The sequence below is a fragment of the Pinus tabuliformis genome, chromosome 3_1 (genome assembly GCF_031772625.1).
Source record: "Pinus tabuliformis cultivar Carrire ecotype Pingquan chromosome 3_1, CPIR1, whole genome shotgun sequence".
Lineage (NCBI taxonomy): Eukaryota > Viridiplantae > Streptophyta > Pinopsida > Pinales > Pinaceae > Pinus > Pinus tabuliformis.
In genome coordinates this window covers 748,403,425-748,475,513 of record NC_142301.1, presented here as the reverse complement: position 1 = coordinate 748,475,513, position 72,089 = coordinate 748,403,425, and the positions used below count along the sequence as shown (strand labels likewise).

Below are 72,089 nucleotides of genomic sequence, written 5' to 3'. Positions count from 1 at the left end.
AAATCCATACCATGCATAGCTCCCCCTAAGCTCAAAATACCTCCAATAAGATAGGTTGATCATGTGGACCTGAATGTGCATGAGGCTGAAATGAACTCAAAACGTTGCTGCAACAGTCATCACACGCTCCCCTTGAGGTTGTGCACCTCTCATAATCTGTAGTACTCCATAAGTATTCATGAAATAACCATGGACTTCAGGAGGGAATTCTCTTCACTAGTTAAAGAGTTGAATCTCCTTCTTCTTCCACATGGTCTTCAACTGCTTCTTGTCTTGCTTGATCTGCTTCTCATCTTGCTTCTCTTGCTTCATTCCTTGCTTCACTGCTTTTGAGCTAGATCCTCTTTATTTTTGTTGCTTCTAATGGTTTTGACATGTGTAACATGGAAGCAAACAATATCTTGCCATATGGCCAAATTTATGGCATGTAAAGCACTCCACATGGCCAAGAGATGAAGTAAGAGGATCAAATCTCCCACTACTCACGTGAGATCTAAACCATGCATGCATTGTATCTCTCCTCCATTGGTTAGATCTGCAATCCATTGCCTTATGAAAAAGCATGTGGCATGAGTTACAATAACCATAAAAAGAACAAGTATACCTGGTAGCCATTCTCCTTGGCCGCTGATATTACCGGAATCTCTGTTGATATGGTTTATATGATTTGATCCAACAATTTGTTGCAACATGCCCAAACTTGTGACAATTGTAACATTCTACATTATGCACATAAGGAACAAAAGTACTTTGATTCCTTTGAAATCTTACAAATCTGTCACGATTATCTCTAGGAGCAAATGGTCTTCTAAATGTAGGCGCTCCTTGATATTTTCTTCTTTGCTGCTAGTTTTGTTGCTTGATCGGTTGTTGGTTCTGCTGCTGGTTCTTTTGATTGCTATTTGGTTGTTGGATATGCTTCTTATTACCTTGGATCTCATTTTTTCTACTAGTATTGCTCGCTACAAGTTTCTTGGGACCTTCTTTGATATTTTTGCTTGCATGCAAACTGGACTTATCCTTTTGAAATCCAAGACCAAATTTATCCAATGGTGATCTTTAGATCTCAAGTAAGTTATCCAAGGCTATTGTGCTCTTTTCCATTTTTCACCACTTTCTCAAAGAAACCACTTCCACTTCTAATTTATCAACCTCTTTTTCCTTCTCTTGGAATTTTTTCCTCATGCCTTCCTCAACTTTTTTTGCTTCTGCCAATTTAACTCTTAAGCTCACAATTTATTCTTTGAGCTTGGCCTCCTTATCGTCACAAATCTGCAATAGATTTTCTTGTTCCTTGCATGCAACTGTTAGTCTTGAAATATCAGCTCTAAAACTTTTAACAACATTCTCATCTTCATCAAAATCTGAATCCTCAAAATTTAATTCAAAATAAAATCATTATTAGTTATACCTTTGGATTCAGTTTGCTGCAATACCTTTGGTTCTTGATCTTCTGATTTCTGCACATTATTTGTTGAACCATTTGCACTAGGAAGATGAGATTTTTGTGGTTGAGCTTCCTTATTTTGAAGGCCATTTATTTTCTGAAATTGTTTCTTCTTGCTCTTGCCCATTCTGAAAAGAAAAGAAAAAATCAAATTTCGCCAACAAACCCCAAATCTACTCTCCAGTGATCAAGCTGCAACCAAGAGCCCTGCTCTGATACCAATTGTTGGAAACCTTTGAGCACTACTGGGGGGGGGGGTGAATCAGTAGTGTGATATATATATATATATATATATATATATATATATATATATATATATATATAGATATATATATATAATTTTTTGCTTTTATTAACTTCACTTACTGAATCACACATACATGCACCAACAACTCATTAGATTATCCATGCATATAACATATAAGAAGCTAAATCATAAACCATGTGAGCAACATAAACAATAATCAACATATCAAAAACACATCCACACAAGAGACACAAGATTTCTGGTGGAAACCCTTCCGGGAGAAAAACCACCCTTGTTACTACTGCTTTGCTCTAATTTTCTATTAGTCAAGCAATTAGTATTTTACATAGCTGGCTGACTACCATCAACATGGAGACTTGACCTCATATACAAAATGCCAATATTGATCGACTAGGAGACTCGATGCTACTAATAAGCTCAGAAGACTTTGTTCTCTACAGATCTCTACGGACTACCATCCACTAAAGGCCACCACGATTAGTCGATCCTCGCCCAACTACCATTGGACTATCCAACCACCATTGGATTGAGAAACTTCCTCCTTTCGCTAAAGCTTCGCCATCACTGCTCCTCTTCCATTAAGTCACTGCTCCTCTCCACTATGTAGACCTCCTTTCATGTATTTTCAAACTGGATCCCAAGACACTATGCTCAACTAGAAATCAGCTTTGCATACATGCTCTCAACATCAAGATCTCATCATCAATCAATATAAAAACAAATGCACAAAATATGTGCTCTCCAATACAAAACTATGTCGACGCAAATATGAATATCAAACCCTCACAACAATAGAATGTTGCATACTACATATAAAATCATAAGACATATGCTTATGTGCTACATGCATAAGCAACTCATGCAAAAACAAGTGTGAGAATCATCATCAAAAACTCTACTCAGCAGCATACACAACTCATCAAATCAAAACTCTACTCCAACAACATCAAATCTGAACTATATTGAATCATGCTTCAGATCTGCTCATTATTCAGTCATGGACTGAAGCATCTAGGCTCTCCACTAGATCTGAAGCATACACTTCTTCTCTGCAACCTTTTCACTCACATACACATACCATCAACATAAAAAACAATCAACAGCCACAAAGCTCACAATGCACGAATATAAAACATGTAGGGTGAAATTGAGCTTGGGGCTAGGATCAAAGGTGCACAAATTGGACCAAATCAATCCACTAAGGTCACTACTAGTGCACTAAATGCATTCACATCATGAGAGGACCTTTTTCAAAATATTTTGACCTTATTCACTTTTTCTAGAAGCCTTAGGGAATTTCCAATCTAATTTCCTTCCAAACAGCACAAGGAATACAGAGGAAATATCATGAAAAACCTCAACACATGCATGACACTGTCTCAGAGTGACTGGAGTCATAACCGCTCCCTTAACATTGTTGTCCATGCAACTAGAGCATCCCAACCGCTCCCATAGGCCTCTATGCATGCGACTGGGAAAAGAACCTTTGGTTTCTCTCAATCTAGACTGCATTTTAAAAAAATTCTTAGAAAATAGATAATTGGGTTTGTTCTACACAAAAACCATGTCTCAGAATTTTGAGATTCATCATCGTTTTCCCAGAAAATCCAATCCAAAACTATCACTTCTATCCTAACACCATACTAAACAACCGAGCATACAATTGAAGTAAAACATCTGTTCTTCAGTCCATAACCTCTGCCATCTATTGGATCACCTTCCCCTGCATCTGTACTAGCCTCCAAACCTTTGACATAGCCTCTGACACCTCTGCAAGTGGATCAAACAAGCCTCCCAAGTGTCACTGCCAAGTTGACCTAGAAGGGCCAACAAACAAGGTTAGCAAGTATGCCAACAAGTCCTCCACTCTCCATCAATCTTCACCACAAGCTGCAATACCTTTGTCAGACCTAAAAACATCTATATATCACATCATGAAGCCATCACACACTACTACAAGTCATCCTCATAGGCATAGACATGAAGACCTAATGAGGACCTAGTTGACAACTCAACTAGTGTGCCATCAACCATCTCTAACACATGTAGATTTGTATGATCAACTGTAGCACAACATCTCTACCTGTAGCAACATCAACAAACCATCATGACATGTTCATTAATGCACATGCCAACTCCTCCATGGCCAACATGCTACCGTCAAACTCCATCAATACTAGCGCATGAGTGTGCCATCAAGTGTGTCATCATCAATAGGATCAATCATCAATGCCAATACATACCGACACACACCATGGTCCATAAATCTACATCATCATGAGGTTGACATATGTTCATGACCTCAAGATTTGACATCAATTCCGACACATACATCTCACCGTTAATACATCAATGCCAACCTATAGGACCTTTAATTCAACATCCATCTCACATGATAAGCAACATCATGACCATGACCTTGTTGACATCAATGCCAACACAACAATGCCAACAATGGTATGCACTCAATTGGACATTTATTATGCATTAGGAGTATGAAGTAGGTACACGATGACACCTAAGAAAGTGCATTAAACTTTTTTTCTAAAGATTATTCTTGTGGCATAAGTGATCATGCGATTTGCTACCATGGAAGGTCTGAGGATGATAATGAAGCAATTGTAGATGGATTTGTTAATGTCAACTAGGATGGTGATCTGGATAAAATAAGATCAACTAGCATATATGTACTCAAGTTGTTTAGAGGAGCTATTAGTTGGATCAATAAGCAATAATTGATCATGGCACTATCAATGATGAAAACTAAATACATAGTATCCACCTAGGTAAGAAAGGAAGCATTCTGGCTACATAAGTTTTGTTCAACAAATTGGATTTGGATAACAAGTGATAAGGATAGGTTGTGACAACTAGAGTGAAATATTTTTTGTAAAAAACCTATCTTATCATTCAAGGACAAAGCATATTGATGTACAATACTGTTTTGTGAAAGAGGTGGTGGAAAATAAGTGTGTCTGTAGGTAAAGGTAGACACAATATGGAACTTTATGAATTTTCTAACAAAGGTGGTAAGTGTTGGAAAATTCTCTTGGTGCAAAAATGATTTGGACCCAAGCACCCTAGTTCATTGAAGTACGGTATCAACAATTCATGCATTGAAGACGAAAAGTGGGAGAATGTTAAGGTGTTGTATTCTTTGTTGATTGAATAGAAAGGAAAGTTAACCAAGGATGAACTGTAATAGCTTTAGTCAAGGATAATCGATTAGGGGAGAAAGTCGACTAGATGGTTGAAATCAAGTTAAAGACAAATCGACAATTGAGTCGATGGGGTGACAATGAAGTTGAGAGTAGTTATCATAGTCGAAGTCGATGGGAAATTAAGCACTTGAAAGAACTTGACAATTAAATGGAGTAGTTAAAGTAATTATAGCTAGACACACGTGCGTAGTTGATTAGGATTAGTCGTGAAATGATAGTTGAAAATTGAATATAATTGGAACTCTTTTAGTTGGTGGTTAGGAATTTCGAGATTATCGTGATATTAACTAATGAGTTTCAACCATGTGTACTAATTTGGGAAGTTGTGAATCAGGGTTTTTTTATGCCTGTAAATAGAGCATAATGTAAGTTTAATGAATATGAAGAATTCATGATCGTTAGAGATTGAGTGATTTATGAGTGTATTGGTCTTAGGTGTAGACCAAGGTTGATGTTCATTGTAATATGGTTAATTTCATCAACAATATAATAGCAATGAAGCTCATAGAAGGTTCATTATTTTCTTGGTTAAGGGCTTCTAGGGTACAATCTCTATGTAATGTGTGAATCTTTGTGGTTTATCATTTTTTATTTTTTATCCTTTGGGTTCTCTCATATGAATTTAAATTTTTATGTTTCTTGAGCTTTTAGACTAGTTTATATGTTTAGTAAGCCTTGTATTGGACATAATTAGCGTTCAAGATTGTTATTCACTCAGTACTTCCATATTTTGGTATTATAATTGTAAATCTAGTGTGTGATGTCCAATAAACAAGAAATGAGAAAACACTGAAAGTCACATTATCATTGTACATATTTATTGTTTGGTGATTGGCAAGTAAATCAACCACTACATCAACAATGGTTTGATTTACAAATTTAATGGATTGTGACCATCAACAACTATTTTTAAACGGACAAACTTGAATTATACCATATTCCATGCAATAATTTTTTGTTGCGTCAGTTTTTTTTAATATATTATATTGTCATTTTTTAGTCTAGATTGTATCCTAAAAATGTAATGAAAGAAGGATCATGGTTTTGGGGCATTATTGACCTCTTTTTCAAATCACAATTCTTGAATTTCAACCTAGTTATAAATTTAACTTAATCTCACTTTCAGTGAGAATGTTAAATCTCTCAATCTATTTACAGAATTTTAGAATTTTATAAGGTATGCAATATATCTGGAGTAAATTCCATGGTAGTAATACAATCTAAAGTAGCAAGGGAATCATTACATGTGCTAGAATCTATGCAGAGATTAATCCAAGTGAAATTCCACTAGATCAGTTCACATAGTGTATGATAAGTATCAATAAATCCAAAAAATGGATTATGAGAATATTTCTTTGAGGTGTATAGTGTATAGAGATAAGTCACTTAGATAATGCTTGCCCAAAACCCAAGGTGTTTCCAAAAAAAACAAAGATAGAAGCTAGAGACATCCTAAGATGAATCTCCTGAGGGATCTTCCAAAAAAAGATGCAGTTCAATATAATCCTAAAGCTTTGATAAAGTTGTACAACTTCTCCAATAAGAAATTCAATATGATGATGTATTTATTCATGTCAAAATTAACAAAACCTTCCTTTATAGGCTAGCATCATTGAAACCCTAAAGGGATGATGAAGTCCTTTATAGGCTAGCATCATTGAAACCCTAAAGGGATGATGAAGAGGAAGGCTTATAGAAGAAGAAGTGAGGTCACTTGCTTTATTAGAATATCCATCAACCTCAATCAACTAAAGGGAAAGAAATAGAAAAGGTAAACGGGAAAAAGGGAAGCTTGTGAGTATATAAGACTCACAACCAATAGCTTTAGAGGTATGGCACCTATCTTTAGATATTGCAAAACAACCAAGTTAGAATATAGCCTTGATTGAACAAATTTTGTAGCTCAACATCTAGACTAAGACAAATGGTTAAAAATTGAATCTCTAACCTTTGATATGCGATTGCAAAATTGAATATCTCACCTTGGATATCAGGTTGCATGGGTAAAAATTATATTACCTACCTGAAAAATTGTGAATTTAGAAATATTAATTTTAAACCAATAAAACTAAATGTTTTTATGGTGTTTTCAAAAGTCTTCTTTATTTTGTCGTGAGAATCCACTAATATGTGACTTCATTTTTTTCTAATGATTTGTTATTTCATCTTTTATGTATTTTTTTTCGAAAATCAAAGATTATGGATTATTTTAAAATGAACCAAAATCCTTAAATATAAATCCCTAATATACATTCCAAATATAACTATATATAAATACATGATAAAAAATCTTATAAAATTTTAGTTATTTTTTAAATAAAAAAATAGATTTTATCCTTTGAATACCTTATTCAATTTATTATATCTAAAAACCTTATTACATTGAAAAAGGTGAAGTACTTTTTAAAATGTAAGAAATCTCATTGTAATACATAAAATGTAAGATAAACATATATATTTTATAACTAAAGTTTATATATTCTCTAACAATAATAATAACAATAATTACTATTATTATTATTATTATTATTATTATTATTATTTTGGTTCATGAACTCCGATATTGATGACCATTATGTCCACAAATATTTTTACCAAGTAGATCCATCTGAAGGGATCACTTCAAAAGTCTTCTTTAATTTTTGTGAGAATTTTTTACGAAGTAGATCCACGCAAAGGGATCACTTCTTGTTTGCTCAACCACAAAACCTAACCTTGAGGGAGACAACAAGTAGGAGAATGTTGAGGCGTTGTATTCTTTGCAGGTAATCTTAGTTGATTGTTGTTTAGTTAGTTGATTGAATAGTTAGGCAAGTTAACCAAGGATGAACCGTAATAAATTTAGTCGAGGTCAAACAATTAGGGGAGCAAATTGATGAGATGGTCGAAAAACAAGCCAACAATTAAGTCGATGGGTCCACAATGAAGTTAAGAGTAGTTATCATAGTCGAAGTCGATGGGAAATTAAGCACCTGATAGAACTTGACAATCGACTAGAGCAGTTAAAGTAATTGTAGTCAGTGACATGTGTGTAGTTGATTAGGATTTGTGGTCAATTGATAGTTGAAAGATTGACTATAATTGAAACTTTTTTAGTTGGTGGTTAGGAACCTCGAGATTCTCAGGATCTTAACTAATGAGTTTGAACCATGTGTACTAATTTGGAAAGCTATGAATTAGGGTTCTCTATGCCTGTAAATAGAACATGACGTAAGTTTAATGAATATAATAAAGAATTCGTGATAGTTAGAGATTGGATGATGTATGAGTGTATTGGTTTTAGGTGTAGACCAAGGTCGATATTCATTATAATCTGGTTAAATATTTCGTCAACTAATTTTCTTGGTTGAGGGTTTCTAGGGTATAATCTCTATGTAATGTGTGAATCTTTGTGGTGTGTCATTGTTTATTTTATATTCTTTGGTTTCTCTCATATGCATTTACATTTTTATGTTTCTTGAGCTTTTAGACTAGTTTATATGTTTAGTAAGATTTGTATTGGACATAAATAATGTTCAAGATTGTTACACTCAATACTTCGATATTTTGGTATAACACACAAGAAGTAAGAAAACACTAAAAGTCACATTTTCATTGTATTTATTCATTGTTTGGTGATTCGTAAGTAAATCAACCACTACGTCAATAATGGTTTAATTTGCAGATTTAACAAATTGTGACCATCAACAGCTATTTTTAAATGGATAAACTTGAATTATACCATATTCTATGTAATCATTTTTTGTTGTGTACGTTTTTCTTTTTTTAATTGTCATTTTTAGTCTAAATTGTATCCTAAAAATGTAATGAAAGAAGGATCATGGTTTTGGGGCATTATTGACCTCTTCTTCAAATCATAGTTCCTAAATTTCAACCTAGTTATAAATTTATCCTAATCTCACTTTTGGTGAGAATGCTAAATGTCTCCATCTATTTATGGAATTTGAGGATTTTAGAAGGTATATAATACATTTGGAGTAAATTCCATGATGCTAACACACAATCTAGAGTAACAAGGGAACCATTACATGGGCTAGAATGTATGCAGAGCTTAACCCAAGTGAAAGTCCACTAGATCAGTTCATCATAGTGTATGATAAGTATCAATAAATCCAAAAATTGGATTATGAGAATATTTCTTTTGGGTATATAGTGTATAGAGATAAGTCACTTAGAGAATGCTTGCCTAAACCCCAAGGTTTTTCCAAGAAAAAACATGGGAGAACAAGAAACAGAGAAGCTAGAGACATCCTAAGATGAATCTCCCGAGGAATCTTCCATAAAAAGATGTAGTTCAATATAATCCTAAAGCTTTGATAAAGATGCACAACTTCTCCAGTAAGAAATTCAATATGATTATGTATTTATTCATGTCAAAATGAACAAAACCCTCCTTTGTAAGTTATCATCATTGAAACCCTAAAGGGGTGATGAAGAGGAAGGCTTATAGAAGAAGAAGCCATGTAACTTACTTTATTGGAATATCCATAAACCTCAATCAACTAAAGCGAAAGAAATAGAAAAGGGAAAGGGAAAAAAGGGAAGCTTGTGAGTATATAAGAGTCAAAACCAACAATTTTAGAGGTATGGCACCTATCTTTAGATATTGCAAAAAAATCAAGTTAGAATATAGTCTTGATTGAACAAAGTTTGTAGCTTAGGTTCTAGACTAAGATAAATGGTTAAAAATTGAATCTCTAAGCTTTGATATGTGATTGCAAAATTGAATATCTCAGCTTGGATATGAGGTTGCGAGGGTAAACAATTATACAACCTACCCGAAAGTTGTGAATTTAGAAATATTATTTTTAAACCAATAAAACTAAATGTTTTTATGGTGTTTTCAAAAGTCTTCTTTATTTTGTCGTGAGAATCCACTGATATGTGACTTCATTTTTTCCTAATGTTTTATTATTTCCTATTTTATGAATTTTTTTCAAAAATCAAAGATTATGGATTATTTTAAAATGAACCAAAATTCTTAAATATAAATACCTAATATACATTCCAAATATAACTATGTATAAATACATGGTATAAATTCGTATAAAATTTTAGTTTTATATTTTAATAAAAAAATAGATTTTGTCATTTAAATAACTTATTCAATTTATTATATCTAAAAACCTTATTACATTGAAAAAAGTGAAATACTAGTATTAGATACTGGGTTATACATAACATTACCATACCTTCTCTATTCATTGCAGGTTGGTAATTTGTCAACACGGGTTTGGCTTATGATGTGTTTGGGAGCCCTCGACTAAATGAGTATTTCACAAAAAGTCGACAAGAGGTTCCATTAGTAACTGGTCGTTTCGATTCCTGACCTAGTTAGAAAGGAAGGTAGGTAGGCATGAGCCTTTTCACTAGAGCACGTGGGCCCATGCCGGTAGGTAAGCAAAGGAGTAAATAAGTGTGGCACACATGCTATATTAGTAAGAGGCAGAGTACTTGGGGCATGTAATAATAATAATTATAATAGTAATAATAATAATAATTATTATTATTATTTTAGTTCATGAACTCTGAGATTGATTACCACTATGTCCACAAAATATTTTTACTAAGTAGATACACCCGAAGGGATCACTTCAAAAGCCTACTTTAATCCATGAACTCAGAGATTATTTTTCCTAAGCAATAGATCCACCCGAAGGGATCACTTCTTGTTGGCTCAACCATAGAGCTTGGCCTTGAGGGAGACAAGTAGGAGAATGTTGAGGTGTTGTATTTTTTGTAGGTAATCTCAGTTGATTGCATTTTAGTTAGTTGATTGAATAGTTAGGCAAGTTAACCAAGGATGAACCGTAATAGGTTTAGTTGAGGACAATAGATTAGGGGAGAAAGTTGACTAGATGGTCGAAATCAAGTTGATGACCAAGTTAAAGACAAGTCGAAAATTGAGTCGATGGGTTGACAATGGACGGTTGAGAGTAGTTATCGTAGTTGAAGTTCATGGGAAATTAAGCACCTGATAGAACTTGACAATCAACGGTTGAGAGTAGTTATCATAGTCGAAGTTGATGGGAAATTAAGCACTTGGTAGAACTTGACAATCAACTAGAGCAGTTAAAGTAATTGTAGTCAAGAAGATTTGTGTAGCTGATTGGGGTTTGTGGTCAACTGATAGTTGAATGTTTGACTATAATTGGAACTTTTGTAGTTGGTGGTTAGGAATCTCAAGATTCTCGGGATTTTAACTAATGAGTTTCAACCATGTGTACTAATTTGGGAAGCTATGAATTAGGGTTCTCTATGCCTGTAAATAGAGCATAATGTAGGTTTAATGAATATAATGAAGAATTCATCATCGTTAGAGATTGGGTGATGTATGATTGTATTGGTTTTAGGTGGACCAAGGTCGATGTTCATTGTAATCTGGCTAAATATTTTGTCAACAGTATAAGAGCAATGAAGCTCATTGAAGGTTCATTGATTTTCTTGGTTAAGGGTTTCTAGGGTACAATCTCTATGTAATGTGCGAATCTTTGTGGTGTGCCATTGTTTATTTTATACTCTTTGAGTTCTCTCATATGAAATTCATTTTTTATGTTTCTTGAGCTTTCAAACTAGTTTATATGTTTAATAAGTTTTGTGTTGGGCATATATAATGCTCAAGATTGTTATTCACTAAGTATTTCCATATTTTGGTATCATAATTATAAATCTAGTGCATGATGTCCAACACATAGGAAGTGAGAAAACACTAAAAGCCACATTTTCATTGTACATATTTATTGTTTAGTGATTGGTAAGTAAATCAACCACTACACCAACAATGGTTTGATTTGCAGATTTAATAGATTGTGACCATTGACAACTATTTTTAAATGGATAAACTTGAATTATACCATATTCTATGTAATAATTTATTTATTTGTTTTTTTGTGTAAGTTTTTTTTTAATTGTCATTTTTTAGTCTAAATGGTATCCTAAAAATGTAATGTAAGAAGGATCATGGTTTTGGGGCATTATTGACCTCTTCTTCAAATCACAGTTCCTCAATTTCAACCTAGTTATAAATTTATCCTAATCTCACTTTCAGTGAAAATGCTAAATCTCTCAATCTATTTATGGAATTTGAGAATTTTAGAAGGTGTATAATATATATGGAGTAAATTCCATGATACTAACACAATCTAGAGTAGCAAGGGAATCATTACATATGCTAGAATCTATCAGAGCTTAACCCAAGTGAAAGTCCACTAAACTAGTTCATCAAAGTGTATGATAGGTATCAATAAATAATAAAATTGGATTATGAGAATATTTCTTTTAGGTATATAGTGTATAGATACAAGTCACTTAGAGAATGCTTGCCCAAAACCCAAGGTTTTTCCAAGAAAAAGCATGGGAGAACAACAAAGAGAGAAGCTAGTGACATCCTAAGATGAATCTCCTGAGGAATCTTTCAAAAAACAATGTAGTTTAATATAATCCTAAAGCTTTGATAAAGATGCACAGTTTCTACAGTAAAAAATGCAATATGATTATGCATTTATTCATGTCAAAATTAACAAAACCTTCCTTTATAGGATATCATCATTGAAACCCCAAAGGGGTGATGAAGAGTAAGGCTTATAGAAGAAGAAGCGAGGTCACTTGCTTTATTGGAATACCCATCAACCTCAATCAACTAAAGGGAAAGTAATAGAAAAGGTAAAGGGGAAAAAGGGAAGCTCGTGAGTATATAAGAGTCACATCACAACTAATATCTTTAGAGGTATGACACCTATTTTTAGATATTGCAAAACAACCAAATTAGAATATAGCCTTGATTGAACAAAGTTTGTAGCTTAGGGTCTCGACTAAAATAGATGGTTAAAAATTGAATCTTTGACCTCAGATATGTGATTGCAAAATTATACGACCTACTTGAAATCGTGGATTTAGAAATTTTGTTTTTAAACCAAGAAAACTAAATGGTTTTATGGTGTTTTAAAAAATCTTATTTTTATCTTGAGAATTGAAGGGATCACTTATCTCAACCATGGAGCCTAACCCTGAGGACATCAAGAGAAGAGTATTGAACCTGACCTCTCAATAGCAAAGGTACTTTAACAATGAAAACTCAACCAAATGAATTAATCCTCAAGACTGTATTCCATAATTAATGTTAAACTAGAAAATAAAAAAACTATAATATATAAAATAAATTATTTTAATTTTATATTAATATTTTTTAAGCCACAATCGTTTCCTTCATTTTTTTGCTTTTCTAAATTTAGTAAAAAAATATAAATTTAACTATTTTTAATGAAAATTAATTTTTAAATTTAATAAAAAAATTATTAAAAATTATACCTACTTAATGAATAAAAACTTTATTATTAAATTTTTTGTTTCATGTAAAAAATTCTAAATAATGAAAATCATTACTTAATAAAGTAGTAAGTTTTAGATTTAAATTTAAGCTTTCATTACCCCACATCTTTTTACACAACACACTAATAAAATGTTTTAACTATAATAATCTTTTAATTTTCAGTGTTTTGTATAATATATAGAATTATTTTTGTTTTTTTGTTATCTATATTTTGTTATTAGTACTTTTTAAAACATGTGAACTTCATATTAAACGGTGAAGGAATTACAAATCTCTATCATATCTTGAATGAAAAAGAACTTAGAACTTTTATACTTTGAATTAAAAAGAATTTATTAATGGAATACAAACATCTATCTAATGAAATATTTTAATTTTTAATTTAAATTAATTTATTTTTCTCAATATAAAATTATGTTATTTATAAGTGATAACATTTTTTTTTTTTTAAATGTTAAATGTCAACTAAAGATAGAACAAATTACACATAATGCATTATCAATAATATTATTTTTACATGCCATTTGTCAATTTCATATTAGGAAGTGAAAGAATTACATATCTCCCTCCTACTAAGTTTTTTTTTGGTACTTTCAATTAATTTATTTCTCGATATAAAATTAATGTAAAATTAAAGTAGAAGTGGAAGGGTTTCATTTATGATGGACATTAATTTTTTTTATGATTAGTATTTTTTTTAATGTAAGTATTATTTTTTTATTTTTAAATGTAACGTTAAGTCACAACATCTCCCTCATACTTAGCTTAAAAGACACAATAACTTTAATGTTAGTATCAACAACTTACAAGCTAAACCTTATCCTGAGTTATGATTTAGTACACTCTAAAATATTTAAAAACACTTACTAGAGAGTTCTGCCACTCATGAAATTTTTTACCTTTATACCTTATAATCTTTAAGCTATTATCAATAAGTCACAAACCAATAACTTATAATTTAATAAAGACTAAAATATTTAAAAATACACTAAAAATCCACTCATAAAAATCTCCATCTTTTTAATCTCTCATAAAAATCTCTAATCTTTTAACTTTATCACAACATGCCAAATATAATTAAATTTAAATTAAAAAAATACATATCCTACCAACAATTTTATTAAACGACTTCCACCTTTATATATCCACCTTATACAATGTTAAAAATACTTGAATATTAAGGACTCAACCATGGGGAGCACCATCCCAATTGACAATAACTCTTACCTTTTTAACCTTATCACAAGGTAAGTGAATGCAAATTTTGAAAGTTATTCATGTTTTCAAAACATTTGAGAAGAAAATTGTGTAAAAAAATTAATTTGTTTTTCTAGTTTTTAATTATAAGTAGACTATTCACTTAGAAAAACAATTTTTAGACTTAAATTTTTTTATACCATTTTTAATAGTTTATCACACCATATCAAAATTTAATTTAATTTAAATCAAAATATAAAAGGAACTTCCATTCCTGCCCGAACCATTTTATCAAACACCTTCAAACTTTATATATTCACTACTTTAATACCCAAATATTAAGTACTCAACAACCCAGAGAACGATCCCGATGTTGACAATAACTCACCCGAACCTACAATTTTAACCCTTGTCAGATCCCCTTATCTTAGGTTATTGTACTAACCAGGGAAAAACAATAATATGTACCTGATACCTAATTGAAAAGTAAAAGGCAAGCTGGCTACTACTGGAAGGGCACAAGAACCTACAATTTTAACCCTTGTCAGATCCCCTTATCTTAGGTTATTGTACTAACCAGGGAAAAACAATAATATGTACCTGATACCTAATTGAAAAGTAAAAGGCAAGCTGGCTACTACTGGAAGGGCACAAATTAAGATAGAATAGCGCCGATTTAACAACTGCATATTGAGGGTTTTGGGGTTATCTTCTGTTTGGTCCATCTCTGCATTTCTTTATTGGGTTTTCTCGTTTTCTTCATCTGATAAGTGCAGAATCTCATCTGCGCAGTGGTGAAAAACACTTTGGTTGTGTAAAATCTGGAATAGGACGCCAAATCTGAGTTGGGTTTTGTAAGTTTTGCCAAAAGATATAATGGCGGCATCGCAGCTGGGTTGTCCGCCCACCTCGCGTGTAGGATTATTGTCGTTTGAAGGCTTAAGTTCATCCATCAATGCCTCTTCCTCCAGAGCTCCTTGCAGCGTCGCTATTCGCCAACAACCATTCAGAAGAAATTTGGTTGTTAAAGCGGCCACAACTGTGGCTCCAAAGGTGCAGGCCCGACATTTTATTTCTTATTTTGGCTGGTTTTACCGTTTCTTTTCCCCTTTTTAAATATTATTTTGTCATTGCTTTTTTGCTCATTCCCCCTTATTGGACATTTTTTTGTCTTTAAAATTTGCTTTCTTATCTCTTTTTATATATTCACAGGGGCTTGACTGTTGGTCAAGCTGGGGTGGTGATATATTTCCATCATTCCATAAATCTCTCCAAAGTTAAGTGACATGTTTAGTTGCCTTGTGATGAACAATGTTCCTAGCTCTTATTACAGTTGGTTTTCAACCTTGATATTGATTTTAAAAGAACTATATACAACTTTCCTGTACGTGTATGCAATTTATAAATACTTACATACAGATACTCACTGTACATTGTATATATAGATTGTAAAGATGATTGTGACCCTATTTGGCTTACAGAAGAAAGCAATCATCAGTGGGAAAGAATTTCAGAGGACAAGGGCTGCAATCTCTTTGGTGAACAATTGCTTACTCTATGTGGGGCCTTTGATTTAGTCATTTGTAATGGCTTGACTAGATGGGCAAAGTCCGGTAATTTCACGTGCAATACTTATAATGGAGCAAGTGTGGTAGATTATGTAATTTGCTCGCATGGTTTGTGTGAGAAAATGGACGAAGTTCTGGTTGGAGATCAGCTGTGGGATTTGAAATCAGATCACAAGCCAATTTATTTATGTTTCTCTTGGATTGGAAAGAAACAATTAGAGTCAAAAATTCAGCGTGTCCAACAAAATCTTCCACAGGGCAGAATTCTTTTGACCCCAGAAAATTGTAATACCTTCAAAATGACGTTAGAGAGGCTCTTTGAGAAGGAGAAAATTACAATTCACAACTTTCATAGTCATGAATTAACACATTTAATTCAATGCGCACTTGCAAAGTGCAAAAGAACAAAAATTAAGAAGTCTGAAACAAATTGCTTTCCGGTTAATGCTTGGTTTGACGAGGAATGCAAAAAGGCAAGGAGAATCTGGAAAGAGTCAAACAAGGACAACATAACGCTCAAATCTTACAAGCATTTATTAAGCAAGAAAAAGGCTGATTTCATGGTTTCAAGGAGGGAAGAACTAATCTTCCTAGGGAAAAATAATCCCAAATTATTTTGGAAAGAGCTCCAACCGAAAAAGATACAAATTGGAAATAATATTTCAGCTTCTAGATGGTTTGACTATGCAAGACAACTCTATGAGCAGGTTCCCAAGGTTGACCCTCCCCCCTTGGTCAACACGGATACTAAACTCTTCACGGTACAAGAGGTAGAGATGGGTATCAAGAAGTTGGGTGTTGGAAAAGCAAAAGACTTAGCTGAACTCCAAGCAGAATATCTAAAGTGGGGCTCAAAGATCCTTGCACCTCACATTACAAAAATCTTCAACAACATCATACAACAAGGGCTCCCCACAGATTGGACAACTAGTCTGGCAATACCTCTTTTCAAGAGCGGTGACATCAATAATCCCTCCAATTATAGGACCATCATGATAAACCCTTTGTTTGCAAAGCTATTTGGAAGCATGCTAGAAAACAAAATTAGCAAGTGGGCAGAAGAAAGAAATAAGCGTGCTAAAGGGCAAGCAGGTTTTAGACCTAAGCATTCAACAGTTGATCATTGCATAACTCTAAGGCACATCATTGAAAAAGTTTGGGAGAATAAGGAAGAAGTCTTTTGTTGCTTTGTTGATTTCAGAAAAGCGTTTGACTCGGTTCCTAGGGATAAACTTTGGCAAAGAATGGAGGAACTTGGGGTTCCTAAACATTTGAGAGCAGCTGTGCATAGACTGTATGAAGAGGTGAAAGTCAAAATTAGAACTTCGGCAGGCATTTCTGAAAGTTTTAGAAGCGATATCGGGGTCAAGCAAGGTTGCCCACTGTCTCCGACCCTTTTTGGTTTATATATCGACAAGCTTGAGGAGTGGTTAAATTCGCAAGGAGGTGATGGTATCTATTTGTGCAAGTTTGTTATAAGGCTTCTTTTGTATGCAGATGACCTTATTCTGATTGCTAAATCGGCGCTTGGTTTGCAAGAGCACTTACTATCCCTTGAGCATTTTTGTAGAAGTGTGGGGATGCAAGTCAATATCAGCAAAACGAAAGTAGTGGTCTTCTCTAAGAAAAGAAAACATAATCAACATAAGTTCTACTTTGAAGGCAACATTCTGGAAGAAGTTGCGGAATACAAATACCTCGGAGTTGACTTCAACAAAAATCTAAGCTGGAATGGTTGTAGAAAGAAAAGAACTTTGGGGGGTTGGAAAGCATTTTATGCTTTTCAAAATAGGTGTAGAGAGGCAGAGTTATGGGACTGGAAGACTACTCAAACTCTTTTTGGGCTTCTAGTGATTCCAGTGATTCTATATGGTTGTGAACTGTGGGCTAGTAGTACTTCCGACATGCAGTGGAGACAAATTGAGAAAATTCAGAAGCGTTTGATTACAAACAAATTTAAGATCAAAAGTGCAGTGCCTTATGATATCTTGTTAAGTGAAACAGGGGCTGCTCCTATTGAAGCAATTGCTATGGTGCGAGTCATAAGTTATTTAAAAAAAATTGAGCAAATGGAAGATGGTAGATGGCCTAAGGTTGTCTTTAATGATAGATTGTGCAAGAGCAAAAAAACTTGGATGCAACAAAATAACAAATGGTTTAGTAAATGGGATATTTGCTTGAACGCGTGCCCCATAAACAACAAAGAGATAAAAGCTTTTGTTATGGAAAAGTTCCACAAACGTACTTGGGAGAAGGAGCTAGGAAGAAAGAAAAATTACTATATTGAAGTGTTTAATCCCACTCATAATCATCAACCAAAAGCATACATAGAGGCCAATATCTCTTGGAAAGCCAAAATTCTTATTGCTCAGTTAAGGACTAATTCTCATCAACTCCGTTGTGAAACAGGGCGCTGGAAAAGGCCAAAGGAAGTGTGGGAGGAAAGGGTATGCATTTTTTGTTCTTCCGGAAAAGTGGAAACAGAAAAACATTTTATTTTAGAATGTGAGGCCTTCAAAGACAACAGGGAAAGTTACGCAGATACGCTGGCAGCTAACTCTTGGGATAATCTATTTAACGAGGGGTTTGTCGAGAAGACGGGAGCATTTATTGTGAAGCTTCACAAAAAAAGGGCCGAATACATCAAGCAGATGAAAAAGCAATCTGTCCCATAGGCTATCTTTAGCCTCGTGGACGTTAAAATAATTTCTTCTTCTTCTTCTTCTTCTAGATGCAAACACAACACATATCCACACTACTTTATTGCACCAATCAGGTGCTATGCAGTCCACTGTATAGTGAGTTGGGGGACCATCAACACTGCGGATATTGCTGTGTAGTATATAGATGGTTGAATAGATGCATTGAATATGGATACTAGCACAAATACATTTAAACTAGCACACATACATTTAAACCCAGGTTTGACATTCACCTTGCTGTTATATAGCTCGAGGATCTAATCTCAAGTTATCCCGTGTAAAGGGTTTGAGGTGGAATTTAAGACTTGCAGCTTGACGGTATAAAGCTTAACAATGTAAATATCAAGTTCACACTTGAATATAGATGGTATAATAGGCACAAATACATTTAAATTCAGGTTTGACATGGACCTTGATGGTATATAGCTTGAGGATGTAATCTCAAGTACCTGCACCTTAATGGTATATAGCTTGATGGTATAAAGCTTGGGGATGTATTCTAAAGTTCATGCGTGTAGGGGGGTTTGAGGATTCCTGAAATGCACCTTGATGGTACAAAGCCGACAATGTAAATATCAAGTTCACACTAATAGAGCGTATGAGGTGGAGTTCAAGATATACAATCTCTTTGGATTTGCTAGTATCCATATTCACAGATACCTGCAGACCATCTTATATATACATAAACATGTACACAACATATCCACACCATATTAATTTACCAGTGATACAGCCCTACTGTATAGGGGATGGGTTATTGATCAACACTGAGTTACTATATAGTAGTACATAGAATTTAGATGGTACAATGGGTATATTTAATATGGACATTAACGCAGGTACATCGAAACTCAGGTTTGATATGAGCTTTGATGTTACAAAGCTTGAAGAAATAAATGATAAATCTCAGTTTCACACAAATAGAAGTGGCGAAGTGGAGTTCAAGATATACAACCTCTAGTTTTAGAACCTTCAGGTGCATATCATAGTATCATACCCCAGTTAGATGGCTCTACATACCATTGTGTGTGTATTTATCAGTGTTTTGAAACCAGCCAGTTGGATTAGTTGTTCCATACTGAATCAAGGTTTGTTGGGGGTTAGGTTTTGTTTGTTTTTTCCCTTTCTTAGGCACGGCCAGTTCGATTAGTTGTTCCACACTGAATCAAGGTTTGTTGGGGGTTAGGTTTTGTTTGTTTTCCCCATTTTTTTGGCCACAAGTGAGCCCAAGTTGATTAAAATGGAAAGCGGTGGAACCGGCTGATAAATTCTATATTTAAAAAAAAGCAAAAAATTCTACCCCCCCGCCCATTTTTCAAACCCTAAAACAATTTTTTATAAGCAAACTTCGGACATTCAGTGTGTAATGGTGTTTGGATTTACATCATAAACATGCTTTTCATGTATTACATTTTTTAAAGTAAACTGATTTGAATTTGCTGGTCGGTTCGGACTGGTTTCCAGTTCCGATCCTAGGCCGTTTCCTAGTCTGGTTCTAGCTTTTAAAACATTGGTTATGTCAGAGGGTTCAGACCCATGCAACACTATTGTATTGTTTGATTACCACTAGTACTAGGATCCAAATCAATAATAGCAGTGCTCTTCTATGATTGGCCATTTTCTGTGTGCAGTTATTGGGATGGTTGCATTGTAGGTTTGATCCATTGTTGGCACCTTAGCAGTGGGAGTTTTGGAAAATAGTCGTATTGTATTTAGCTCCAGATTTACAGTTAAACCTGCCTTTGTTATTGGTCTCATATGCTCTGCTGGCTACATTGTTTTGAATATACAAATAATTCATTAGGTGTAGTGATACTCTGCTATGCAATAGTGCATTCAGTTTTATGGTGAAAATTCAGGTGTAAAGGAGGGACTATACAAGCTATAAGCTCTTAAGCGTCGGGATCCTTTTTGGCTGGATATTGTCTGCCTTTATTATTTGCAACCATATTGGCCTTCCACAGTATGAATGCATTTGTTTTTTATTTTGAGCTGACGAAGCTCAGGGTTCAAGCCTCAAATGTAACACATGCTAATTAGGCACCTGCCCACATTCTTGTAGAATTTCCTTGAAATCCTTCAACTACTTGAATGAAAAAATCTGAAAGTAATTTCGTTGCACCAAGACTCAGGATTTCTCTACAATAGATAAGTAGTGGAATAAATGAAATGCAGAGATAAAGAACAGAGTCACACAATGACACAATATTTTTTCTAGGGAACCCAACTGGGAAAACCCTCTCCTTGCCAATAGATCTTATTTAGAAAAATTGAGCAAACAGAATTCTTTACAAGGCAAACTGTTTCAACAGAAAACAAGGCTGTTCTTTCTTCTAATACTTAGCTCGAAACCTCCCTGCAAGAACTCTACCCAGCTCCCATTTCCTTGCGCTGTCTGGCTCCTATGGCTATTTCCTAGTGCGGATCTGAGCCCCTATTTCTTAGGAATTTCTCCCTAAATCCTAACACACATCACAAGGAAAATTCTCTCTCTCAAACTGCGTATAGGCTGCTCTTTACATGCTCTGCTAGCAAGAACTCTTTCTCACACAAACTCGTGCTTAATAATGATACAATGATGTGCCTTTGTCCTCTTAAGCTTTTCGACTCATGCTAAATCTGGCAAGTTAGTTTTTAGAAATTAGACGTGTGATTGATTTGTTAACTGAGTCGAACTGACTCTTCTAACTTGTCCTAGCCTCAATTAGACACTGAGACTCTCACTCATCCTTTTCCAAATATAAACTCGCACTTGGAGACAAACAAAACTGAGCCCCCAAATTCTGCGCATGAGTTAACTGCTCCATGGCTTGTCCTCAAACTTGTGCATGCTAAAGGACTGATCGAGGTCTTTCTTGACTAAGGCACAAGTCAAGAAGACTTTTCTCACCACTATTTTCAACAATTCTCATTGTGCCTTGGGGGGTCTGCAGTGCCTGCTGACTGTGCTTGTGCTAGCTCTGGGGCCCTTGTGTTTTTGTGTGCCATAGCTTGGATTGAGAATTTATGGCTGCCAGTTAGCAAATAATACATATGAGTATATCATAAACTTTCAATTTTATGAAAGTTCGTGATCTTCTCTCCCTTGTACCCTAGTACATGACATTTCTCCAGAGGTTTTGGTTCTCAGCAGTACACAGTTGTATCTGTTCTTGGCATTCACTCTGGGGGCTTCCTCTTTCAACTTTATTTTCATAGCTTACATCTTACATCTTACTATCTTAGCGATAAGCTTACTTATATTTTGCTTTTATAGGAGTGGCTTATGTGCTCACTGCTCCCACATTATATTGACCCCGTTGCACTTAGAAGTCTCATTGAACTATTTGTGGTCATTCATGTGACAGTAATAATATTACTGTCTCATATTAATAATATTATTATGTTATTTTCTCTTGTGCACGAATTCAGATGTCTTGCAGTCCAGGCTTAATATGGATTTTGTTCTTGGAATTTATATGTCAGATTAAACTCTTTAAAAAAAGAATGCAGAATCTCCCCATTTATTTTATGTCTTGCAGTTCAAGCCTAATATGGATATTGTTCTTGGAATTTGTATTTGTTAGGTTGAACTCCATTTATGTTATTATGATATAGAAGGCATATACCAGTTGGAGCTTTTTGATTAAAGTCTGCTCATTTGCATTTCAGTTCACTACAATCAAGCCACTAGGTGATAGAGTGCTTGTAAAGATTCAGGCCGTTGAAGAGAAAAGTCGAGGTGGAATTATATTGCCTGATACTACCCAAGACAAGCCCCAGGGTGGTGAGGTCGTAGCTGTGGGCGAGGGAAAAAGTTTTAGCCAAACTCAGGTTGAACCCAGCGTTCAGGTAGGGTGTTTTTGGTGGCATCTTTATCTGTAATTTTTTTCTCTGTTCAAACAGTTTTTTCTTGGTAGAGTGGATAAATAAAACTCTAAAGATTTTCTGATCTTAGAGTCTTGCATATTTTGGAATAAATTGCGGAGAGTGTCTTTTGCATTAAAGTTGCTAGCTTTTGGACCAAATATACTGACTTGGAGTTCAAGGAAGCATATTCTCTTTCAATGTTTGTTTGGGCTTTCCTGACATCAAGGTCTTTCTGATTTACAGCTTGGAGCCAAAATTATTTATTCGAAGTATGCAGGTACAGAGCTCGAGTTCAATGGAGTTGATCATCTTCTTCTTAAAGAGGATGACATTGTTGGCCTTCTTGAGACAGATGACATAAAGGACCTCAAGCCATTGAATGACCGTGTTCTGATCAAGGTTTGTAATGGTTTGGAAACTGTGTATGGAACTGGTGGGTTTCTTTTTGTGGAGATTTAGGTGAGAAAAATTGGATGGTAACCCGGGATCATAATGTGCAGGTAACAGAAGCCGAGGAAAAAACAACTGGAGGTATACTGTTGACAGAGACTGCTAAGGAAAAACCTTCCACTGGAACGGTATGAATAATTGTATAATATGATAGCAATATTTTGGGTCAGAAAATGTATTATTTGTATGGTGATATCTTCTGGTTCCAAATCATAACAAACGTTGATGTTTCCCATGTGTTTCACCAGGTGATTGCTGTAGGACCGGGTATGTATGATGAAGAAGGAAACAGGAAGGCACTTAACATTTCTCCGGGAAACACTGTGCTGTACTCAAAATATGCAGGCAATGAATTCAAAAGTAGCGATGGATCTCAGTATATCTCATTGAGGGTGTCTGATGTGATTGCTGTGATGTCTTGAATCTGTTTGGTTTGTTTACCTGATGCCAAGGAGTGAAATTGCTGCTTCATTTGATTGTTACATGGAATCTGAATAAACCTTTTACATAGGGGATGCAGATTGACAATTTCAGCAATCATTGAATCACAAGCAACGAGTATGCTGCGTTGCAGCATATAAAAATGAAAGTAAATTTTTATATACCCTTGCAAGAAGCTTCAAATTTGGTTTTTGGATTTGGCTCTTTTTTTTTTTTTGAAGAAAACAGCAATATTTATCGCATATTTGTTTTACTGAGGTCAATGTTTACAGAGAAATATCTTATATGGAATCTCCAAACGTTCATGTTGTGTAACGAGGCAAATTGGTTTTGGATGTACGACCTGGATGTCACAAGTTATAAGAAGAATGCATATGATATTGTTTTTATTGTATTTTTCTAAAGTTCCAATTTTCTTATTAATGATTTTACATGTCCTACCACACTATTTTGTTGCGAGTCCTGTTATACAGAACATCTAATTAATCTCTGAAAACATCTGTACCTGCTGAATCTAATAGAGGAGAGTGTTCTACGATCTATCTTATCTGGTAGCCTGTTTGTGCACTTTAATAGACAGACAGGGCTGTTATGTTTGGAAAAAACGTCAATATGGCTTTAGTTCAAGGTAGCAGACAACTATGCCTACAGCCTCGATGATGGTCAGCCTATTTTTCTAATTGAATAGACTGAGAATAGTGCTGATGTTTGGAAAAAACGTAAATGGGCCTTTTTTCAAGGTAGCTGACAACTATATTATAGCCTTCGTGATCGTAAGAGATGAATACAAGCTGTATCCGATTGTTCTAATAACGATACTGAAGGAATCGGTTCATAGACAACATGAAATTGAGCTCTTTACAATTTTCCCTTTCTGGGAGGGGGTTGCATTGTTGCATTTAACTCTTTTATTTCTCTCCTTTTCTATTTCATCAATAGTTGAGATTTTTGTGAATGATAGGGAGTCCATGTTTGTGTTTGAAGGCATAGCTCTTTAAGGTGATTATTTGAAGCCTGAATGCCCCAATGGGATTCCCAGTTGATTTGTTGAATGGGATTTTCCTGGTTTTTAAAATTTTGATTACGGAAGTGTTGAAATATCCATCAAAATTGAAAAAGCTTAAGTAGTTGATTTCATGAACAACAATATCCATCTAAATTTAAAAAGTCAAAGTAGTTGAATTCATAAAAAACAGTGGCGCCCTTGGATTGTGTCATGATCGAGTGTTTTTTCCTCTTCCAAGAATTTAGGTTGAGAGCTTTTTCCAAGAGAATTTTTGTAGTGAAAGCAAGTGCGCACTTCTTTGCATGTTGTGCATGGTACTTGTAATTGCAAAATCTAGTGCCTTGGTGCAAGGGTTAACTAATAATTTAGTTTGAGCATAGAGTTGTCATTGTCACATTATTACTTCCCTCGATTTTGTTACTTCCCTCGATTTTGTGGTTGGACACAATCCACCACAAGGGAGACTTCGATTTTGTGGTTGGACACAATCCACCACAAGGGAGACTTCTCTAGTAGATCTTAGGGGCCAAATAAACGAATTAAACTTGGGCTAAATGCCTCCCTAAAGGTTCTAAAACAAGATTTACCCAAGGATAAGTAGAAAATGATTAGGGTTTTGGGTGATTTATGGTATACTTTCAATAGAATGAGTTCAAGTGTACCTATGGTTCAATTTACAAGGTTTAGTTTAACCACTAGAGGTTCAAATAGGTTTCCAAACACATGTATTCAAGAAATTATACCTTGTTACTGTAAACTAGGGTTTTAACTATCAATTTATAACATGCAAATAATCTATATCAGCAATAAAAACAAATTATGGAATCCGTGATAAAGTAAACAAGAGAATAAATCATCAATTTATAACATGCAAATAATCTATAACAACAATAAAAACAAATTATGGAATCTGTGAGAAAGTAAACAAGAGAATAAATCATAACAATTATTATTATTATTATTCTTATTTTTATTATCTTTCGGTGGTGGAAAACACATATAACATGGAAAACACATATAACAACAAATTAAACCCTAGAAATATGTAATGCATTTAAAATGATATTTTTAATTTTTAATTTTTCAAATAAATGCATACATGTACATATAAAATGATATTGGTTATTTTTTCAAATAAATACATAGAAGTACATATAAAATGATATTTTTTATTTTTCCAAATAAATGCTTACAAGTCTCAACCTTAGAACAATAATATTCAAAGAAAATAATGCTGAAAGTAAATGTTTTTGCTGTAATATAATTCTTATTTACCCTTGCAAATAAAAATAAAAATGAAATAATTAAGGTTTTTTTCAAGGATTAGCACAAGACATATCACTAGTGCTTTTCTTAATCTAGGGCTAACAGAGTTTAGGAGTAAAAATCTATTAAAGAAAAAAAAGATGTGGATTAAAAGAAATTAAGGAAGACAAACTTGTGTTGCTCAACTCTTCAGCCCTAGTGTTCTTCCGTCTTCATCGGAGATTGAAGGGGAGCAAGCTAAACCTAGGCCACCTCAAGAAAAACTTGATGAAAATCTTGTGCAAAGAGATGTTGGAGTCAAAATATCAACGAAACCATGGTGAAAACTTCATTAAACGTTAGTTCATCTACATTAACTAGAATGAAGCAGATAACTTATATTAACATCAACACATACTAAATCATCAATAATTATCCAATAGAGAGAAATATCCAATAAAAACCCTCCAAAAGTTTGCTACACTAGTGCTCCATATTGCAAAAGAGAGAATAGACCAATTAGTTAGTGTGAGTTGCCTCCAAGTGTGACATGACTCAATGATATGAGTCAACCTCTTATTTATCCAAGCTTGGGTAGGTTGATTTCCTCTAATTTGGATTTAGGAAGCTTTAAAATACAAGTAATCAATGATATAAGATATTAAGTCACTAAGTTGAGTTTAAAAATAACCAAAATTACATTATAGCATGAAACTATGCTTCAATATGACTTGCGCATGTGAGCCAAACATCTTCCAAGGGTGATGCCAACCTCCAAAAGCTATGTCTCCCCATGAAATGTGTAATGGATGGCTCTAAGGGTTGCATCTCTTCCCAAAGGTCATATGCTTTCACCAAATGGATGCCTAATCATCAAGCACAGCCAACTCAACATCATCCATCAACCACGCCATCAATTCTAGCATCAAGATGGGGACATCATAATGCTAGTGCATGATGTCATCATGGTGAACAATGTAACCATCCCCTTAAGAAGAATGGCATGTCATTGTCATTCTCAAAGATCTTAAAAAACATGGCGATGTCCATCAAGTAGGTTTAATGCCAGCTTGGGGTGCCTTGTCTTCTCTAGGGTGCATAATGTTCTAACTTTGTAGAATGTGTCTAAGGTCTTGGAGGCGCGTGAGGGTGTTATCAACTGTGTCAAGTCATTACAAGGTCAATGCTCTTTGATAAGTGCCCAATGTTCTCTATCAAAGTGCCTTGTACAATCATCAAATGGTGTTAGATGTCCTCTTTGAAGTGTTAGAGAAACATCATACAATTTCTTAAGGGATGACAATTGTACTTGGGAGCAAACATCTAAAAAATACTCACAGAATCAAGTGAGATCAACATTATGGGTGCAACAATCATAAGAGTATAAGTGGGCCAATTTTAATGTTAAAGGTATCAAAGTACTTCACACAAGCATCATCTTCAAATGTCTTCTTAGCTTATGATTTGTATATAAGTTATCATGTTTAGGTATGAGAGGGTCATTTCAAGGCTCTATTAGGTGCTTCCCTCCCTAAAGGAAGGGATGATTCCTAGGCCGACCTTTTCAATAGATAGGTGTATGTGATTGTGTTATTCAATAGGGTTTACTGCATGAATGAAGTCATGGTATTATTCTAGGTTATACCAAACCATTGTCCATGAACACCTTTATAGAGAGAGCACTTAGCATTACTTGAGTTACCTTCCTTGCCTTTGTATTTCTAAGCTCCAATATTTGTTCTTTTCTTTTCTTTAAATAGCTTGTTTAACAAGCTTTATTGATTATCATGTAATAATGAGATAACCATTTTTTTTGATGAGCAATTCATGTCTTCATCAGGGTTGAAATGTTCATAAGTTCATTTTACTTTGATAGGCGTGATATGCATGGATACTCTAGGGGACGAGTGACCATATAAGACGGTGTAGAGCTAAGGCTATAAATTGGCTTTCACTTGCTTCACATCCCTTGCCATTCTTTTGCATTTAACATTGGTTCATGCTCTCTTGATTCTTATAGCTACATCAACTTCATAAATATACAATCCCTTCTTGTCACAAGACATGTTCAACAATGAACCAACACAAGTAATTGACAACAACCAATTAAAAGGTAGGACAATGGAGTAGGGGATTGGTGTCATGTATAACATGGAACACTACCATCATCAAAGCCTCCTATTTGTGCCCCTCCTAGACAATGAAATAAAAGGCAAGGAAGGTCACATTGGATTGGCAAGTGATAACTACCAAGGAGAAGCAAGGGAACAAGTGTGCAACTAATAGCAATCTATCCGGTGATCCATACTAGAATGAATGCCTTTGAGCATTAAATGAAAGCATTTTACTAAAAAATGGTTAATGTACCTCACAATAGACAACACACCTTCATTGGATGAGCAAGTTGGATGAATGCATGCACTAACTAAAGACTAGATGAGAGGCCTCCGAGGTTGACTATTTGTGGATCATATAGGATTGGCAAATTGCATCAATAGGAGAAACATTTTTTCCTAGGGTTACTCATACATGTGGGTGCGTAACAATGCTCAACATAAATGTGATAGTTTGTTAATTTTAGGCAACAATGGTATGTTCTATGCTTTAGAGAAATTTTACTTCAATTTCTTTATTAGCCCAATGTCAATATTTAGATTAGCAATCACATCAACATGATAGTAAAATGCAGATAGAACATAAACATAAACAGTAGAAGACAAGCCAAGACAAGAGGACACAAGATGTGGCACCAGCCAGGGACAAACCCGAATGTGGGGAAACCCTTGATCAAATCTTCTTTTAGTCTTCAATAGTTCAGCAGAGAGAGATAGTACAATTTACAAATATGATGATTTATAACAGCAACAAAAGAGCCATAACCAAAAAAGTCAACACTGGTCAGCAGGGAAGATTTGACCTTCAGCGAATTGGTCAACTTCAACCTCCAAACATCGAGATAAAACAACCCTCAAAACAGTGAAATTTAGCCCAGTGAAAGTTTGGTCAAACAATCCACCTGCAGTCAGCGCTAGCTGCAGTCAACACTGGTCAACAATCAATGTTTAGCCTCGATTTTGGTGCCTAAAAATGCGGCCTGCCCAAACAAAGATATCCCTCACAAAATGTAGTCAAAGAAGGTCAACACATGCTGGTCAATGCTTGGTCAAACTGTCCAGAAATTCGGTCTCCTGAAATTTCGGACATGTGGAGATAGAGAGGCCCAGGAATCCATACCCAATCAATGAGGGGAGAGAGAGAGAGAGAGAGAAGCGTGAATATGAGTGTGTCCAAATGAGGTTAAGTCACTTTCTATTTATATGCAACGTTGATGATGAATAGACATGGTTGTTGGGCTTGTGAGCCTACATAAGTTTGTTGGCCGACCTTGACAATTTGACCATAATCAAAATAAATTCATAATTTCATTTGTACATGTTAGAATCGGATGATCTTTAGATCAATCCTACACCTCTCGGAGAGAGGAATCCAAGAAAAATATCAGCTGTCATAAATAAGATGACCCATGTGGAGTTCAGAGCTAGTTTCCAATTTTAACGCAATGCTAATTTTGGGGCTTGACCTTGTAAGGACATCAAATCAAGAATGCGACACAACTAGTTAGCACGAAAGATCATGTATTGTCCCCTTCCTAATCAGTGGAGCTTGTGGAACTCTAGTTTATTAGTTGGTTCCCGTAGGATATTTGGTTAGGGTTAGAAAAACTGCCGTGGCAATTAATCATGCAGTTTGGCAATGTTTGATGGCCAATTGAGATCTCATTGTGATTATGAGCAAGATGCTTTTTTTCTAGAATGATTTTGGGATAATTATACAATACTTACTATTTTGGGTAAGTTAGTTTCAAGCACCAACTGGGTCAACTGAATGGGTTAGTATTTTTAGTATTATCAGTGGATTTAGTTTTGATAACTATATCAACATTTTATATAGTTAAGTGGTTTTAAATAAAATGCTGATAAGTTATTAAATTTGAATCAAAGTTTTTTATTTTTTATTAAGTAGAGGAATTGACCATTGGGTCAGACTTCTACTCGCATGACACACGGTCGATTTTGGCTGCGACCACTATACTTCTAGGGCCTAAACTTGTCCTCCTCTTCGTAGACCAGGGTATAACAGGGGGATTGAACCTTGGATCTCTCAGTTTACATGATTTCATATTTCGTTCACCAATTGAGCTGTCACCCCCTTAGGACTAAAGTTGAATCAAAGATTTAACTTTATTGTTATTTTTTATATTTTTAATGAAGTGATTATAAGGGCCAGTGATAAAGTGAAAGATGTTTTATTCTAAAAAACAAAATAAAAAGAATGAGACCTTTAATTGAGAGACTATAAGTGATTTTATTAGTTCCACATGGATTGATGAAGGGGGTCAAACTTTTTGGTTATATTTTGGTTTTGATATTTGATATTGCCATTTTCTGGGAGTGATTACTTCTTCTTAGTTTGTGAATATGAAATCTCTTGCAGGCAACGTTCTCCACGTTACCGAGAGATATAATTTGGAAAATATCTTGGTGATTTCACACAAATCACAATTGGGCCTCATTGTTGGTTTGATATCTATAATCTGCATCAGATTTGAGGATATTTGTGGCAGCAAAAAGAATTTTAGAGTTTGCTATAGTATTTCTACTATAGTAACATTGCAATAATGACTTTGCATATTTCAATTCAAAATCAGATTTACACATTTCCAAATTTAATGGGTATGCCCGAATTGTGTTTTTAAAAGAATTTTGGTGTTTTTAAAGAATTCTGGCTATCCCAATATTGTTCATTTTGATCATACAGTGTAATCCCAACTCTAAAAAATGATTTTGAGTTATATTAGTTTGTAGATTTTCCAAAATATTGTTTTTTTTCATTGTTTCCAGAAATATGAGTTATATCAGTTTATGAATTTTTCTAAATATTGTTATTTTATGAGTTATTCATTGATGCCAGTGCTAGCATTGTCAAAAAGAAAAGAGAAAAACAATAACATGGGTATATGCTACAATGGTATCAGAGCTGTTTATCTTGAAATCTTGAAGGGTTCAATATGATAGTACAATGATATGTTAGGATTTGATCAACAACCTTAAAACACACCATCACAATGCTTATATAAGCACGCTTGCTACAAATTTGGTTGCAGAAAAACAAAGGGAAGTTGAAGGACAAACTCCAGGTAATATGGGTGATAGAAACCTTGGAAATCAAAACCTTGAAGAGCGTTTTTTCTGAAATTGTTGGATGCCTTGGTTAGAGGGAAACAAGATGTAGAGCAAAGAGCCCAAGCAAAAAATAGTTTTTGGAACTTTTGAAACAGTTGATGGCTAGACAATTGGGAGTTGATATTGGTGGTAACAATGCAAATAATGGAGACAACAATGGAGGAAATAATGGTTAGGGAGAGAATTACATTCACGTGGGTAGTTAAAATCAACCATATAGAACCATTAGTTTGAGGATTTTTATGCCTACCTTCCTTCCCACCAAGAGCACTAGAACTAGTTGAAAATGAGCCACAAGTCACCGATTTGTAGAATTAGTTTATGCAAGGATGAGACTAATTGTGACCTAGAGTTTCAGGCTGCTATATCACTTAGAGATTATATTGATGTTAAGATGAAACATAGACCCCGCACAGGTGACGAAGCACAAAATTATGATTTGAAGAAGAAGGTGACAATATTGACTCCCATATTATGACGGTTCAAGGAAGACCAACATGAGTTTGAGTTTAGAAGGTTGATACCTATTTCCATATCAACCCAATGCTATGAGGAAGAGGCCATAAAATATGTAGCTATACACCTTGAGGACATATCACACAAGTGGTGACATCCGGGGATGATCACCATGGGACATGGCATGATCAAATTTTATAGAGAGGTTGATCAAGATATTTGATAAGAAGGATTCATAGCTACATTTCAAAGAGTTGGAACAACTTAAGCAGTGGGGTTCAATTGGAACTTATATTGCAAACTTTTAGAGGCTTGCAGTTCTAGTAAATAATATTTCAGAAAAAAGACTAATGGTGCTAGTCATGGATGGTTTGACATAAAATTTTAGAGTTTGGATTAAGGCCCTCAATCCACCCACTTTGAAAGAAGGCATAAAAAAAACAAGGGACATGGAGGCTTCTACTTCCATAAGTAAGTTTCAGTACAAAGAATACTGACATAAGAGGGATAAAGACAAAAAACAATTTCAAAGAGAATCACAATTACCATGAAATGATTCTAACATGTTAGATACTGACCAACTAAATGATCTTATAAGGAATAAGTGTATTTCCTTTGTAGAGAGCCATGGGACGCCTCACATAAATGAAATATGAAACCAAAATATTAAGCAACTAAGTACTTTTTTGCTGAAGAATATGCATCAGAAAAATAAAATCAACAATATGATTTAGAGAATAGTGATGAGGAGTACACTTCAGAAGAAGAGTCCCAACATAATATGGCCATAGGAAAACTCTATAGTGAACAAAAGGAAATCACATTCAAGGCAATAGGTGAAGTATAGGGGCAACAAGTTGTTGCTTTGATTGACACATGGGAAACTCATAATTTCATTGATCAAAGGCTTGCGATTAAGAGGGATTTGCAAATAGAGGAACGTAGTGGGTTTAAGATGATGGTAGCTAATGAATATAAGATTTCTTGTACTCATAAGATTTCAAATTTAAGTACACAGTTGGGTGAATATCAACTGCATGATGAATTTTATGTGGTAGACATGGGGGAAAATGATGTTATTCTTGGTGATGTCCACATGCCCTGTGTTGGCAATACAAGATTTCTCCGAACCCTTTGAGTTGGAGTGTGATGCTTTGGGAGAGGGGATAGGAGCCATTCTAATGTAGGATAATTACGCCATCTCTTTTGAGAGTAGAAAATTAAGAGGTGTGGACATGAGTTACTTAGTTTATGATAGAGAGATGTTGGCCATTATGCATGTCTTGGCTAAATTCACACCATACCTAGTTGGCGGTAAGTTTATAATCAAAACAGACCTTAACATCGTCTAATATTTCATGAACTAGAAGGATCTAAATGATATGAAAGAAAAGTGGGTTGGTATATTGCATGCATATGATTTTGACACTGTATATATCAAGGGGAAGAAGAATGTGGTCGTTGATGCACTTTTCAAGAGGCCTCACATATGGTCAATGGTGGAGATTATTGTTGATTTGAGGGAGTTAGTTACAACAGAGTTATGGAAGGAAAAATTCATAATCACAAATATAAATTGGTAAATAAGTTAATCATGTATAAGGGAAGAATTTATTTGGTTCCTTCTCCACAACTTAAGGTACAAATATTGAGGTTATTTCATGATGCACCTATGGTTGGTCACCCAAATTTCTTTACTGGAATCCAGTAGAGATTCACATGGAAAGGACTTAAGAATGAAGTCCTTAAGTATGTTATAAAGTGTCCTACTTGCCAACAAAACAAGAATGAACATACTTATCTAGCTGGTCTGCTTCAACCCCTACCCATTCCTAATAAGAAATGGGAATCTATCTCTATGGATTTCATCACAAGGCTACCTAAGGTACTAGGTAAAGATTGCATCTATGTGGTGGTTGACAGGTTGACTAAGTTTGCACACTTCTTTGTCATTTCAACGACCTATACAACAACACATGTAGCTGATTTTTCTTTTAAGAGAGATTTTCAGGTTGCATGAGATGCCCAAGAATAGTGTTAAGTACAGGGACAACAAGTTCCTAAGTATGTTTTGGTATGATATCTTTAGATTGAGTGGGACTAAGCTCACTCCTAGCACTAGCTACCACCCATAAACAAATGGTCAAACAAAGATAATGAACAAATGGGTGGAGGGATATCTCAAGAATTATGGTTTTGGACAACAAAGAGCTTGGATCAAAAGCTTACACCTTGGTGAGTATTGCTATAATACTACTTATCACATGTCTATCAAGATGTCACCATTCATGGATTTATATGGTTATGAGGCTCCCAACTTCATGGATCTACTATTTGGGGATAGTAGAGTGCCTAAGGCAAGGTATTATTACAAGAGAGTCAGGACATCATGAAGCCATTAAAGGAAAATTCTCAACATGTACAAATTTAACAAAAGTGGCATGCTAATTGAGTTTGGGGACATGGTTTAGTTGAGATTTTAAACAAGATATAATCTACTCTCAAGAAGAATGGAGAAATGAAACTCAAGCCCAATTTTTATGGACCATTTAGAGTATCTCAGAGGGTTGGAGAGGTTTCCTATGAACTTGAGCTATTGGCTAGCAGTAGGGTTCATAATGTATTTCATGTATCGAGGCTCAAAAGGCACTTGGTCATAACATGGTCCCCTCATCTGAGTTGCCACCGTTGGATGAGGAGGGGAAGTTGATATTGATTCTAGAGGTCATCACTGATACTAGAGAGAGGACTCTTTGTGAGAGGGTCATCAAAGAGTTTCTGGTAAAATGGAAGAACTTGCTGGTAGAAGCCACATGGGAAAAGAATAGTTATTGCAACATCTAGAGCTGAGGTTGCTTGAGAACAAGCAATTTTGAGAAGGATGGGCTATAATGTCCCCTTCCTAACCAGTGGAGTTGGTGGACCTATAGCCTATTAGTTTGTTCCTCTAGGCTATTGGGTTTAGAGGCAATTAATCCAACAATTTGGTAGTGTTTGATGGTCAGTTGAGATCTCATTGGGATTATGAGCATGATGCCTTTTTGTTAAATGATTTCAATATAGTTTTATAATTAGAGAAAGATTTCGGCGAAAATCACATGGAATCTCATTTGTCGACGCGTTTCGAACCAACCAGTGTGGTTCATCGTCAGGACAAGAACCACACTGGTTGGTTCGAAACGCGTCGACAAATGAGATTCCATGTGATTTTCGCCGAAATCTTTCTCTAACTTGATATGGATCACAGAAGCCTAAACTCTATTATAGTTTTATAATACTTACTTTTTTTGTAAGTCAATTTCGAGCATTGACTAGGTCAACTGGTAGTGGTTTCAGTTTTCATGACTATCTTAGCATTTTATATAATTTGAAGGTTTTAGATTAAATAATCATGAGTTATTAAAACTTTTGAGTAGGTTAATGAGAATGCTTTTATATTGAGATTCCTACTTATATGAAAATTAGTTTGGTGGCCAATCTTGAGTATATGATTTTGTTCAAGCCTTCCATGTTGGATGAAGAAGATCATTGTCTTCTCCCCACTATCAAAGACTTTGCACTATCATTATCTTCTCCCCACTATGAGAATAAATTTTGTGGAGGAAGGAATGAGTAACTTGTAGAGGATGGTAAGAGATCTAGTAGAATGGACTCAAATAACAAATTCCAAGGAAAGAAAATGGATCGAGAGGAGCCAAGTTGAAATAAAGTTCCCTCATATGTCCTTGGAATATTATGGGGATAAAATAACTCCCAATGGGGAGGTGTGATATGAATTAGATCCATTAGAAAACAATTATCCATTGTCTTAGGTGTTGTAAGGATCTAATGAATGTGTTGGATGAAAAAAATATTGATAAAAACTATTGAAGTGAGAGACAATGTTGATGATATGAAGAAACATGTATCATTTCAACAAATATCCACACCCTCTATTTGATATTTCATTCCCCATTTAAGCATGAAGAAGAATATGAAAGACAAAAGAAGGGAAACGAGGAAAAGGGATGAAGAAAAAATCATATGAAATAAAATAGGACATGAGAGCCATACTCAAACGCTCGATTGAAAAAGGAAAAGGAGGAAAATGTGGGGTTGGGGGAAGATACAACATGAGGATGCCTAGGCTTCTGGATAACCCCCAACAATGCCATCCTTTAATAAATTAATTCCCAATTAGTTTGTATGGGATATTTATATAAGTTTAAGAGGAATTTTTGTCTAGATTCCCATGTGAAGACTAATAATGGACTAGAGATTTAGATGAAATTGTTACTTTCATGTTTTTTGAAAAATAAATGACTAGTTGAAGCTAATCTAATGATGGATTTCTCTTTTTGGTTTCCAAGGTAAAGATGGTGGCCATTGTATCTTGATTTTCCTTGAGATTTCTATATGATTGTGGTGTATAATTATGTGTGACATTCATGCAACTTATCTATGTTTAATTAATGTTGTTATTTGTGTATATGGTTACAATGAAAATCCCAAATTGTGATTCTATTAGTTTTACTCAAAATTGAGTTTTTCGTCAGCAAATTGTGAAATTTGACAATAGCTTTAAGATCACCGGTATTCATTCCACTCAGAGTCATAAGATCAATGGATGTTATAATTTTGATGTTGCACTTATTTAGCTAAGTTCCTAATTATATCCCTAAAGAAAAACAATTTAGTGACTAATGGGGTCAATGGTATGTGAAGACATGTTTGTACAGAGGAAATAATATATCCCTAAGGTCATATGAACTCACAATAGCATATACATTAGTAATGATGGAATCTTGAGTTTGTATCTATACAAGCCATACATAGTCTTGGGTGTGCCTTGGGCAAGCATGTCAATAATATCATTTGATTGTTAATTGAATGCTTTCTCATAGTAAATGAATGTAATTAAGTAAACTACATTGATTCCTCCTTTCAACAATATTGGGGTTTTGCCAAAGCCAAGGAAAAGTCAGAAGATATTTGTTTGGAATATCATTACTTTGTCTCATGCTCATTGGATATTTTTAAAGTTTGTACACATGATTTTTTTTCTAGTTTACACTCACATGGTAATGGTTGGAAGTGATAGCATGCTAGGGATGAGTGAATGGCCATTTTAATTGCTTTGAGTTAATGGGAGATTGATTATGGAGGAAACAAAAGGTAAAAATTAAATGGATGGTGTAGAAGATTATCACATGGACTTTTTTTGTTAGTGTGAATTATTAGAAAGTGTTTGGAATTGTAGCTTTGGCACAAGCTAACTTAGATTCAAAATAAACCATTTAAAGAACATAAGTCCATATCATTAAGTTGAAATTTTATTAAAGAATTACAATAAATACCACTTAGGGATAGAAGTTGCTTAAGAAGAGTTTATAATTATTGTCATCATCTCAATGTCAAAAGAACTTATAGGAACATAAATGATCTTTTAACCTTTTAAGAATTTGTGTTGGTGAAACAAATAGGCTATGATCATATCATTTACAAAACAAACACATGTTTTTATTACATAAATTCATAACTATGCAAAACTCCCTTAACATGAGATCCTATTTTATTATCCAATTTTTAAAAACAAATCTTTAGCATTAGGATTTATTTTCATCTCCCCAGTATAGTCAGGGCCCCTATCCCCATCCCAGATATGTGAAATTTTCTTATGGTTATTGAAATACTATTAGGTTTTCAAAGACTCCATAGAGAGGGTATGTGTCATGTTTGGAGGCCTTGTTCATAGCCCATGAGGTCTATAAGGTTCATTTTCCTATGTAAGGCCCTTGTTTTCTCTTTTGACCATGATTTATGCCCCTGCATCCATCACTAATTCCTTAAACCAATTCATGGAAACCATATCCCACTTATAGGCCAACATCCCATATAAAGGTCCTATGTGGCATTTCATGCATCTTTGACCATGCTTGACCCTGATAAGATTTGTTAAATGGTCAAGGATGTTTATTGTAACTAGGGTTTAAACACTCATTCAAGAAGACATTACATTAGGGAAAACATATAACACATGGGCTTATTAACCTATTTTTTTTTTCATATTTGAATCACCTCCATTCAAAGAGGCAATGTCACCAAAATGTTGTAATTAGGGAGTCAACATGAATTAACAAAGAGACTACAATGGGAAAAACACATCACACACATGTAACTCAAAAAATAAGAAATAATTTAGGGAATGATATCCAACAAAGTCATTATTCATCTGTCAAGAGTATTTATACATTAGGAAGATGGTTGGAGTAGTCTTACCTGCTCCAACTAATCATCCATTATGATTTTCTTTATTATGTTCTTCATTACATTTATATTCATATATTCACTTATGCTATTTTCTAATCTATTATTGTATGATGACTATATGATCCCACCTTAATTCCTTGCTCATATTGAGCAAGCATGAATCAACATACTAGGTCTCTAATACGACATCAATATCCCTACTATGCACCAACCATGCATATCAATTTGCACATGTAGCTCAATCATAACAAATGCTAGTTGTATAGGAAGATACACATATATAAGATTTACTAGGCTTTATGACTCTTTAAGGTTCAAATGAATTCATATTATATATCTTGAATTATCAACATTTTCTGTTAGTTATAGGGTTCCTCTAGCTATCTTTATCAAGTGCATACTATTGCTTTTCCAAGGAACTATTGGGGCTTCTCCTTTCCAATCTAGTTGGTCATTATCAATGTAGACGAGCCCAACATTTTATCAATCTAATGCTATTGTGAGTTATTTGTATGTGACTGGGGAGGTTCTACAACATAATCCGTCCTACCATTTCTCCATGGTCACAACCCAAGAAATTGTTTTTCTATTCTTGTACGAGGGGGCTTAATTAATTAAATTCTTCTATGTCATTATCTTTGTCATTTAAGATCTTTGTGTGTGAATATGTCATCTAATGTCTTATTCTTGAATGCAAACTTCTCTCAAAATCAATACTCTTTGAAATTGTTCTGATCAAATCCTCTATCATTTGTTGCAAAGATATCTCAATCAATGCTTTGCTTGGTTAAACTTTGTTGCTCAATCAAAGTACTTTATTTTCCTAGTTGATCTTTGTCTTCTACTACTGTTCGCATCTAGCTTATTTTAGGCCTTTTCCAATGGGTTGGAGTTTGTAATTTAAATTTACATGAAGGATGACTCACTATGAGTCAATTCTAGGACTCTAATTTGGTGATCATAACTTGACTTGACTAGGACATGAATGTAACTAAAATTGAAGTATACAAATACTCATTTTGCCAATACTAGGAATTTACAAATGCTATCAACTAGATATAGATAGATGTTGACAAGAAATTGATCTCAACAATTAGAATTTGACTTATATTACAATGTTGGAGAGGATCATCTACCTTAAAGAGGACTCTTGTTTATCCCTCCCCCTCTTTTCTCTTGGCTCCATTTCTGACTCAATTTTTACAATTAATGTGGATTAGAATGACTCAACCAGTAATGTATGTTTTAATTTTCATTTCAAATAACTAACTTAAGACTCAATTAATACTCCACTGGACTATCCTTCACACACACACACACACCCACACACACACAGATATATATATATATATATATATATATATATATATATATATATATATATATATATATATATTTAAGACTCAATTTCTTAACATGGATTAAAAAATACATTATCATAGACCACTAAGATCATATCATCTTGTAATGAATTAATTTTAGAGACATCAAAATGTTTTTGAATGTAAATCTACTTCAATAGAGGTGAAGTATGCCAAGTATTTTCTTAATTATAATTGGCACCCAACTATTTTGATCTTTACAACATTCAAATTCTACTCTATTCTATTGCTAGCTGGTTAGCTTGGTTAGCAACACACAAAGGATCTCACATCACATTCATTATACTTACTGTAGATTGATTTATTCTCTATTGATCTCCACTAGCCCCACACTTTGGTCATTTCTCCATTAAGACTCATTAGCTTAGTTTGTTGAGTGTCCATAGATATTGATTGATCCAATAGTTCTATTGATGGATTGAATTGACCTCACTCTGTTTACATGAGCATTATTACTCCAATTTTTTTACTAGCATTGTACTTATATATCATATAAATAAGTAAGAAGATAGGTGTGGTTTATTTGGATTAGGTATTTTGGAATTTCCAATCTTAAAAAAATAATAATTATGGATGGTGTGGTTGGGATATTTTAATGTCTGAAATAAAACCCATTACAGGTCAATTTAGGGTGTAAGATTATGAGCTATAAACACAACACGTGCAAGAAACAAAGAGACTATTCTAGTTGCTAAAACAATCAAAACAATTAATCTATGATCTAATTTAGAAAAGTAATTTGAACTTGTATATAAAACTAGTTTTGGAAATGTAAAAATATATGGAAACTAAAATAAAACACATTGGGACCAAATTCCATCCAACTAGTCTTTATCTTAAATCCCTTGTCTTAGCTCTGAAACACATCTTTTGTTGTGTAGTCGAGCATTCACATATTCATTAGCAATTTGGATTTAAAGAATGAAAGATGTTGGAAACTACAAATATACTGAGAGGGGGAGGGGGTGAATCGATATTATGATCATTTTAACAATTATTACCAATATACACTATTTATGCATTCAAAAATTTACCATATAAGAAACTCATAACTCACGGAATAACATCATAAGAAACACACACATATGAAGCACATAGAGACACCAGATGTATGTCAAAACCTAGAAATGAAGAAACTGCCAATCCTCTTTTTAGTTGTTAATGCAAATGAAATCTCCAACCTAATGTTATGTTATGTTTATCAACACCCATCAGAAGGAAGCAATCCTTCCCTAATTTGTAGGCACCCACTTACATGAGGCATTAACCCCTATTTTATTTTTAGGCATCAACCTAAAGGAAGCACCAACTCCCTGATTTAAAAGAACACACTTGTAAGAGGCACAAACCCCCAAGTTGTTTCTCAGGCATCCATGTGAAGGAAGCACCAACTCATTGGTTCGTAGGAATCGACTTGCAGAAATTTACGTATTACTTTTTCATAACATTTTCAGACTTAGATCCATAATTACTCTATCACTTTAATCTTCATATTTGTATTTGCTTCTCTCACTTCTTCAACTCTCACTCATCCAGATATCTCATTGTACAACTAGTATTCTCAAACCATCATCATTTGATTTCAACTCCGCCTCTACTCTGCAACTCTCCTTTCACACCTAGATCTATTCATAACTTCTTCCGATATGCTCACCTACACTTTTCTCACTTTCAAATTTGATTATACAACTTTTCATATTTTCTATGACAACTCTTCTACAACCTTAGATATGATATTAACACTCAAGTATGCTCCTTTTATCAATCTACGATAACTCAAACTTCATATCTTCATACATATATGATTTGGACTCTTTTGCACAACTTAACCTTCTTCAACATTCTTAATACTCTATCATCCTCTATCAATATCAATGCATTCACAAACTTGAATTTCTTAATGTAATATTTAGACTCTCTTAACCTCTAATAGCCTTGAAATCTTCACTAACTCAACCCTCTTAGTTCTTTTATTCATTTTCAAATTTGGCATTGTCTCGGCCTTAGATTGTTAATAAGGATCACCCATAATTTCCATCAATCACGCTGCCTTTTATAGCCTATACACATCAAATACCATGGGTATTCAGACACATTTTTACCCATGGTAAATAAATCTTTGACAATATCAACAATACTTACTCCACACAACCATAACAAGCCTTTAATTGTCTCTTAACTAAATTTTGGTGCTCAAAATGACAAATTTTTAAATAGTGCCACACCCTTAAACTTTAGCTTTCTACACATGAGACTATGGTCTAGAAAGATGGTTTAAGCTTGGGAGGAACTTATCAACCTCCCTCATTCAATCAAGTATCTGAGTGATCCATCGATTGGCTCCTTGTTTCATATGCGTGAAGGCTAGAACCACACTGTGCCACCTAAAGCTCTTATACCTGTAATCTAGTATTTGGGAGTGTTTGTGTTATGTCATTTGTGTAGAATTCATGGAGACCTAGATGTATGGATACATTGGGGAAACCTTACAAACTCAAACTCTGGCATGAATCCCAAGAATCTGCCATGTCATTTGTTGAAGTGTTTTGGAGAATGTAACTAGTTTGGTCTTCATAATTGTACTTGTCAAAAGAAAATTTATTGTTATATAAAATGACTTATTAAAGCATGGATTTCATGCTTGGGCAAATGTTTTCTAGGTAAAAGTCCCCATTAAGGACTTCTAGTTTTTTTATTGAGTCATTAGAGTCATTATCATTATTATTAGACCCTTCTTGGGCTTTTGTATAATGTAAAAAGAGTTATTTTTTAGTCAAAAAGGTAATTTGTCACCTCCACACAAAGTCAACCCTGCCCTTAACAAGTTAGAATGGATTATGGAAATTCAACCCACAAGAAGCCTATATATTGAGCAACTCAACTTCATTTGGAGAGCATCATCATCAAGTTCGATCTCTAAGAAGCAGTAGCTGGAAAAGAGTGTGAAGTTGCTAGAGAAGAAGGAGAGAATTTGGGAAGAATAAAATCAATTTTTTGGGCTACCCACATGTACGAAGATATTGGGCTGAAGTTGGGGTTGAAATTCTATTTCTTTTCAGGGTCAAAGTTCTGAATCCGGGGGGCCGAAAATCTACTAATTGGGGCGAAATTTTGATCTGAAGCTGCACCTTGAAACATTGACACTTGGAAGGTTGAGAAAAGGAAATCTACAAGGAGGAAGGGATGAATTGGTTGGAGGAGATCTTTGTCTAGGTATAGAAGTCTAGAAGTGTCTCATCTTGATTTCAATCTACTAAAGGAAGATTTCTTGATTGGGTTTTCCCCTTATACGGGTTTTTCCCTAGCTGTGAGCCTACATCTTGTGTCTCTTGTTCTTGTGATCTTCATACACATATAATTTGGTAATTGATTGATGAAAGATAAACTAAATAAGAAGTAAAATAAGGCAACATAATTCACAAGTAATTATCGAGAAAGAGTAATCAAACTCTAAATCCTACTAGCATTTATTTCTCAACTTGGTATCGGAGCTAAGGTCAAAGAAGGTTGAAGATTACTTTGTTGGAAATTACTTGAAGAAAGGAAAATAAGTTTTGGAAGAAAAATGTTACTCCTATGGAAAATTTACTTGAATAGGGAATCAATATCATGAGAATTGCAGGAAGCTGGATTGGAAGGATCATCTACAATCTATTTAGAGAGTCAAGAGTGAAGGATTATTGGCTACACTTATAGGTACTATTGATGATGACAATGCATGGATCACTAATAGTGGAACATCAAGACATATTATGGGAGAAAGTGGACAACTTAATACCCTATCGAAGGAACCATCATCTCATGTAGTGGAGTTAGGAGACAACAACATTTATGTAGTCAAAGGCCTTGGATCTACATCATTAAATATGGAAAATGGAGCAAAGGTACACCTCAACAATATACCCTATGTTCTAGGTTTGAAAAATAATTTACTTTCAATTTCTTGAGTAGAAGATAAAGGAGATAGGGTTGCCTTTGTAGATGATAAAATTATGCTTTGGGAAAATATTCAAGCATTGATAGGACAAAATTCATTAGATTTCATGAAGGAAGACTATATAGAGTTATAACATCATCTCCTCAAGCCATAGTTCACATGGAGATCAATCCTATCGAATTATGGCATAGGAGATATGTTCCTCACTTATGGTAAATAACATCCCCAATATCAAAGAAGACCATGAAGGAGTATGTAAGGGATGTGCTCTGGGAAAGAACACAAGGAATCATTTTACAAGTAGTGACACAAGGTTTAAAGAAATATTAGACCTCATTCATTTTGATGTGTGGGTCAATGTCTATCAAATATCTTGGAGGCCATCCTTATGTGACCTTCATTGATGATCACTCTAGAAAGACATGGCTCTATCTTCTCAAGACAAAGGACGAAGTATTTAAAAAGCTCAAGGAATTTAGATCCGAAGTGAAGACCTTAACCAAAAGAAAGATAAAAACTTTGAGATCCGATAATGGAAGAGAATACACTCCAAAAGAATTGATTGCATGATCAGAAAATGATCTTAGATGACTTTTCACTCAAAAATGAAAGTCAAGGGATGCTTCTAAAAATAGTCCCATTGCATAGATCTTTTCAATCTGAATCTAATGCACTTTGAATGGGCTAAAATGGACTTTGGATGAAGAAGTTATTGCAGAAAGAAGATTGCCATTGTCCTTTGAAAAGGAGGCAAATTCTTATAAAAATGGCCTAAAAGGCTCATTGAAGAAATCAAATCGCAAATGTGCCAAAGGGAAGGACTTAAGGCAAAGGTGGAAGAAACCTTGATTGCGACCTCCGAATTATCGCATCGGAGGTAGGCCTTCGCCCGATATCGGGACCCCAGGCAGAGCAATATGCGATATGCGATCAATCTGATGAAGCGATTGCGATGATCAGCAATCGGAGGAGCAGAGGCATAGACCCTGCCGATGTGATATGGGATGTGCGATATTGGCGATCGGCGGATCGGCATAGTCGAAGGGAAGACCCCTGGGGCCATTGGACATTGCGATATGCGATATGCAATGCGTCGATAGTGTGATCGACAATCGATGATCGGGATCGTAGCAATATAAAGGGGCTCCTACTTGTTGCGATTGCGATATGCGATCAGAGCGCGGACCCGATGGGAATTATGGACGCGATTTCATAATATTTGAAATCTGGAAAGGCGAGATTTCTTTGTGTTTCCTATGCATTGGGTTTTTGGACAATATGCAATGCGATTGTGATTCGCGATGGAATGGTGGACCCGATAGGTTTATAGATGCGGTTGCATTATATTTGAAGTCTGGATTTTGCGCCCAATAGTGTATTTCCGGTATATTTATGTGTATTGGAATTTTGTTCTATTTTCAGGTTTTCGCTTGAAGAAAGGCCCCGATTCCTTTGTAACAGTCCCTGACCTAAAATCATTGTGCCACGCTGTAAGTGGGTGTTTTGTAACAATGATGCAGGAATGCATTATGCAGAGAGCCACAGAGCCAGAGCACTAGAGGGCCAGACGCAGAGCCACAAAGCCAGTGAGCTAGAGGGCCAGTTGAAGAGACAGAGGAATGATTACATGCAGAGGAATAGACAGGAAGTCGCAAAGCCGAAAGAATGCCTCACAAAAGCCAGAGAGCATGATTGAGAGGCAGTGCAGAGAGTTTTGGAGTCGCTTGGAGGTCGAGCGAAAACCAGAGAGCTCAGAGGAGCCAGAGAGCCAGAGCCAGAGCCAGAGCCGAGAGCAGAAGTAGAGGTCGACAAAGGTTGGAGGCAATTGCAGAGAATAGAGCCAACATTCATTCTCAAGGTTCCAATAGTCGAGGTGACTGTAGGGGATCGCTGAATCCATTGAGATGGAGTTCAGAAAATCCTGAAGACTTCTAAGAGCCATGGAGCAGTAATGAAGCTTCAGAATAGCAAAGAGATCAAATGATCCAGCTGTTGCTGGTGTTCAGAGTGTGCTGAAGATAGAAGAAGGCATTCCAGAGACAATGAGAGAATTCTAAGGGAGTTGGTGCAAGCTAGAGCTCAAGATAGCTCAGAGCGCTGATTGAAGGAGTCTAGTCCAGAGAAGCCTAGATCTGTTTGCAGAGTATGGACAACCAGCGGGATAAGATGGTATTCTAAACCCATAGGTTCAGTTGTAAACCAATGGAGTTGAGCGTAGAGCTTGTAAAATAATTTATGCCATAATCCCACAGAGCCTAGTTGAGTTGACTAGAGCTCAAGGATATGTAGCCCAAGAGGTTTGGGTGAACTCCATACCATATTGCTATTATGTGTGATGCGTATTTGCTGCACTGTTTCACTGTTGTATGTTTTTATATTAGTTTAAGCAAATCAACTTAAAGAACATAAACAATTTAAAAACAAACACAAGCATACACTTATTTTCAAGCACTTTTTAATTCCGCAATTGGTTAATCATAAGGTCTTGGAAATATATAAGCTTTGGAGTGGGAGAGGTTCTTGTAAGCTTGACAAGAAGCCTTTAGTGCCCCATTTCAGATCATTGCATATTGTAAAGAAGTAGGTAATAAGAGGGAGCTCATTGTTCCATACAACCTCAAGCATATGGAATTGAAAAAAGGAAGAATAAAACCATTGAAGAATGCATAAGGAGGGAGCCTCCACAATTTTACCAAAAGATAAGTATCTTGTTCCCTGTTTCCTTAGTTATGTTTGGCTTCCATCTCATATCAATATTTGTTTGTATTATATCCTAATAACCTTCTCTTTGTCTTTTCCTTAGTAGGATATATTGCAGAATACACATAGGTTATGGAGAAGACTTAAGAGGACAGACTTGAAGCATGGAAGAAGTTATATAGCAAAGGAATCCCTTCAAAATTAATGTCTTACAAGGTTTTTTAAGGAATAAATCAAAGCATGTCTCAAACTATAAGATTTGTTATAAAGTTCTCTTCATGTAAAAGGTACAATCGTTCTTCTTTTAAAATTTTATTTACATTACTGTCATCATTATGTCTAGGGTTTTGAATCATACAACATCAACCATCACTAAGCGTCGATGAACCTTTTTAATTTTACCTTCGCACCATGATGATGTGTCAATTTTTCCATGTTGTCTTGTCAGCTATCATCCCATGTCATCATATTGTTGCATGCCTCCTGATAAAGGGAATCTTGGGCACTCAAAAGTTCCAAATCCGTATGCCATGTGTCATGCTACCAAGCCACCATGTCATCACATTAACCATGTCATTTACAACTTTACACCAATTCATCATCCATGACATCAACTTGTACGAGGAGTAATCCGATATCTAACTGTATTTCAATGCTTTTCCTTTGTTGAATTCTCAAAGGAGTAAATGCCTCGATACAAATTTATTGTGGAACTAAGATTCTGGAACCATTAACCCAATTTGGATCCAGGCCACTGCTAAAATGGATGCATCATGCACCCTCATATGCCTAGATGTCTCATCTCCCTAGATTTCCTTATCCTCTGCATGAGTCTGGGTTTATTTGACATATGGTATTATTGTGCCAAAAGTCTTGTGCCCCGAATTGTCTAGATTCCCAGATACTTCAAATATTCTGAATGTACCCCAAGTTAGATCCACCTTAACCTTCCTTTATTAATTGCACCTCTTACATTATTCGACCATCAATTTGAATGTGCTTTACTTGATTAATGATTGTAGTTAATTGCGCCCCCTATGCTCAATAGTTAAAGGGGGGGGGGGGTTCGTAATATGTAACTTCTGCTACTAGCTCACCTACATATTTCTCCAAGCTTGTGACTAATCAGATATCCACCACTTCAATCTAATGGTCTATATCAATTGAAACCTCCCTATGATCGATGCATAATGAAGGGGTACAATCCACATTTTAGCGTTTAGAGCTCATAGAGACAACACCAAAAAATGGAACCCTGACCTCTTTCATTCTTCTTTTTCATGCTGGGTCCACCTAACCCAACCATGTCAGAACCTATCAAAATTTCCTTTCAAACAATCACAAACTTCCACCTCATCTCTGCCACATCAACTTATACTATACATTGTCAAGTCCAGGTGGAACCATGCACCTTGGAACCCTGCAAAAATTCAAACCATCATAACTTTTCCTGATCCATTTGGAGTTATAACAAGTGTCACGTGCCATTGGAAAAGTCTTAGAGAGGAATATCCAAATAAACATGTAGTATCCCTATTTGAGTAGAGGAATTGAGGAAAAAATGCCTTCAAACCTATAACCTCCATTCTTAAATTATTTAGGTGATAACATACATCAATACTCTTACCAAGGCTCCACACTCACCAAGTTCCAAATGAGTGGGACACACACTCAACTCCAACTATCATCATACACAAAAATTCCAATACCAGACAATCATCTCATCCTATGATTGTCATCACTGAGGTTGCCATCAATGCCAAGAAAAGATTCTAGTTCTTAGTTCGTTGGAATCAAATACTAGAAATCAAAAGATAAGGCATTAAATCATAAATAAGATTACTGAAATGAAACCTATACTAAAGCTATCGCCTAGTGTTTTTCTCAGGCAAAATATATAATATGGAACCTTTAGTAATTCTCTACTAATACTCTTTGACAAACCATGAAAGGATATAAAGAAAGCACACAATACAAAGTCACAATACTTCTACTAATAATAATTATTGAGTCATTATACTTCAAGTATTAATGAGTCACACTTAGCAATAGAATTCATAAGCATGCTAATACTAAGTATTATTAAAGTAGATAATTGTAAATGCTACGTAGAGTAGTTGTGATTGACAATGGACAATTAAAATCTAGCTTCACAATAAAATGTATTTCTATTTGAACTAGTACAAAATCATAAGAATATGTATTCCAATCAATTATACTTGTTTAAATGACAGATAATTATTTTAGGATGAGATTCATGAACTAAGTGTTGAAAATTAATTCTAAAGCATCGAGTTCCCAATACAAAAGTCAATATTGTTTCACAAAACTCAGAACATTCTTATTAATCTTAGATTGTTGTCACATCGATGACAGGGTATTCAATTGAATCCTAGGGTTAATGATATCATGTAAGTTTGCATATAAAACCAAAGAATCCAAATCGAATGAAAACAATATTACTTAACTCAAATGATTGATATGTTGCTCAATCAATTTCCAAAGGGTTAGTACTTTAATCATATCTTGGAATATAAGAATGGCTTTAATCGAAATACAAACATACAAAGAATTATATGACACAAAATTCAATACGAGATCAAATCAATCTAAGATTTGAGTCTCATATGCTAGTGCTTCTCATAAATGGGATAAGATTTACTCTGTTATGCATTTGCACAAAAAGATCACGATAAAGATCAAAATGTAGATCAACGAAATATAATTCTATAGGAAATCAAACATATCACAATGCTAAACCTTCAAACTATATATATAAACGAGATTGATACAATATAGAGCATATACACAACTGTGTGAGGGACCCTTTCCATGAAATTAATTGATTATAGAGAGAGGAAAATCACAATGAATACATGAACCGAATCAAGTTTGTATTGACCAGAACCTTGTTACAACAAGCCTGCTAATGCATAACGCATGATAATAGAATGTCACTGAATCTGAAAAATGAGTATAAAAAATTATTTTGATACCGACTAGCTTATCGGAATATTGTATAGATCTATATATACATATAATACATTGAACTTTTCCTTTGAGAGGCCAGTTACATGGATGCATATCATCCGCTATTTCAGAAATATGGCCTCTCGAAATACCAAAAAAAAGCTTTCTAAGATTTGAAACCTTTGCCATTATGGATATATGTGCACAAAGATAAACTATATCTCATATGTACATTGTTTAATATCCAAAATAGGCTTTGGTCATTCAAAGGAGTGACTCTCCCACTGACTTGCAGACAATAAAATCAATATATGATTTGACTTGACACTCAAGCTTACTAGAAGGATTTTGAGTGAATTCCAAGGGAAGGAAACCATGTTGACAACTGTACCTTCAAAACCCATGAGTTGGATTCCTATTTGGATGGCCACACATATGGTAAATGATGACCTCATAACTCGCTGGTACAAGAATCCTCTTATAGGTAACAATAGTGAACTACAAATACCTCATTAGTAATATAATCTAAAAATCCCAATTAGATCTAATTAAAAACTTAGGATTTCAATAGATTAAATGATCCAGGTCTGGGTGTGAAGAAGGACCCTTCCAAGACCTTTTACTTTCGTGATGTGTTAAATTGCATTTTAAAAGAACATTAACAAATACAGCTGCAGACTGTAAGGAAGAGGAACATAACAATCATCAGCACATGAAAACATAAGCCGTTGATAACGAAGTTCGTCTAGGAGGGACTACGTCTCCGAGCCCTGGTGTCAAGATGGTGTAGGCTGCTGCATTATGTGTTGTCAATAAAGATGATGTACACAGAGATGATGTCTCGATCATACAAGGAAGAATGCCCTCATGTAGGAGTGGCTCTAAGAGATGTTCCACAGCTAGAACTCTCAATCAAAAGACTCCTATCAGTATGACACAAAAACAAGCATGGTGCGCATCCCGCCAACATGGCACAAAAGGGATGTCAAAGCAAAACACATGCATGACAACAACAAGAGTATCCTAACAACATACACCAAGGGATCTAAAAACATAACATAAAGAGTTATGACTGAAAGTACATCACATAAAATATTCCGCATCAAATCAAGCAAGGAATCATGACAACATGTAATAAACAAGATCCTGCATCAACATCAATCATGGATCTATACAACATAATGCAGAAAGAAGAAGTACATGAACACATCATATACCTCACCACCAAGGGCCATCTGAAGCAAAGGCTGTCAAAGTGCTGAAGCTTGCTGAAACATCGATCTCACAGCATCGATCGCAAGAAGAAGACTGTTCGCACATGAAGATGGACATCTGCACTGGCACTTAGAAAAGTGACTGAAAGAAGAAATGAGAGAAAGACAAATCTGAATACACCATCAGATTTGTGGCGTCGAGTAGTGCTGAAACGACTATCCAAAATCCGAATTCTGAGAATTTGAAAATTCAAAGCTCAAGGAATCTTTTAGATTCCCTTGGGATTCCTCAAAGATTCTATTTCAGGGATGAGCTGAAAATTCACTGCTCAGATGTCAAATCTGATTTCACCATTAGGATCCCTGTGAAAAACCATGAAAAACAAGTATAAACTCGACCATATTCTGACAAAGTGAAATTTTACCTCCTTGGGAAAATTTCATGGCCCATGGTTCCGTTCCCTGTGTTTGCTAAAATCATGGTTCCGCGTGAATTCTGGAAATGACTAGAATATGCAGAACTCAAATTGAAAAACGGATAGCGCCATCGTGTTCGTGGTGATGAGAGGTGTAAAATCCATATAAAATTTGTCAATTTCTAAAAACTTGAAAATTTTGCCCTGTTGCAAAATTCATGGTTCCTACATTAAAATATTAATTTACTGTCTCGAAAAGCATGCCAGCAGTGTTCTGCCTTGAAATCCATGTAGTCCTTCTCCTTTCCTGCTTTGGAAAAAACTAAATTCTTAAATAACCTGATTGGTGGACCTATTAAGAAATTGGTTTGGCATAATTGGTAAATGGATAATTTAGTGTGGAGGAGGTTAGGAGTTCAAATCCTGCCTCTCCACAAATAACATAACCTTTGTTTTCAAACCATATATTAAAAACCACTTAACTCTTTAAACCTATACATGGTTTCTTTATTTAACCATCCTCGATCCGCGTGAGTTGGTTAATAGTTTGTTTTGAAAACTGTATATATGCTCCCGTGATTTCATGTGGTCACCAAACTAACTTTAATAACCTTATGCCATCACGTGACTCCATTCAATACACGTGGCTTTGACTTTTGTTGTTTTAAAGTGTGTTGGGGTGGGTGATATGTTAATATATATGGAACCCTTTTAATAACCCCTATATCCAACTCTATAGCAAAGTTAATGCAGGTTGACATGACCCCTCGATACCCAGAGATAACACGCGCGCGGTGATGAGTAGGGGAAAAAAAGTGACGTGTTATATTGGGCTATCGAGCGGCCATGTCAGGCGCATTAACTTTGCTATAGGGTTGGAAATAGCATTTCCCTTCATGTTGGATCATTTGAGGTTTGTTTTAAGTTTATACCCATAAACCATACACATCCTTGCGCGGATCCCGAGACTTTTGGTTATAAATTTGTTTATATATATATATATATATATATTTTATATATTAACTTTTTTCAACTTTAGTTAATATATAAATTTATTTGGTTTGATATGGTTTATATAGTTATTTTGATAACTATATTAAAATTAATTTTTTTTCTTGTGCAGGTTAAGGAGACCAATGATAGGCTGCCATGTGTCAATGGCTGATGGGCTGCCATGTGGATCCCATGTGCTAATTGGGATGCCATGTGGCACATTGTGGGCCCCGCTTTTTCCCTTATCATGTCAAACTTTGAAGAGCTCTATCTTTTGCATACGAGCTTGGTTTGACGAACAGTTCACACCTATGCGATCAGGACAATGAGATCGATCTGGTCTTGGGTTGAAGTCATTTCGATGACTTTGATTTTTGAGCATCCCTGAGTCCTCCTTGTCCTGTGTGTGTTCCCGAAGATCCACCTGGATCAATCCTCTCCACTGAGGAGCTTTTGGTCCTCCAAAAGCATGGAAAATAATCTGCAACTTTCCCTGTACCCTGTCTGCATCACAAGCGTCTTGAAAAGGTCCCACTTCCATCTCCTTCCCCTTTGTTCTTCGGAGCCTTAAGCGATGAGCCGACACTTTCCTTCTGCAACCTGTAGTACATTGTTTCACAAATTACATGCTTTGAATGACATGACCAACTAAAGACCCGAAATGTCCCATACTTGCCACGAGTTTATAACACATACTCGGTGGTCAAGTTTACAACAAGGTGGACATAACACCCCAACTATGACAACAAGGCCAACCTATCATGGTTGCTTCAAAAAGTGATGGAAAACACATCATCACTGAAACACATGATTTACATACATAAGGCCAAACACTATTGTTTTGACAAGTGATTGGAAACATAGCATCACTTTCAAAGTTTTAACATGCAACTCAAAATACGACTCAAAACACGACTAGACATCATTGGTGCTAACCAAGTGATGGAAAACACATCATCCCTTTTACACTTTAAAATGCAACAAATGATTTACAAAAGAATGACCATGAAATGACAACATGTCTAGAAACCATTTTTCACTGATCAATGTGAATGGATCACCTCCTTGTGGCGGTTTTTCTTGTCGAACAACTACTCTTCCTGGTTCACACACCAACGTTTTGTCTTTAAGGCGCTGCTCTAGATGGAGCCTCCAACAAGTGGCTCTTTGATGGCCATTTCTGTCGCAATGACTGCAGTAGGCTTTCTTCCTCCATATTTGCTTAACCTGTTTCTTTTCATGTTGTTGAGAGGGTTTTTCACGCCTCATGAGTGCTACCATTCTTTTCCAACACTTGGAAAAGGTATGGTTAGGTAAACCACAAAAAGTACATGTTTTTCGATGCCTTGATCTTCGTTCATTATTAAAAACATGATCATAATCAAAATGAACATTCGAAGATCGAAAGTGATTATACCTTCTTTTGTTGTTTCTGATGTCAGCATGGCGATGAGATCTTGCCTCAGCGCTCTCCCTATGATGGAAACTGCCATGGGATGATGGGGATGTTTTCCTATCATTCTCTTCCTTGACGATGCCCGGACGACTCTGACACTCTTGAGCACTCTCCTTTAGTGTATATTGAGCCTGCAAATCGAGGTTCATGCATAACCTTCAAAGGTTGAGTGATGTCTTGGTTATTAGCACCAAGTTCTTTCTCCTCGTGCCTTATCTTTATAAGGAGCCTCATATTTGTCCCTGTAATCGGGATCTCCAAATCTCCAACAGACATCATACTATGAGAAGATGAAATCGAAAGGAAATCAACATCTTTTACCTTCTCTTTCGATTTGGAAAGAACTAATGAGGGCTGCTCATCATCCGTCATTGGTGGTTCGCTAACTATCTCAGCGCATTCCCCAACTTCTTTTCTAACATACCCAAGTCCTGCCTGACGGGGTAATTCCTCTACTTTGATGGGATTGACAATGCCTTGGCCATTAACGCCCAAGCATTTTCCTTCATATCCCATTCTCTTCAACAGTTTGGAGCCAATTCCTGTGGTGTGATTTTCAAACACAGCGAAATCATCATCAGGAAACATACATGAAGATGGAGAACTACTTTTTACCTCACATGAGTCATGCTGCAGCTTTTCCAAGGCCTCATCCTTTGCTTGTAGCTGTCGTAGCAAACTTTGTTTTTCCTCTTTCTCTTCATGTAGGCACATCTTCAATTCATCGTTCTCTGTTTGAAGATTATGTTTGCTTTTCTTCAGTTCTTCTATGGCCTCTTATGTGGCTTGCAACTGAAGCTGCAATCGCTCCTTTTCCTCTGTATCTTTCTGTAGAGTTTCATACATGATTTCCACTCTCTTGGAAATGTTGACCATGGTCTCGTACATTGCTCTTTCATTCTCTGTCGCTACAGGTTCCATTGTTCACACTACAATTCACATACACGTAAAGATTGCTCTGATACCACTTGATCCAGGTTTGGGTGTGAAGAAGGACCCTTCCAAGACCTTTTACTTTCGTGATGTGTTAAATTGCATTTTAAAAGAACATTAAAAAATACAGCTGTAGACTGTAAGGAAGAGGAACATAACAATCATCAGCACATGAAAACATAAGCTGTTGATAACAGAGTTCGTCTAGGAGGGACTATGTCTCCAGGCCTCTGTGTCAAGATGGTGTAGGCCGCTGCATTATGTGTTGTCAATAAAGATGATGTACACAGACATGATGTCTCGATCATACAAGGAATAATGCCCTCATACAGGAGTGACTCTAAGAGATGTTCCATAGCTAGAACTTTCAATCAAAAGAATCCTATCAGTATGACACAAAAACAAGCATGGTGCGCATCCCGCCAACATGGCACAAAAGGGATGTCAAAGCAAAACACATGCATGACGACAACAAGAGTATCCCAACAACGGACACCAAGGGATCTGAAAACATAACATAAAGAGTTATGATAGAAAGTACATCACATAAAAGATTCCGCATCAAATCAAGCAAGGAATCATGACAACATGTAATAAACAAGTTCCTGCATCAACATCAATCATGGATATGTACAACATAATGCAGAAAGAAGAAGTACATGAACACATCATATACCTCACCAAAAAGGGTCATCTGAAGTAAGGGCTGGCAAAGTGCTGAAGCTTTCTGAAACATCGATCTCACAACATCGATCGCAAGAAGAAGATTGTTCGCACATGAAGATGGACATCTGCAATGGCACTTAGAAAAATGACTGAAAGAAGGAACGAGAGAAAGACAAATCTGAATACACCATCGGATTTGTGGTGTCTAGTAGTGCTGAAACGACTGTCCAAAATCTAAATTCTGAGAATTTGAAAATTCAGAGCTCAAGGAATCTTTCAGATTCCTTCGGGATTCCTCAAAGATTCTATTTCAGGGATGAACTGAAAATCTGCTGCTCAGATGTCAAATCTGATTTTACCATTAGGATCCCTGCGAAAAACCATGAAAACAAGTATAAAGTCGACCATATTCTGACAAAGTAAAATTTTACCTCCTTGGGAAAATTTCATGGCCCATGGTTCCGTTCCGTGTGTTTGCTAAAATCATGGTTCCGCGTGCATTCTAGAAATGACTAGAAGATACAGAACTCAGATTGAAAAATGGATAGCGCCATCGTGTTCGTGGCGATGAGAGGTGTAAAATCCATATAAAATTTGTCAATTTCTGAAAACTTGAAAATTTTGCCCTCCTGCAAAATTCATGGCTCCTGCGTTAAAATATTAATTTATTGTCTCGAAAAACGTGCCAGCAGCATTCTGCCTTGAAATCCGTGCAGTCCTTCTCCTTTCCTGCGCTGGCAAAAATTGAATTCTTAAATAACTTGGTTAATGGAGTTATCAAGAAATTGATATTGGTTTGCTATAGTTAGTAAATGGTTAATTTAGTACGGAGAAGGTTATGAGTTCAAATCTTGCCTCTCCACAAATAACATAACTTTTGTTTTCAAACCATATATTAAAAACCACTTAACTCTTTAAACCTCTACATGGTTTCTATATTCAACCATTCTCGATCCGCGTGAGTTGGTTAATAGTTTGTTTTGAAAACTGTATATATGCTCCCGTGATTTCATGTGGTCACCAAACTAACTTTAATAACCTTATGCCATCACGTGACTCCATTCAATACACGTGGCTTTGACTTTTGTTGTTTTTAAAAGTTTGTTGGGGGTGACTCCATTCAATACACGTGGCTTTGACTTTTGTTGTTTTAAAGTTTGTTGGGGTGGGTGATATGTTAATATATATGGAACCCTTTTAATAACCCATTCACGTTGGATCATTTGAAGTTTGTTTAATGTTTGTTTTAAGTTTATACCCATAAACCATACACATCCTTGCGCGGATCCCGAGACTTTTGGTTATAAGTTTGTTTTTATATATATATTTTATATATTAATTTTTTTCCAATTTTATTTAATATATAAATTTATTTGGTTTGATATGGTTTATATAGTTATTTTGATAACTATGTTAAAATTAATTTTTTTCTTGTGCAGGGTAAAGAGACCAATCACAGGCTGCCATGTGTCAATGCCTGATGGGCTGCCATGTGGGGCCCATGTGCTGATTGGGATGTCATGTGGCGCATTGTGGGCCTTGCTTTTTCCCTTGTTATGTCAAACTTTGAAGAGCTTTATCTTTTGCATACGAGCTTGGTTTGATGAACTGTTTGCACCTTTGCGATCAAGACGATGAGATCTAAGATCTGGTCCTGGGTTGAAGTCATTTTGATGATTTTTATTTTTGAGCATCCCTGAGTCCTCCTTGTCCTATGTGTGTCCCCGAAGATCCACTTGGATCATTAAATAATTATTACCTCATCACACTAGTTATGAGTACTTGGGGTCAAAATCATGGATTTTTGATGCAAAATGGGCGCAAGAGGTAAGTAAATAATAAAGGAAAAATATAGTTGGAGATGACAATTCTGGAGACCAACATCTCCCCTAAACTAATTTCCTTGAATGTCCTCATGAAATACACGCAAAATTACAAAACCTAACTCTTTCAAAACTATTTTCACTCTTCAACTTGTTTATGAGAGTTCTTCAACATTGATGAAGATGTCAAGGCATCCTTCAATTCGAGTTACTCTTTCTCTCCATATCCTTTGAGATGGTGATGAAGCAGAGTCTATAAGTCTATCTCACAACCTATTATTCTCCAAATGTAGCTCTTTAATTTATTCTTGGAATATATGGCTCTAAGCCCTCAACTGGTAATTCTCCTTCTACATACACCTGTTTAACATTGTAAGCTCTATACTCTCCTCCTTCAAGCTCTTAATCTTCTTGTTTCTTCTCTTTATTTTATCAACTAGTGGATTATTTAGAGTATGATGGAACATAGACTCGTTAGGCAAAGGGTTAGGTTCAAATTGATCAACATGTTAATTTACAACTGAATAAGATGGATTACCATGTTTAGATCCTCTTTTAGTAGGTGGCTTAGGGGATACCTGTTGGCATTATGATACATATGTTGTACTTGATGGCAACCCACTCATCTAAGATGATAAACTATAGTGCAGCAAAGTTCACGCACTTTCATGAAGATAAAAGTTTATTTCATGTAGAGAAAATTTCACGCACTTTTATGCAGAGAAAAGTTTATTCATGTAGAGAAAAGTTCACGCACTTTTATGCAGAGAAAAGTTTATTTCATGTAGAGAAAGATTCACGCACTTTTATGCAGAGAAAATTTTATTTCATGTAGAGAAAAGTTCACGCACTTTTATGCAGAGAAAAGTTTATTTCATGTAGAGAAAAGTTCACGCATTTTTATGAAGAGAAAAGTTTATTTCATGGAGAGAAAAGTTCACGCACTTTTATGCAGAGAAAAGTTTATTTCATGTAGAGAAAAGGTTTGATCTCACGCACTTTCATGGTTGTTTCATGGTATTAGTTCGACAGTTTTTGATCCTATGGTTTTGGCCCGTGGTATTGCATCCAAAAGTGTTGATCTCACGCACTTTCATGGTTGGTTCATGGTATTAGTTCGATAGTTTTTGATCCTATGGTTTTGGCCCGTGGTATTGCATCCAAAAGTGTTGATCTCACGCACTTTCATGGTTGGTTCATGGTATTAGTCCAACAGTTTTTTGATCCTATGGTTTTGGACCGTGGTATTGTGGAAGGCCTAAGACTATAAAAGAGGAAGGAGATCATTTGGCAAAGTATCATCGAATGAATTGAATATCTAATAAGTGCTAGATCTGAAATATTTGTGATTGGGTTATGGTGCAGATCTGGATCTGAATGAAGGAGGAACCTTAGCGCATAAAGAAGGATAAGTTCTTTTGATGGGTCATAATCTTTATGCTTGAATAATAGTATCTTTGCATGATTTTGATCTGTTATATGAGGCGCATGCTTGATCTATAAATTTAACAATCTGGGTTAATTAGTGTCTGAATATTTGAAAGAAGGAATTATCCTTTATAGATCTGCACGCAGGTTTCAGGTTGTTGAAGTAGCGTATATCTTTAAATTATGATCTAGCTGCCTCTGTCTATTGCTGCAGTATTCTGGGTTCAGAATTTGGTGTGTGGTTACTGTTATTGTGTTCTGGGTACAGCTGTCAGAGAAATGTTTACTTGATTCAGTGCTAATTGGGAAAAGGAGATTGTTTGATGCAGATATACTTGATGATTGATTGATGTTCATGGATCCAGTCTGAAAATTTATGAAACGTGGTCCCTGGAAGAAAGAGAAGGTTGTAGCCTTCAGTAGGCTAGCACCTACGTACTAGTATCTTGGCTAGTACAAGAGCTAAGAGGGTTGTAGCTCTCTGCAGGTTGTAGCCTGCGTACTAGTAAAGGACTGCACCAGTACAAAATCATTGTAAAAGGAGTTTCTTATTAAAAGAAGATAGAGACATATTGCAGCAGGTGGTTTTCACCCACATTGGGTTTCCACCTTATATCTGGTGTTCTTTTGTGTGATTATTTGCTTTTCTTGTTCCTGCTCATTATTTTATGATACTGACATACAAAGTAATGATCAATATTTGAAGAATTATTCAAAGTATAAATAAGGAAGATATATTGAAAAGAATTTGATAATACTGATTCACCCCCCCTCTCAGTATTATTTCCAACAATTGGTATCAGAGCAGGTCCTTCTGAAGAAGCTTGATCGCTTGAAGGAAGATCTAACATCATGAGCAACTACGAGAGGGAAGCATCAATCAGGCCACCGATTTTTGATGGGACAAACTTCGTATATTGGAAGGTAAGAGTTACTGCCTATCTTCAATCTTTGGGTACAGAAGTATGGGACATTATAGAAACAGGGTATACTTTTCCATCAGCTACTCCTACAGATTCAGCTGAGAAGAAGAAATATGAAACAAATGCAAAGGCGGTTAATACTCTTCTAGGATGTCTATCTCAATCTGAATTCATGAAGGTTATGCAATATAAATCCGCAAAAGAAATATGGGACAAGATTGTTTTAAGCTACGAAGGAGATGAACAGGTAAAACGTGCAAAACTTCAAACCCTCAGGATTCAGCATGAGAATCTCAGAATGTATAATGATGAAAGTGTGGCTAACTATTTCCTTCGGGTAGATGAGATTGTTAATTGTATGAAAAACTTGGGTGAAGAAATAAAAGAGGCTTTTGTGGTTGAAAAAGTCCTAAGATCACTGTCCCCCAAGTTTGAATCTAAAGTATCTGCAATAGAAGAAAAGGAAAATCTACGAACTCTTACTATGTCTCAGCTACACGGAATTCTAACTACTTATGAAATGAGAAAAGGAGGTCCATCAGACAGGAGAGAAGCTGTTTTTAAGGCTTCAGGCAAAGGAGACTACTATGAATCAAGTCACATGCCAGAAGAAGAAGAATCAAATTTTGTCAGAAATCTTCAACGGGGTACTGGAAGGTTCAGAGGTAAGCTACCTTTTAAATGTTTTGCTTGTGGAAGAGTAGGTCATTATGCTACCAAATGTCCTCATAAGGATAAGATTGACAAATGAAAGGAACCTGCTAGATGGAACAAGAAACAGAATGCAAATAAGAAAAGCTACTACACTCATGAAGACAGTGATGGTCTATCAAATAGTGATGAAGATGAACGAGGTAATGACTATAAACTTTTAATGGCATTTGAAGATGATGATTACATGGATGGTATAGATGTGGATAGTTTTTATGATGAGATTTCTAGACTTAAGACATGTATAGAAGAAAAGAATATGATCATTGATACTCTACAATTTCAAATAAATGAAAAAGAAAAATATCTTGAAAAGTTAGAAGGTGAAATTGTTGGCCTTAGAAAAGAAATTGAGAAAACAAAGGCTATTAATCTTAAGTTTGTCAAAGGATCTGAAACTCTGGATGAGATCATCAATGTACAACTTTCTCCGCTAAACAAGACAGGTCTGGGGTATAATGGAGAAACATCTCAAGCATCCACCTTAAAGAGTTATCTTGATGCAGTAAGAAGGAATGAGCAAAATCACAATGGAGATCACCAGGTAAAGCAGGGACGAATTACATCAAGAACGAACAAAGACTATCAGGTAAACCAGGGGCAATCTGTCTTAAGGATGAACAAAAGCTACAACCAGCCACAGGTAAAATCTTCTCAATTTGCTTCAAGAATGGATGACAATAGAAATTACAATCATTTGGCCGGTAGATTTGATAATCGCAGAAGTTTCTTCAATGGGCAATGTTTCTCTTGCCATAACTTTGGTCACAAAGCAGCTCAATGTGTTGCATATAAAACAATCATGAATAGAGAAGCTAAAAAACAAATAAGTATGATCGGGATTACAAAAAGGACCCATAACAACTTTTCGGCTCTTGAAAATGAAGTTGAATGTTCTATTTGCAATAACTTTGGTCATGAAGATTCTGAATGCAGGAGCAGGTTTCAGCAGACAAAGGAACAAGCCTCAAGCACAAGAACATGGAGAATAAAGGAACCACAAACAGAAAGATGTGGGATAGCATTTTATGCAAAAGGACAAGAAAATCTATGGTACATTGACAGTGGATTTTCGAAACATATGACAGGTGATAAAGAAAAACTTGAATCATATTCTGCTTTAGAAAAGGGAAAGAAAGTTTCTTTTGGAAATGATACTCCTGCAGCTATAAAAGGAAAAGGCACTACTTAGTTAAAAGAAAAGGTCAAAGCTGGAAATGTTTTGTATGTTGATGGATTGAAGCATAATCTTCTAAGTGTCAACCAGATGTGTGATCAAGGAACCGAGGTGATATTTAGATCAAACGGATGTTGTGTTCGTGATCTTGATACAGGTGAAACAGTGATCAAAGGTAGAAGAACTCCAAATAATCTATACATATTTGAAGAAGGACAACAACAATGCTATTTAAGCAAGGATGATGAACACTGGTTATGGCACTGGAGGTTGGGGCATCTAAGCTTTTCACAAATAAGGAAAGCATGCAAATATCAGGCTGTTCGTGGTCTTCCAGATATCAAAATTCCAGACAACACCATATGCAAATCATGTTAGTTTGGAAAGAAAACCAGAACTAACTTTCCAGAGAAGGAAGGATCAGCTAGCATGCCTCTTGAGCTAGTCCATACAAATGTATGTGGTCCATTTAGGAAAAGGACACCTCGAGGAGAAGAATACTTGATATTATTCATTGACGATTTCTCCAGGTTTGTTTGGTTAGGACTTATGAAGCACAAAGACGAAGCATTCGAGAAATTCAAATCCTTCAAAGCCTTGGTTGAAAATGAATCAGGTTACAAAATTAAGTGCCTCAGGTCTGACAGAGGTGGGGAGTTTACCTCAAATGAATTTTTCGATTTCTGTGAAGAACATGGGATAAGAAGGGAATTCTCTACAACTAGAACTCCTCAGCAAAATGGAGTGGTGGAAAGGATGAACAGAACAGTCCAACAAATGGCCCGTGCTATGCTTGATGAGTCCGGAACTCCCGCAACTTTCTGGGGTGAAGCTGCATATGCTGCGGTTGTTATTCTCAACAAAACAAATGTCCGAGTGAACAACACTCAAACTCCTCATGAGCTTTGGTATGGTGAGACTCCTTCGGTAAAGCACTTCAAAATCTTTGGGAGCAAATGCTATATTAAGAATACTGATGAGCAACTTGGCAAACTTGAACCTAGAGCAGATGAAGGCATTCTTCTTGGTTATTCTCCACACAACAAAGCATATAAGTGCTACAATAAAAGACTTGGAAGAATTGTTGACAACATTGATGTAGTGGTTGATGAAAAGGGATACATTCCTAGGCAAGTAAATCATGAAAATATCGAAGAAGATGAAGACCACCCTCAAAGACAGAATGATGAAGAAGAAGAACCTCAAGAAGCACCAGAGGAACAGATAAGGATAGAAGAGAAGACTCCATCCCGGTACGTTCAGAATAATCATCCAGAATCTCAGATTTTGGGGCAAAAAGAAGCAGGTGTACAAACAAGAAGAACAATTGCAGAAGCTTCAAGCTATTTGGCATTACTCTCCTCCACTGAACCACAAAATGTAAAAGAGGCATGCAAAGAAGAATGTTGGGTCAAAGCAATGGATGAAGAACTTGAGCAGATCGAAAAGAAAAACACTTGGGAGTTGGTTCCTAGACCAAAGGATAAGAATGTTATAGGGACAAAATGGGTCTTCAAAAATAAGTTGAATGAAAATGGGGAAGTAATTAGAAACAAGGCAAGACTTGTTTGTAAAGGGTATGCGCAGCAAGAAGGAATAGATTTTGAGGAAACTTTTGCTCCTGTTGCAAGACTTGAGGCCATCCGAATGTTCCTTGCTCTCTCAAGCTTTCAAAAGTTCAAAGTATTTCAAATGGACGTGAAATCAGCCTTTCTGAATGGAGACTTAGAAGAAGAAGTATACATTGAGCAGCCAGATGGTTTCATTCTTGGAAATGAAATCTTGTATTCAGACTGAAAAAGGCTCTCTATGGTCTTAAACAAGCTCCAAGGGCTTGGTACTATCGTTTGGACAAATATCTTCATCAACAAGGTTTTTCAAAAGGATCAGCAGATAGCAATCTTTATATAAAAATTGAAAATGACAAATTGCTAATACTTGTTGTGTATGAGGATGACATTATCTTTGGCAGCAATGAAGAATCTATGAGTCAAAGCTTTGCCTTGGTGATGCAGAAAGAATTCGAAATGTCCTTGCTTGGAGAATTGACATATTTTCTTGGCCTGCAAATCCAACAAAAGGAAGGAGGGATCTTCTTGTCTCAAACCAAGTATCTCAAGTAGATTTTGAAGAAATATGGCATGGAAAATGCAAAACCAGTATGTACACCCATGGTCACAGGATGTAGCCTCAGTGCAAATGATGAATCAGCAATAGTACATCAACCAACCTACAGATCTATGATTGGAAGTCTACTTTATTTGACAGGTACCCGATCAGACATCATGCATGCAGTGGGAATAGTTGGAAGATTTCAGGCAAATCCAAAGGAAACTCATCTTCAGGCAGTAAAGAGAATCTTCAAATATCTTCAAGGGACTCAAAATTATGGCTTATGGTATCCTAGAGATAAAGATCTCACACTTCATGCTTATACTGATGCAGATTGGGCCGGAAGCGTGGATGACAGGAAGAGCACAAGTGGTGGTGCATTCTTTATGGGTTCCAGATGAGTATCTTGGTTCAACAAGAAACAGAGTTCGATTGCCTTGTCTACAGCTGAAGCAGAATATGTTGCTGCTGCATCTTGCTGCACTCAACTCCTTTGGATGATGCAGACCTTGCAGGATTTTCAAATCACTTGTACACCACCCATCTCCATCTTATGTGATAATACAAGTGCAATCAACATTTCAAAGAACCTAGTCATGCATTCAAAAACCAAGCACATACCAATCAAGTATCACTTTCTCCGGGAACAAGTGCTTGAAAAAAAGGTCAAGTTGGAGTATGTTCCTTCTAAGGAACAGGTTGCTGATATACTCACCAAACCATTGCCTAGGGAGACCTTTGAATACCTTAGGCAAAAGCTGGGGGTTGTTATGCATCATCTTGTTGTTGAATCTCTTCTGATTGTTGGTTGTACGCAAGGTTCATCTGAAGTATATGCGTACATGTGCTGGGTTGCGGATTGGTCAAAGATCGAATGGCACAGGTTCAGGGGGAGAATATCATGCATTGTTGGCATTATGGAGGAAGTACAGAAGGAGATCATGGATGTTGGTCTGAATATTGCTACAATACGTCTCTATCTCTCTTTCATGGTCATTTATGGTGTTTGATGGATTATGGTTCTTCTTTGCAGATCTGGTTTATAGTCAAGGGGAGCATGTTCTTAGGGGGAGCATAACCCTTTGCCCTTGATGTCAAAGGGGGAGAGTGATTGGTTGTTGTTGCCATCAAGTCCAAAGGGGAGATTGTTGGCATTATGATACATATGTTGTACTCGATGGCAACCCACTCATCTAAGATGATAAATTATAGTACAGCAAAGTTCACGCACTTTCATGAAGATAAAATTTTATTTCATGTAGAGAAAAGTTCACGCACTTTTATGCAGAGAAAATTTTATTTCATGTAGAGAAAAGTTCACGCACTTTTATGCAGAGAAAAGTTTATTTCATGTAGAGAAAGGTTCACGCAAATTTATGCAGAGAAAAGTTTATTTCATGTAGAGAAAAGTTCACGCACTTTTATGCAGAGAAAAGTTTATTTCATGTAGAGAAAAGTTCACGCACTTTTATGAAGAGAAAAGTTTATTTCATGGAGAGAAAAGTTCACACACTTTTATGCAGAGAAAAGTTTATTTCATGTAGAGAAAAGGTTTGATCTCACGCACTTTCATGGTTGGTTCATGGTATTAGTTCGACAGTTTTTGATCCTATGGTTTTGGCCCGTGGTATTGCATCCAAAAGTGTTGATCTCACGCACTTTCATGGTTGGTTCATGGTATTAGTTCGACAGTTTTTTATCCTATGGTTTTGGCTCGTGGTATTGCATCCAAAAGTGTTGATCTCACGCACTTTCATGGTTGGTTCATGGTATTAGTCCAACAGTTTTTTGATCCTATGGTTTTGGACCGTCGTATTGTGGAAGGCCTAAGACTATAAAAGAGGAAGGAGATCATTTGGCAAAGTATCATCGAATGAATTGAATATCTAATAAGTGCTAGATCTGAAATATTTGTGATTGGGTTATGGTGCAGATTTGGATCTGAATGAAGGAGGAACCTTAGCGCATAAAGAAGGATAAGTTCTTTTGATGGGTCATAATCTTTATGCTTGAATAATAGTATCTTTGCATGATTTTGATCTGTTATATGAGGCGCATGCTTGATCTATAAATCTGACAATCTGGGTTAATTAGTGTCTGAATATTTGAAAGAAGGAATTATCCTTTATAGATCTGCACGCAGGTTTCAGGTTGTTGAAGTAGCGTATATCTTTAAATTATGATCTAACTGCCTCTGTCTATTGCTGCAATATTCTGGGTTCATAATTTGGTGTGTGGTTACTGTTACTGTGTTTTGGGTACAACTGTCAGAGAAGTGTTTACTTGATTCAGTGCTAATTGGGAAAAGGAGATTGTTTAATGCAGATATACTTGATGATTGATTGATGTTCATGGATCCAGTCTGAAAATTTATGAAACGTGGTCCCTGGAAGAAAGAGAAGGTTGTAGCCTTCAGTAGGCCAGCACCTACGTACTAGTATCTTGGCTAGTACAAGAGCTAAGAGGGTTGTAGCTCTCTGCAGGTTGTAGCCTGCGTACTGGTAAAGGACTGCACTAGTACAAAATCATTGTAAAAGGAGTTTCTTATTAAAAGAAGATAGAGACATATTGCAGCAGGTGGTTTTCACCCACATTGGGTTTCCACCTTATATCTGGTGTTATTTTGTGTGACTATTTGCTTTTCTTGTTCCTGCTCATTATTTTATGATACTGACATACAAAGTAATGATCAATATTTGAAGAATTATTCAAAGTATAAATAAGGAAGATATATTGAAAAGAATTTGATAATACTGATTCACCCCCCCTCTCAGTATTATTTCCAACAATACCCTCTTTAATAAGCCTGAGGGATTACTATTTTTCTTTTTATCAGATCTAAAAAATTCATATAAATTCTATCCATCATCACTATCAATACGAATATAAGCTTGCTTGTTACCTTTGGTGTAGCTACAAGTGGTGGTTGTGTGGGTCTTTGAACATCTTGCTGCTTCGACATATTTCTGGTAATTCATCGAGTAGGTGGATTAGGCATTGGGACATTCCTCTTTGAAATATCACCTTTTCTTGTTCTTGGATTATGCTAAGGAGGGATAGGAAAACTCATCTCTATTATGAGTAGGATTCTCACCATGGTTGTAATTATAATGTCCCTATTCTAGGCATTCACCTAGACAATCTTCCTGTGGTTTCATTATGAATTTGATATAGGTCAAATTTTTTTCCAAGGTGTCATTCCAGTCCTTGAGATCTTCCATAATTAACATATTGATAAGGCTGTGGTGATGTAAGCATATAAGAGGGCTCTTCTTATTTTTCCTGAATTGGCTAGCCATCTTCTCTAGGATTCTCCATATACAATATGGGTAATTTATTTTTCCATCAGATTGAAAAAGCAAGAGAATGAAAATGTGGCATTGAATGGGCATACTTTCCCTCACAAGTTATAAATTTATGTAGAGTTAGAAATAGATTCACCCATTCATCTTTGAGCCTTACCCTTGGTGCTTATTTTTCTCGATCTACATCATGATGCATTGGTTTTAAAAATAGATTGCATGTGATTCTATCTAATGGCTTATTCTTAAACCACTTATCACTAGTTCGTGAAAGGCTAGTGGCATGTGCTAATGTCTCCTCTGTTACCCTCATTACCAAATTACCAATACAAGTGATACGCCAGTAAAAAAATTGTGCTTATTTCAAATCATCCTGGTCATCATACCCTTGAAATTAGGGAAGAAACCCCTACCATTCCAGTGCACTTAACAAATGTCGGCATGCTTTGTATTCTTGAATGGTTTCAAGAGCCCATGTAGTCAACTCATGCCTATCGACCAACATTTTTTACTGGCACAATCACACATGCAAATATCCTGTATTTACCAATGCTTTGCTACTTCAAATTACAAATCCTATTGTAGCTTCCCATGTTAAAAAATCATTGTCATTTTAGCTTATAAGCCATTCCATTCAAATGGGAGTTACAATGGTTAAATCCATGGAAAATGACCTTAATTGTGGTAGGGCAGACTAGTTGCACATACAACTATGATTTCCCCATTTGGGAAATTGGTAAGTCACAATAATGTGGAGCGATGGTAGGTCAAATTACATGTGTGTTACAGGTGACGAGTTGTGTTTGTTTGTGGGATGATTTGGAAACTTATTGCTCAAGAGTTAACACAAAATCGATTATCATTATGGGAAATGGGGTAGTATCATAGGTGTTTGTTGGCCTAGACAAAGTATAAACAATTAGTATGATAACACTTAGTATTATAATAATTAGTATTATAACACTTGGTAATATGACTTAGTATTATAACACTTGGTAATATGACTAAGGAAAAAGATATGGGTAAATATTAAGTTTTAACTGTATGCTTTTGATCATAAAAAAATATTTGAGGTAAATGGAAAGTAGGGATATGAGGTATAGGGTTAGGAATGGGGTGTGGAAAGGAAAATATCATGAAACATGGTAATAAGTATGAGAGGATTTCTTATATATACTAAAAGAAATGTCTTTGTTTCTAATATATAAAAAGTGGATCAGAGATATCAAATACTCAAGAACAATTGAATCACCAATACCTAGTTGTAGATAGTTTGGTGCTGAAGGTCTGAGTTAAAAATTATTTAACAACTGTGCTGGAAAACAAGAAGATCAATTACAAGTTTTCTTGTACCACCTTTTCTATTTCAGTACTAGATTAAATTTTGACATTTTTTCTAACTCTGAAGTGTTTTTAACTATTGTAACAAGCTGGAATCAATTTGAAAATCCAAAGGCAATAATCCAATATTGAAAACCAATGATGCCCTAGAAAAATAACTGCAGCAGGAATAATAAAGAAGGAAGTGATTAACAAAGGACAATGTTTGTCTCAAGCTCTATAACAAAGAAGAAATCTGGCCCCTTTTGATATGAGGCTTATCAAGGGTACCAAATTGCCTCCTCTTTTGAAACAATCAACTTGCCCTTGCTTCCATGGATACTATTCCCATTTTATGCACACCATGCTAAAAACTAAAACTATTTTCAAACTCTCGAACCAGTGATCTTTACCACACTTTAATCATAGCACAATTCCATATATGTGAAAATATTTGTTGAAGTAAAGTATAAAAGGAAATCATTGGATTACCAACTATTAGGGTCATATAATTTAGGGTTGAAGTGTCTCCTTCTTGTTATTCATTTCAAGAATTTGATGGTCAATTTAGCCTATGTATCACTAAGGTGTCATAGCCTAAATGTTTACTTGTCAAAGGAGCCATTTAGTTCTTGAATTCCTGTGGTCAAGACAAGTCTGAAAGTTTGGGAGGTTTTTTTCATATAAAGTTTGGTTCATATCATATTGCAGGTGTTTTCATTGGAAATTTCTCAGAAGAATCTTTCCAATGGTATATCCAGTTCTTCAAATTGACTTCTGGATCAAAATATAGAGCAAGTTGAAGTTTTTCTCCTCAAAACCAGAAAACAAAGGAAAAACATGAAAAAATTCTAAGTTTTGGGTATTTTCCTTCTGCCACGTGTCATCTCGGTGTGACATTGGATAATTTCCGATGTTTTCATATCAGAAGGATATGTAAGAGGCACATTGGAGCAAGTGGAAATCGATAATCAAAGGTCCAGGGAAATCAACAATCACATATTGCATGTCAGAGGCATATGGCATATCGACAATTGACGGTCGACGAATTGGAAGTCCAAGGCATATTGCATATCGACAATCAACGACTCAGACAATGTGACTACATTTAAAAAGTGCGATATGAAATGTTGTGATATACAAAGGGGCCAATAGTGTTAAACTGTCGGGAAAAAGTGCTGATAGTGTTAAACCATTGGGGAACGCCTAAACAAATTAAAAAATAAATTCATTGCAAAACCAAAGCAGGATGAGCCTTTTCTCTCTCCTCTAGCGGGATGTGTGGCACAATATGATTGGTTTTGATAAGGGACACATGGTGGAATATGATTGGTTCCGATAAGGGATGCGTGGCAAAATATGATTGGTTTCGATAAAGATACGTGGCATCTAACGTCAAAATGACGTGGCGATATGGAAGGACATATGACAAGCAGTTTTGGCATTTTGAGGGGTCCTAAGGGGGAAAATCAGGTTGACACATGTCACCAATCATGATGTTCCATGTGGCAGTGATGATTTCATATCGAAGGTCACAAATCAGAGGTTGAGGATATCGACATTTCATAACACTTTCCACTTGAAAAGCTCCAATTGAAAAGTTCTGATAGAGGGGCTAATGCCCAGTCGTTAAGATTTAAAGAACTAAGGGCTTAAAGCAGTTTATAAAGGAAAATAGCCCCCGACAGCTAATAAAAAGCCTTAGCACCTCAAGGCTAGGCGGAATGGTCACAACCCTTGGTCTTATGGTGAAGAAATGTAGGAAGGGCTAAAGCAAAGGGAGCTAGGATAAAAGCGGAATTCACGTTAAATTACATTATAAAGGGGCGCTGATAGCATTAAGTCGACAATCATTGGCCCAATTATATAAAAAAATAAAGGCCAAAGGAGCAAGCGCAAGGGGCTAAAGAGTATCAGTCAAACAATAAAGCGGAAACTTCTCCAATAAGACCATGCAGAAGTGTTAACAAATAGATGGGTCGACAACTGTTGAAATCATAGAAAAATAGGGGATGATAGTTTGGAATGGGAAGCTCACAGCTTGTGCGAAAAAAAACTACAACCACTCCAGATTTAAAGGCAGAGGATCAACATTAATGAACCAATTTCATATTTGAAGGCTAAATATTTTCCCAACAGTTCCATATTTCTTTCACTTTTCTAGTGATTGTTTTTATTTTTAGTATATTGTTAAGTTATTTCTCCTAGATAGTCAGCGATAGGTTTCCTTCAAAGATTCAATGAAACAACCAAATTTGTCCAGAATTCCTATTATTTAGTTCTATTTTAGAAATATCTACATGTTTTTAGTAGATATTATTTTTGTAATGAGTTTGATTTGAAGTCTGAATTTATTCAAGATAGTCTATAAATATGTTGTAATAAGACTTATTAAGGGTTGGAATGTGTTGGATTATGCATGAAAAAAAGAGCTGTACATTGATGTAAGCCATGGATTGTACTCAAAGTGATCAATTTACAGAAATACAAAGAGTTTTGTTCTAGGATTCCCGTGTCAAGCAATTGGTGATGTGTTCTTTCATGTAAAATTGTTTCTTTTCCTCAGTTTCCATATGTTTTTCCCCTCCTTATTGTTGCAAGAAGATTAAGGGACGAATTTGCTTAAGTGTACTTTGCTCTGGCTTGTTAACAATATCAATGTTTTCTTCTGAGATTTAAGTATAGAATTCATCCGTGTATGCTCTATATTTAAATTGATCCTAAATATGATTCATCTTATTCATACCACAAGCACTCTATAAGATCCAAGAGTTTTCCTACCCTGCCCTGTTATAGTTCCTTTGTCATTTTATGATTGATTACTCAAAATTTTATGACTCCATGCCCAATGGAATTTTCTAGCATCTTTCAACCAAACTTTTGAAAAACCCAACTCGAACTTAAATAACTAGCCTAAAATATGAAGCATAAATCTAAATCAGATAGAGAGATCCCTCTCTGAAGCTAGAAGGGCTAGATCCCAGCTTTAAAAGTGGTTTTTTGGTTACCTTTGGGTTTCTCTCCTCAACCTAGGGAAATTATAGAGTGATAACATCCTGGAAACCATACTAGGGACACAAAAGGTTTTATCTTCCCCAGGAAAGGTCATCAAGTTTTAGATCTGATTGTTGATGGTGGATAATGATCAGACACAAGAAGGTTGAAACATTCACCTGACGATTCCAATCATTGTTACATTCAGATTTAGAGACTCCACTGGAGAATGAAACTTGTTGACAGAGGAATGGAAGGACATTTCAGAAAAATCAGGTATCAGGTATTCTTTCTCATCAGGTACCTTCTGTCCTTTCCTGAAAATGTCAAAAGGATTTTCCTTTACTTGCTATATCCAAACGAAGATTACAAATCTGCACATAATTCTCCTTTTAAAATTGTATATCATTCCTTTGAAGCTGCAAATGCATCTCCTTATTGTATTAGTGATCCTGAACAAGATCCAAATGATAATCATAGTCAAATTAGTACAATTCCATCTCAAAAAACCATAGTCATGGTTGCTACCCGATATGCTCCATTAGATCTACAAGCTCCTTTACATGATTTACCATAGAACTATGGTCAAAGGTTGCCTAAATTTGATGGCACTAGACCCACTACAACACAACAACACATAGACAAAATGGATGACTTTGTAGATGTTGAAGAAGTTGATTTTGATGATGTTAAGATGAGGCTTTTTGCCCAAAGCCTGGCTAGAGAGGTCAGAAAATGGTACAGAGGACTAGCAGTAGGCAGTATTGTTAATCTTCAATAATTTGAGCACACTTTCCTTGATAGATGGGAGGTTAAAAGTAACCCTTTCCAAATTATGGCTGAGTATAGGAATCTAGAGAGGCAATCGAGAGAATCAGTCCAATATTTCTCAACTAGATTCAATAAGGTTTACAATTCCATCCCAACAGACATAAAGCCTCCCCCAGGATTGGCTTTACTTCACTATCTGGATGGATTTGATGTAGATATAACCTATCAATTAAGGGAAATAAACCTAGAAAATTTGGAAGAAATGCAAAAAAATGTTGTTGATATAAAAGCAAATCTGCTGATCAAAAGGGCCAAAATGGAAGCTGAAAGAAGGGGAGTGGTTAAGGAGGATTTTCCTCCATCATCAGGAAATAAGCTAGATGCATTAGTGAAAATCATGCAAAGGTTGATAGAAAAATTAAATTTGCAAAACAAACCTACTGTTAGGGAGCAACCAAGAAGACCTCATCAACATTTGAAGCCCGAGGAGAAGGCCCTAAGACTTTGGTGATGCATTGTCAAATTTCTTATTTCCTTTAATTTTTTTAGTTTTATAACCAGTTTTTAGCTAGTTGAGTTTTAGAATTTTTTATTTATTCCATTACCCAAGGGAGAAGGCTATTGATATACATTTTTCTTGACACCTCACAAGGAGGATGCCATTTGCATTAGAGGCAATGTCAGGGTCATATAATTTAGGGTTGAAGTGTCTCCTTCCTGTTATTCATTTTGAGAATTTGATGGTCAATTTTAACCTATTTATAACCAAGGTGTCATAGCCTAAAGGTTTACTTGTCAAAGGAGCCATTTAGTTCTTGAATTCCTGTGGTCAAGACAAGTCTAAACGTTTGGGAGGTTTTTTACATATAAAGTTTGGTTTAGATCATACTGTAGGTGTTTTCATTGGAAATTTCTTAGAAGCATCTTTCCAATGGTATATCCGGTTCTTCAAACTAACTTCCGGATCAAAAGATAGAGCAAGTTGAAGTTTTTCTCCTCAAAACTAGAAAACAAAGGAAAAACATGAAAAAATTCTAAGTTTTGGGTATTTTCCTTCTGCCACGTGTCAGCTCGGTGTGACATTGGAGAATTTCTGATTTTTTCATATCAGAAGGATACGTAAGAGGCACATCAAAGCAAGTTGCAATCAACGATCAAGGTCCAGGGCAATCAACAATCACATATCGCAT

At 35.6% G+C, this 72,089-nt stretch overlaps 1 protein-coding gene across 1 annotated transcript; it reads left to right on the top strand.

Moving 5' to 3' along the window:
- The first annotated feature begins 15,069 nt into the window (after window positions 1-15,069).
- On the top strand, window positions 15,070-23,633 carry LOC149189533 (20 kDa chaperonin, chloroplastic-like). The gene is made up of 5 exons (XM_089411828.1): window positions 15,070-15,515; window positions 22,384-22,563; window positions 22,825-22,980; window positions 23,082-23,159; window positions 23,280-23,633. Exons 1-5 carry the CDS (start codon window positions 15,339-15,341, stop codon window positions 23,451-23,453), a joined length of 765 nt encoding a protein of 254 aa, XP_089267954.1. The 5' UTR covers window positions 15,070-15,338; the 3' UTR covers window positions 23,454-23,633.
- The last annotated feature ends 48,456 nt before the right edge of the window (window positions 23,634-72,089 follow it).

What these genes read in the sequence shown, in the direction of transcription:
- LOC149189533 (XM_089411828.1), top strand. Translation starts at nt 15,339, where the DNA reads ATGGCGGCATCGCAGCTGGGTTGTCCGCCCACCTCGCGTGTAGGATTA. An exon ending in AGGTTGAACCCAGCGTTCAG is followed by an intron (nt 22,564 to 22,824) that starts GTAGGGTGTTTT and finishes TCTGATTTACAG; the next exon opens with CTTGGAGCCAAAATTATTTA. An exon ending in AAAAACCTTCCACTGGAACG is followed by an intron (nt 23,160 to 23,279) that starts GTATGAATAATT and finishes GTGTTTCACCAG; the next exon opens with GTGATTGCTGTAGGACCGGG.